Below are 59,501 nucleotides of genomic sequence, written 5' to 3' on the forward strand. Positions count from 1 at the left end.
TTATGCAAAAATCAAATGAGCAAAGGAGGCACAAGTTTTAACCGATACAATTCTACATGGATTAGATGAAGATGATGCAACTCTAGACATATTGTGGACTACGTTGTAAATATGTGGGGCGTAATCCAATAACCCAAATTCAAAACTACACCTAGTGCAAATGTTTCTAACCTACATACAAGAAGTATCAATGAGGACCACTAAAATGATAAATAGTTGATGACTTTCTAATCAACGGTTTAGGAGACTCACTTTTCGATTACATTACAGCAGATTAACCGTTAGATGTTTATGTATGCATGAGTAGATCACTTTTGAAAATTTTCTTTCAAATTGCTAATCGTCAAGGTACTGAACTAGATCAAATCAATGGACGAACCAAATCTGTCAAACATGAACCGTTCATGTTTATAACTGATAAATCACAATTATGAATGTCTTAACGATTTTCAATTTGGTTGAAAAAATTGCATAAATGATCCACACATAAATATCTAAATATCTAACGGTTGATTTGCGGAAATGTGATCGAAAATTGAGTCTAATAAAAAAGTTTTCAACTAGTCTCCATTTTAGTGGTCCTCATAAAAAGAGCTCCCTCAATAATAATACATAGAAATAGAAGTAGAAAAATTATGCATCTGTATACTATTTTAGAGGATATGATATTTGTAGTTGTATCAATTATCATATTTATTTTCTCAAACTAGTTCGCATTTTTTTGCATATCTCTAATTGAGATCGACAGCCGCATCGTCACGGCGATAACTCATCACTTACATGAAGAACAACAGCTACTAAATAACCAAGTAACCAAGATTAACAATATAATGCAATTTGAGCTTGATTTGGTAAATCGACTTATGTACAATTCATAACGTCATATAGTAGGGTGGTAGCAAAAGCTTGCTCTTCTTGTTTTGATATTCTCTTCTCTTTTTGTTAAAGCCTACAAGTCATAACCATAGTCGCATTCCAGCACATGGCCACCATTTCCGACGTTCCTATCACCTTTTATTCGTAACAGAAACTTTTGCATATTCTAATGGGAAAACATCACAAATGGTGTATGAACTTTAGACATTTCTATACTTTAGTGTACCAACTTTCATAACTATCAGAATTGTGTATCAAGTTTGCTCCAATCTTTCATTTTGGTGTACGCCGTTAAATTTTCCGTTATCTTTACAAAAAAAAAAAAAAAAACTGACAAAGCTAAAGGAAAGATAACGGAAATTTTTTTTTTTTTGGCTAGTCAACTCAAACCAACCATTGCTACGTACAGACATGATCATGATTCATGTTTACAAGGCTGAATTCGTCAATGTCGTCTTCGTCCTTTTCTTTATTTTCCAGAACCGAATTCATTTTTGATTGCATTATCGTGCATGCAACTCATAGACTACAGAATATAACTCACTGTCAGGCAATCAAACGTGGGTGTCGTCACCACCTGTCCATCGTTAAATTGCCTATCGCTTTCTTCTTAGTTGGTCGTTTTTTTTTTTTTGTTTTGTTCCCTTAGTAAGAAAATTTGAAGGCAATCCAATCATTCCAATGATTCCAATCCAAGGAGATCGAATTGAAAGCATCGAGGGCATTAGGGGGAAGTCGATTTTCCCACAATCTCACACTAGCTTCTCCGAATTGTATGACCAAGGTATCCCAGAGCATTCATAGTGAAATTCTCCTCTCCTGGAAGTTCAATTATGCATTAATCTGATTGAACTAAATAAAATGGAGATTTTTGTTGATGTGTTGGATATGTTTTGAGTCTCCAATGAATACCACAGCTACCATTGGCACAAGTGATAACTAGTTGAGAGCTCATTTGACAACAATGTACGTGGGTGAGATTGATTTATATTCCTAGCTTGCCAATTTGTGGGCTAATAATCAAAATACATTCCTAACTTGTAATGTCACCAGTGACGACGATTAATATTCCGTTTTATAGCTCTAGTTCTTCATACAGAGAGAAGAAATATAAAAAAAAAACTAAGCTAGTCTCTTGCCATGAGAGTGACATGAGACCCCCCCCCCCCTTTTTTTTTTTTTTTAAATTTACGATATTCACCAGAGCCTCAAACGGTGAAGCTCTACCGATATTCACACTAGAATCCTAGGTGGTCGATCGATCCATGTGGAGGGAAGACAATGATGCTAGCTACCTAACTTCATCAAGGATTGTAGGCTTGTATATATCGAAATGAGCGAAATATAACTTCATAGCCTCGAGCCTTCCTATGATCCATGTGGCCTTTGTTGGGTTGTGGTTGTTCCTGAAGAGAATTATAATTTATTCACATTAGAAGATTATCCCGACTAACCCTGTATAAAAACAGATAATTGTGATCGTCTTTGTATTTCTCTATAGTTGGACTTCTTTAACGGAACAGACTAGTTGTAAAAGTATTCAGATTGAACACTCGAGACTTGTACTCCTCTTGAGAACACTGTTATTTACTTATTTGTATACTTAAAGCAGGATGGCTCCCCTAAGTTATTGAAGGTTAAGCGTTGCATGAAGCAACTCTAAGTTCTAATTTCTTTCAGTCTCAACTCTCAAGGCTTTTTTTTTTTTTTTTTTTTTTAAATCTGTGCTTTAGTAGAGAAAAGGCGATAACTCTTTTCTTCTATGTGTTTAAGAGATTAGTCATAATATATATATATATATATATATATATATATATATATATATATATATATATATATATATATATATATGTTCCGTCCAATCTAATAAATCGATAATTTTCAGAATATATAGTTTTTATTCTTTTTAAGATAAACTTATCGATCTAGGTTCTAAAAGATAAAAGTTACTGGGAGATCCGAATCCATATATTGAAGGACATAGGTGATAGGTACCCTCATCTTCTATTAGGTTTCAAAGTACGTAGTTGGAGCTCAACCACTCTTCTTAACCTCGTTATTATGGCGGGAGTTTTCATGACACTGATGGCAATCTATAGTATGCTAGCTATTGAGTACACTATCCTTGTCTATCAATTTCTGGCATAGATAACCTACCATTGTAAATGCTAAGGGACTCGTAAGAATGATAGAAAAGTTTACCATGGATGTTGACCGTGAACCAGAAATCGGTCACAAATTCCAGACGGAAGTAAAAGTAAACCTGCTTATGGGGCCATTTGTTGGGTCTCTAAGAGCCGTCACCCTCCACCATAAGATTCTTAATGTTTTGATAGATCGAGACCAGTGGGCTTAGCAGCAAGCACTGGTCAAGAAACTTCAAATTTCTTGACATGATCGGACATAAGTATCTCATGATGAAGTTTGTTATTACAGATTCAAATGGATCTATTCTAGTAGCAGGTTTTGCCCTATTGGCGTTGTCTCTGCGTGACAGATGAGATACTTGAGGCTTGCACTTCCACTAAGAATTCTTCAAAATTGAATGTAGTTCTAAGCTACTCATCAATATGGTCCAACTAAGGAGGTTTTCGAATCATATAAAGGCTCAATTTAAGACATGTTTCATATCACTGCCAGGCCCGACCTTGGGACTCGGCGGACTAGGTCCAAGCCTATAGCCTATAATTTAATGGGTGTCAAGAGAAAATTATGTTACTCAACCAAAAAAAAAATGTGAGGAGACTTATTTTCTAATTGATCTCGTTCCATTAACAGATCTTGCCTGAGCTTGTCTCTTTATTGGGCCTTTTGGACTCTTTTCTACTTAAATTCCACTTAGTTTATTTTTTATGCAAGTCTGTATTTGTTGAGGTTATTTAGTTTTTCATGTGAGAGTTTTTATTTTTTTGAATAAAGGACTGGTGCGGCTGCTCTCAAACCTTAATTAATGAAACTGTCGAATATAAGGGGGGGGACATTGAGCCTAAACCCCTTATTACAATAAGCATCTAGAGTATTTCCCGAAATAATATCAGGAACCTCTACAGAAGACATGTATTCTAATAAGCACCAACTAGCAAAGAGTGCACTACTAGCTACTCCATTTGCTTTGACATAGCAGTGACATAACGGAAAGATAACTCGATATGTAACCCGATTACAACGTAGCATAATTACTATAAGCATAGCTTTCCTACTATGTTGCCGTCAGATGATAAATCTGACGACACTTAGCTTCATCCTACCACTAGGCGGTAGCAACCATTTGACGACTCGCTGCCTACCTAGAGCAAACAAGGCACTTTTAGTGCACATACAAGCACAAAGCTCGACTAGCCCTACACAACTATTATAGAGACTTATTACTCGCAATAAGCGCAACAAAATTAAACAACAAAAGTAATTAAAAGCTTTAAAGAAAAAAACCAGCCTAGGCAGGGCCCAAAAAAGCCCAAGCCCAAGCACTACCCAACGAGATAAGGGAGACCCGACCCACTAGCCAAGTCCAGCACCGGCCCATCCAAGCCACCACCAACGTGCCACCACCCCTGCTGCACAACCTCAGCCACCACGCCATCGTCCCCATCGTACCAGCAGAATGCAGCACACACCAAGACCACCAACCCACCTAACCTAAAAACTGGATAACAACCAGATCCAAGCCAAAGCAGGTAACCCAACCTTGCCACTATCTGCACTCCAAGACCAGGTGACCGGAGGAAAAGCATCGGAGAATCCAGATCTCTAACCCGAGATCTTAACCCTATCCAGCCGCAATTCCCAATCAACCCAATCGCCGTACGCCGAACCTCCAACCTCAAGCCACAACCGTCGACCCGGTCCCACCCCATCCACCAACTTGGCCAAGATGACCCGGACCACCACCTGTCAGAAGTCGTAAACTCCCCGACCCCCTCCCTCAACCTAAACGATCTAGAAAGCAACCACCAAGATCGACGACACCACGACCTTGTACCAGTCCGAACCTGATCAACATGACCCGTCCGACGAACGCACCCTGAAGGCACGCCGCCGGACGGAGGAGGATTTCTCTGTCGCAACACTCAAGCGCGTGCAGCACGTGAGAGTTTTTATTAGGACCTCATAATCTGCTCGCTAGACCTACCTCATTTTTTTATTATTATTGAATTACATATGCGTCCTCATCTAAAATGACTATTACAGGCAACAAATTATTGAGAAAAAAGCTATCTCTCTCTCTCTCTCTCTCTCAATAAACACAATATTTTTTAGGGTGTGGCTATTTTCACTCTCAATAAACACAATATTTTTAGGGTGTGGCTATTTTCACCATACTAACTACTTTGTTCACTCTACAAGTTTCTGATGTATTAAAATACTAAAATATCATAATATGAAATTATAATCTAGGACAATATCTTATTAAAAACTACAATTAGTTTTCTTATTACTCCTATAGAATACGTACTTAAACTTCATCCTTAATCTTTTCATTCATCGTAAATTCGGTGAAACTGATTGACTAAGGCTTCATGAGATTAACTGAGAGAGATGAGGAGGAAGCCAAAAACAACTGAGAGAGACGCGGAGAAAGCCAAATAGAAAAAGAATTCGAGTTCAACCCTATATTGGAAAATGGTATTTCGGGTACTGCAAATGAGTGAACAAAGTAAACATGAAATTTACAAAAATATGTGTATGGTGAGAAGAGAATGTATTGTGAATAAAGTAGTTAGTAGGATGGCAATAGCCGAACCCTATTTTATTATTCATTTCCATTTTCAAATCTCACTTCACACTGCTCAATTTTATTTTTTAATGAAAGCTTTGATAACTTTGGATGACGTGGAGCCCGTGTAGCTGTAAGGCATGCACACGTGGGATAATCCGCTCTGATATCATGATAAAGTAATCTGGGGTTCACATCCAAAACCAATTGGCAATAGATGGAGTGACCCAAATCTTTATAAACCCACTAGCAAGGTTCCATTTTTCCCATGTGGGATATATATACTCTCAACAAGCTTTTGAAGAAAAAAATTGAGAGAAAATACATTCAAATTTACTTGCTAAATTATACATTAACAAAACTAAGATGCAAGAGACAAAAAGATTACAAAGATTAGACAAAAGTTTTTCTTATCAATGTAACAAGATCAAGAAACGAAGGATAGAAAGCCCTCATGTAAACTAAATGAAATAAGTTTGCGAAGCAACATATAAGACAAATTTAAATAAAAACAAGAGAATGATTGAATGAGCAAATTTAATTCTAATACCTTAGCTAAAACGCTAGTAACCATAGGCGTGAAAAGTCAAGGAAACCCTGTTAAGCATGAAACGATAGGCTTGAAAATGTCTTTATTATTATTATTTTTTAATTAGCCATAAGCTCTGATCATTTTGCAATAATTATCTCAATTTTTTTTTTAAATAAAAAGTTATAGAAGTATTAAAGTTCATCTTTGATGCTCGGGAAGATTCCTTCATTTAGCAAATTTAGTTAGAAAATTTTACTTTTTAAAGAACATATAGGAGGTGTAAAGAGCATAGAGGCCGCAATAGAAAATCTCTTCTCATCTTAATCAAGTTGTTTCCTTATCAAGTTGTTATAATAATAAAGAGTTTGTTTTTAATTTATTTGTTGATTATCTAATTAAGTTTAATAAGCACTTTCGCATATAAAAGTATAATAAGCCCTCAAGATAAGGGCATAGGAAAGCCTTAGGGCTTTTCTGGTCTTCTTGCCTATTACTAGACTTTGGGTCTTTTATTACTTTCTTCTTAGTTTTCTATAGTTGTACACCAATTGAGGTTTCTAGGTGACTAGGTCTACTTTTCAAAGAGAGGTTAGTAGTGAGGATTTGAATTCTTGTAGTTAGGCTCAATAAGTGAGCGCATGTGTAAACAGTGAGGGTCACCTGTCTTTTGCTTGGCAGCTTGTGCCATCTAGACTATTGGTATGAGACAGCATCTGATGTACGTGCCTTCTGGCCATGGATAAGTAATGAAATTATCTATTTTCTCCAAAAAAAAAAAAAAAGTATAATAAGCATCTTTGGCATTTTTTTTTTTTTTGAATGAATATCATATCGATATATTAATGACTCAAGCCAGAAAGGACCATTACATATCCTCCCTCTACCGTCATGGGGTAGATAAAGAGTTTGTGGTAGTAGCACAGTGATACATAGATTAGGTCCAATCATTTGACGGTTTCATGCTCATAAAGGGAGCCTATAGACTATTAACTACTACACAGTAAATAGGCAGAGTAAACTAGACTCAATGACGCTCACTTAAAACCTAGAAGCATAGCTCCCCAATAAAGTAGGGAATTATTGTAATGAAAATGACTAAACTTAAAAAAAAAATAGGGCTAGGTCAAAACAACCAAGCCTAGAATAACAGCCCAACAGCCCCAAGAAAAGACCCAACTCAGGCCCAACAAAGAATGGCTTGACCCAAGCCCAAAGTCCATCTTCAGCCTCACTGGTCGTCAACCGCCGCAACCCAGCGCCAGACCTCATCGCCGCAACCTAACGCTGGACCCCACCGCCGCAACCCACGTCCAAGCCCGATTGAGCCACGTTGCGTCAAACCCAACCTCCCAAGATGCAGTCCGATCCAGCAACCTGCACCACCGTCTAGCCCCTTCATCATGTCGCCGATCTTAGCGGTGCCTTGACAAAGCGCGATCCGCATTGCACCGCTGCCCACCGCTCCTAAGACTTCGTCTGGTGCTTATCGTCAAAACCATCTAGCCAAACCTTAAGCCAAACCACCTTCCAAGAGACTTCCAGGCATATGGTGTTCAAACACCCGTCCGACAGCAACCCATTAACGATGAGGCGAACCGACGCCGACCATGAGTGCCGCCGGACGAGGAGGAATTCGGAACCCTAGACTCAAGACCGTCTGATTTTTCTGGAGCTCTTTGTGAAACCCTTTATGAGGTGTAATTAAATTCATAGTAATGAAGTCTTACCGACGAGGAGGATCGACGCCGACCTTGGCATATAAAAGTGTAAGATGAGTCGTATTTCAGTGTTTATTTGGAATATGTTAGCTCAAATATATTATCCATGTTTGGAATTGATTTTTTTTTCTTTTGTAAAGTATTGATTGAACCCAATTGGTCTTATGATGTGAAATATTCATTTTAAGTTTATTTAAGTAATTTTTTAGGAAGAAAATCTGGCAATATTCCAATAAATAACGCAAGAGAGTGTGAATATGGCTCTACGCTCCAACCCTAGCCTTCTTGGCTCTGCGGTCCAACAATGGCGGCCGACTGCGGTCTCCGTCCTAAGCCATATGTTGTAGGGGTGGGTTCGGTTTCATTCGGTTCGGTTTTGAGCCAAAACCGAGAACCGAACCGACCTTGAACTTCGGTTGGGTTCGGTTCGGTTTTTTATTTTTGAGAGTTCAAAACCGACAACCGAACCGACCGGCTCGGTTCACATTCGGTTTATTTTATTTTTTTAATTATTTATATACATTTAAATATATTTAGTCTAGTTGATCCGCACATATAACCATTTACGTATATTTTAATATATTTAGTCTATTTTGAGTCCTGAATCATGTCCAATTGTCCATCTTAAAACAAATCACTCTGGAAACTGGGAATCAAGGCCGTTGGAGCCTTATCAATAAAAAAAAAAATTAAAAGAGCAAATCATTAACATTAAAAAATCAAGGCCATTGGAGCCTTATCAAGGCCATTGAAATCTGCCCACATTTGCTCCCATTTGGAAAGTCCCCATATCAGGATGTCGCCCTAAGGATCAGCTTGCTTCACATCCACAACACCTACAGTTTTCAACACCTGCAAATCAAGTATGGTTCAGCACAGTGGAATGTGACATGAGCCTGAATTAGTAGCCATCAAATGATTAAGATTTTAACAACCACATAATACAAAAGCAGTAATCAACATCCCATGGAATGGCTAAAATCAAGTTGTGAAAGGAAGACAAGTTCCTGACTTGTAATTAAGGAAAGAGATTTCTTGTGGCCCCCAGTAGGCATCCCTTGTGTTTCATCATATCATGTGCAAGAACATGACTGACAAAATTAGAAGGTGATCTGGTCTGGTAACTAAAGAAATCCATGTGCAGAAACCATGCACTTTATTAGGAGAAGTTCTCAATTAGAAGAACATGAAAAGTTTAGCTCATTCTACTAACATATACAGATCAGAGATGATAGTTATACCCATTCATCAATTACAAGGCCTTCTCCAACATGAACCTGAAACAACACTATCATCATTAGAATATTCTCAATAAAAAGAAAACACAAGCACTATTAAACAAGTCAGATTTCAACTTACAGGAGTAGGGTGCTCTGCATCTAAAAATACAACCCACAAAATTCGCTCAACTGCTACTTTGATCCTTTTGCTCATCAAACTGTATCAACAAAGGGTCAGTTAAATGAACATAGAGTAGGCACCAAACAACCAATTGGAAATTGGAGTGCCAATTTCCCAAAAGTGTATCCACAGAACACTTAACAAGCCACAGAGAGCATGAAGAGGGAAGAGCAGTATATTTACCAGCTCAGGAGCATAGTCCGTTTCAGCTTTGACCTTCAGACTCATAATTTGGAACTTGACTTTGGTCTTTTGATCCAGACTTTTCTCATTGCTGTCAGGTTGTTCCACAAACCTAAACACTGTCATCAACATACCCATAATCAAAACAATAAAACGGAAGCCATACAAATTTCATATTAACCATCACTAGAACAGTAGAACATCAATACAATAGATAACATTTGTAACATTGAAGTAGTTTAGACCTTCTTTTCTAGGGATTTCCAGTTCAGTTCCATATGAATTCTGTGTCCTTAATTCATCTTAAAACAACACCAATGTCTATCAATGACTCTAACAAGAAGGCAAAAGTGGGTACCTTGAAGACCCTGACCATTCTTAATGTTTCCATAGACGAGTCCAAGAGAGAATGCAAAAGCACTAGTCACCTGCCTATTTCCAAAACCCAATATTACAATTACATTGAAAATTCAGAAATCGGTTCGAAATTCACATATACTTCCTCTAGCTTCTTCATTTTTAACCAGATTTGAACTCAAAAGTAGTGGATCTAGAAAAAAAAAATTACCAAGGCGAGGCCGCGAGGGTACTGGTGCTGGGAAACATCATGATCGATCATCTGATCCTTGCTCCGTTAAGCTTTCTCTACCAGATCAGGAACAAGCTCATCCATTCTATGTCATTAAATTCATACCAGCACAAAATCAAGACAAACTCAGAACAATATTGAACCCGAATCATCAAAAGCAGAGATATTTGAAATTGAAATACCTTGGGTTCATACCAGCACCTCAACATCGCCGTCCGTAATCTCGTGCATCCAACCGAAAGATTCTCCTTCACCGCTTCACGGTCCCGCTCAGGTCTTGGCCATCGATCTGGTCTTCATGTTTATAACCTTCTTGCGGTCGCGATCTGGCTCCTGCAGAGCCTTAATGGCAGGAGCGGCGGAGAAGAGAGACTAAAGAAGAGACGCTAAAATGAAAAGGCTGAAATGAATGTCGCGACTTGCGAGGCTGAGTGAGGACAATTTATATCGCGGGGCTCTAGGGTTTCTGATCAAAAACTCAAAAAACGACGTCGTTTTTAGTAAGTTCGGTTCGATTCGGTCCGAACCGGTTTTTGACACAGTGAAACCGAAAACCGAACCGAACCGGTTCGGTTCAGTTCGGTTTTTTTGTTTCGGTTCGGTTTTTTCGGCTTCGGTTCGGCTTTCGGCTCGGTTTTTTTCGGTTTTCGGTTTCGCGAACCCACCCCTAATATGTTGATGGCCCTCTAACGCCAACCTCGTGCGGCAACCACCCAATCTAACCCTAGAACCTTCATCACCTCTTTTGACTCTCGCCGGAATGAATTGGATGAGGTGAATGAGATGCATTGCCTCCCTGATCCGTGGAGACCTAGGGCTCGGTGGGTGCAAAATTGTTTGTTCCGGATTCGTCTAAGTAGAGGTCGGCTCAAGGTTGACCTAGGTATGTTTGGAAGAGCTGGTTTGCTGAGACCATGGGGAAGTTGTCTTCTATACGACCTGGATCTGGAGATGGCGGTGATTGGCATCGCAAATCTTGGACGGCAGAGTGCTTCTGGTGCTTGGCATACAGGACGGGAGCAGGAGATGGTTGGGTTGAATCGACGGCGGCAGGCTGCAAATCTGCCATTGCAGCAGGTCTTTGAAATAGGGCGAGCTATGTCAGAGTTCGATTGTGATCAGAAGCTGGGGACGGCGATGCAGCCTGATATCTCATGGCGATGCAAACTGAGGGTGAAGAGAGACATGCAACGATCGGCATGTGCGGCAGCGACGAATGATTGCATGGTAATGATGCAGCGGGACAACAGGTTGAGGGGCCGCTGTGAAGCTGGAAATCGGAGTCCGGGTTCTGATGAGGTGCCCCAACAAGTTTGGGTGCCTGCCCCATAATGGGTGTCCAAAGTAAATTCTGATCGGGGGCCCAATGGAGTTTTGAGACCTGAATGGGTGAAGGCTTGGAAATGGGCTCAACTACGGGATCTGAGCTTGAACTGGGCTCTCTTGTGGGCCAAACTGATGAGCTCTAATATGCTAGGGTTTCGTATTTGGGATCTCGGAGGCTTTGATCCAGCAAAATATGTTTACCTTGACATAAGTGATACTTTTGAATCTTCTGGAATAGTACAGAAGGAGGATTCAAGCTATTCTGTAATGGCGGAGCATGAAATGTCAAATGAGTGGACCTATATCTATGTACCACCGTGGGTACTACGTCATCTTCTTGTTCTGTCTGTAGATGGCAGCAGAATGGTATGTGTTTGGCTCCAATTTTGTTGCAGCTGGTCAACAGTCTCTTTTCTTGCGCGGGCATGCCAGCACCGTTCGGGTGCGGTCGTCGGGGGTGTCCCTTGACCTGACTTCTATCAAGCGATTGTAGACGAGGAGAGCACCAACCTCGTCGTGGGATTCTTTGTGCCTCGTGGTGAGGACTTTGCTGAAGTTTCTTCTTGTTCACAAGTCGATACTCAATATTGCAGATTGAGCAGAGCGAAATCACCGGGAAGTATTGAGATCTTGCTAAAGCGTGACTTTAGCTTGGCTGGGTTGCTAGGGCGTTACCCTTGCTTGGCTGGTTCTGTAACCGTTGTGGTCGCGGCACTACCGTCGGCTCCCGAGGAGACTAGGACCGAAGCACGTTGACAGAGGGTTTGGTGGCACTGAAAGTCGGCTTCTGAGAAGACTAGGACTAGGAGTGTGATCACCGGTAAGAGAAAGAGAAGGAGAGGAGTTGCTCTTAGAGAGGTTGCTCTAGAGAGAACTTAGATCATCTTAGAGATGTTTTGATGTTGTGTTGTGAATGTGTCTTAGAATGAGAAGAGAATGTGTTTATATAGGGAAGAAAAAGAAGAGTGAAATGATGAGTGGAAGAAAAATAATGAAAGTGGAGTATGAAAGTGATTTGTAAAATATGGAAAAGATAGAGAAATGATGAAATGAAAGCAAAGCATGAAGGTGTAGAAACATGGAAGTGATGATGATCTATTAAAGAGATTGTAGTAGAAAAATATATCCAAGGAAAAGAAGAAAAGTATCTAGCTTTCTTCATGTGGGTAGGAAACATGAACATGTGAATATTAAGCTGGTTTTAGGTCAGTTTCTGCCCCTTTATTCCTTCAATTATTTCTCCAACAAGACTTCAGAATGAGCCTTTGACTTCTTCATAAAAAATGTTCCACTATGAGTGTAGATCATCCTGACAAATTTTCAGAGCTTTATTCCATGCGGTTGGGCTGGAAATGCTGCTGGACCTCTTACAGGTCCAGTTTTCCAGTTTTGCTTCTGTAGAAAATTGGACTGATTGTTTGAAGGCCTTCCACTCAAAACTAGCTCTGGAACTCTTCATAAGAAATGATTCTTGGGATTTCTAGATTTAATCTGGAAAGTTTTAGCTCATTTAGATTTCATTTGGTTAGTCTGCCGTCCCTACTTCCTTGTTTAGCTCGGTTTCTCCTAGCCGAAGTAGGAAAATGTGCTAAAGTTAACTTTTCATGCTTCCATGCTTCCATAGTAGGCTTGCTTTAGCCTCTAAATATATATTTCGAACTTGTCGACAATATATAGCTTGAGCCACTGACATTGGCTCAATTTCTCCAAGACGTGCCTTGTCAGGCCAAAATGCTCATTTTGGGTCCAAACAGTATGTAATGGTCACTCTGGCCTTAGGCTAAAACAAATTTCTAGTAATTCAGACACACTCCACGAATGATTTCTGGATGTGTTACGATATGATTGTAACCAATCTCTATTGAGTTTCTATCTATAAAATTATTTCCTTGATTCAAAAAAGGAAGAAAATCTGGCAAGCTAAGTTTCCAGGTACTGCTAAAGTGAATATGTGGAAGATCTGTCACAATATATATACTTCCTTCTCTAGAGAGGTTGGTAAGAAAACATATTACTCTTGACTCACAACTTTGTGTATTTTGCATTGGGAGGATTGAATCTACACTACATTTGTGCCGGGATTGTCACTTTACTCATGAAGTCTTACGATAAAATGTTATGTTGGCTCAGGTATGTTTCACTACTGAAACAGATGGAATGGGAATTTTGGAAATAGGTTGTCTTCAACTCAGTTTGATCTTTTCATCTTTCTTTTGTGGGGAGTGTGGAAAGAAAGGAATACTAGAGTTTGGGAAGGTAAAGCTAAGAGTGTGGAGGATGTTGTTTTATTTTCCACTTCCAGGCTACAAGATTATATCTATCATAATTCTTATAATCTTGGTCGTGGTAGAGGAGCTCATAGAGAGGTTCGTTAGCAATGTCCTCCAATTGGCTGTGTCAAAATAAACATAGATGGAGCATTTGTGATTGCTTCTGGAGCAGGTGTCATTTGCTTGGTCTTGCGAGATAGCTCAGGAAACTTTCTTGTGAGTAAAGGAAGGCCAGTGTTGGGTTTGGTCTCAGCTGAGCACTCTGAACTTCTAGTGTGCAAGGAGGCACTTGAGCTCATAATTGAGCAGTCGTTGCAACCTGCAATTTTGGAGATAGATTCTTTGGTTATCAAACAGCAGCTATCTAGCTCTGGTGTTAATTTGCTAGACTGGAGCGTATATATGAAGACCCATGAATGCTTTTGGAAGCACTGCCTAATGTTCATATAGTGCACGCAAGAAGATATGCAAATAAGGCAGCTCATCTGATGGTTGCATAAGCTTCTGCTACAGGCCAGGTTCTTTTTTATTCTTCTGTTCCTTCTTTTCTTCATGACGTTATTACTCATGAACTTTGTAATCACTATAGCCAATAAGTTAGAGTCTAAAAAACACTTACATAAGAATCCCAGCAAAGCCGTGACAGCCTATCTAAGCTAATGCAAACCATTATAATCGCTCACTGTTAAGCAAGCCTATGGCAAAAACACAAAAACCTCGCCATTCTAAGAAAATGAAATCATTCATCTAACCCTCACATTCTAGTAAGACTTGCCACACTGTGACCCAAACAAAATAAACTCCTACAGGCGCAATATTACACTGTGAAGCTCAAGGGTACAACACAACAATATATTGGTATAAGAAAATTAAGCAACACTCATCTAAATTTGCAAGCGCGTGTAATTCTTTCCTAAACCACTTGACTAAATGAAGAAAAATTATGCAACTAACATTTGACCAGGACCCATGACTCCAAGCCCAAAGCCCACATGCCCAAGGCACAAACTTATTAGGTCCCATGACTTTCAAAATCAGGCCCAAGCGTGTGTGTTGATTGTAGTTCTCTTTATTATTAATACAACCCGCTGACAAAAGTAAAATTAAAAATATGGCCACGAAATTAATTGGTGGGGTAAGAGAAATGTCATGTATAAGCTTAAACAATCACATAACAAAAGAACAAAATGTTTTAATAATAGTTTGAAAATTGACATCTTGTGTTAAATTGTCAGTATATGTAACATGATGTAGAATGCATTTCTGGAGAAACATCATATTCTTTGTGTTGAGTGGACACCTATATGGTAATTTGCTTCTAATCCTTCTCTCTTCTTCTTTTTGTGTTTTTTGGTAAAGTTTTTTCAATCATGAACACATGTTACTGTTTATGCCAGAAAAGAAATACCATACCTTGGTGAGAGGACAAAATAAAAATTATCAAAAAAATAAATAAATGAAAAGCACCTTTAATTTACTTTGTACTACTCCTCTTCTTTGTGTGATACTATCATGTATCTAAGGCTTAAAAGATCTTGGGGCTTCGGCCTTCCCTTTTACAGAATTTGTTTTCACAAAACATATCCAAATTCAGTTCTAAAACAAGAGAGTTTGGGGTGGTGCGTCTGCAAAAGAAAAGATTTCTTCCAATATTAATAGGTAGATGCATACACTCCACGATTAGTCATTCTCAGATATCAATTTACAGGACTATAGTGCCTTCCCTCACACCAAAATTTGGGAAAACAAAATCTAAAAGGAAAATAAACTGCAAGTATAGTAATCCCTGTTTGATCATCTCAAGTTCTCAATCTCAGAAGTCAGAAGCAGTCCATGACCTCAGAAATTATACAGAAAGGTAATAAGAAAGACAGAGACAGAGCCAGCTATATATGAACAGAAAAATTTATCTGTAAGATCTAAGAATAGCTCCACAGAAGGTACACATAACAGCTTTCCAAGATTTCCAGTAGAAGGGAACGTAACAAAACCTCGTCGAAGTTCTAATATCGGCCACACTTGCTCCACGCCCGCACCGCGAACATGACCCAGCCACCGGCTTGCTCCGCCACACCTTCCTCCTCTGGTCTACTAGAAAGCAAAAGCAAACCATTTCACAAGCAGAGAGAAAAACCCTTCTGCTTGTTTTTAGCTGCGATATTTATTTGTGCTGGTAACTGGACCAATACGAAACAGCATGCTGTGGGTTACAGATATATATATACAGTTCTAATTGTTAGCTGGAGTCATGTAATTGTGATCGAAGACCTAATAGCAATCATGATCGTTTTGTGTGGGATGGCTGCCACGTAGGTGGCAGTTGGGGTGTAATTGTGAGACACAGTGAGAGAGTTATAGCTTTTGCAGGAGGGAGTAAAAAGCATTACCTGTAAAATTGTACCGGTGCTCCTCAATTTACTTACATAATTAATGGTCATATTCATGGCGGTTTAAGTCGTCATTTCATCTCCTGCCAAAATGGAAAAGACAGTACTCTGTTTTAACATAAACTAGTAGTGTAGCTCACAGATCTTATGAACGTCAAAAGACTTTTATTTTAAAGTTTTTTCCTTTTTCTGTGATTCGTGGATCTAAGAGAGTAGGAAACATGTCATGTGACTGATTAAGAAGTATATATCATTTGAATTTGAGAGCGATGGTTAAGAAATTTTCGTAAAAGTAGGACTTGCATAATTCTGATACGTTCAAATTTGATTTGCATTTGGCTTTTTATTATTTATTTATTTATTTATTTTTTAAAACGGCAAATTCATTCAACTATAGTTTTTGGTATAAATTAGTTTAACTTGAACTCTATATTAAACTTGTTAGGCTTAGTTTGAGATTGCTGTGACTTAAAAAAAAAAAAAACTGCTGCTGCTGTGTTGTGTTGTGAGAATAATCTATGAATTAAAACAGTTTCGTGTTTGGTAAATAATATTTATAAAAGTGCTATCAGTACATAAAACAACTGCAGAGCGTGTTTTGATCTACATCAGCTTCTAAAAGCAACCTCTGGGCTTCTTCTAAAATCTGCTGCCAGTGACCTATAACTTTCAATTAAAGCTGTTTTTTATTTATATACCAAACACAATAAAATCTAAAATTTTGAACAAAAGCTGATTTTTTTTAAAAGCGAAGCAATCTCAAACGGGGGCCTTAGACTATTAAATTGAGCTTGAGCGTTCATTTATATAGGTAAAACTAGTAATGAGCTACGTTATAAAACTACTCAAATTTAATTTAGGCAATCAAGTAGCTCATAAAAATTTAACTTTATAAACCTTTCATAACATAATAAACGTCTATGCAATCACGTTTTAAACTAAAAGGTCGTTTGTAGTTGTACACAAGAAGTCTCGCCGCAAAATTAAACAAGTACTAGCCTAAAACAGAACTCCTTCGTTATTAAATCTATCAAACAAATGTGAAATTTTTTTTTAGAAGGGGGGGGGGGGGGCTCGGTGGTGGAAGAGGAAGAAGAAGTAAGCAAAAATAAATAAAAACATAGAGAAATTTTTTTTTTTTTTATAAATGATGAAGTGGGGTATAATAGATATTTTGGACCTATCGAGTGCGAAATCTGAATAACAAGGAGTAATCTGTTGAATTTAGAATGTGAGAAATTGAATTGTTTTAGGGAGTAGTTAGTATTTAGTCCAACTTTAAACTTTAAGCGATAATGAAATACAACAAAAACAAAACATGCCATGCATGACTCAAAGAATACTTAAACTTTTATTTAGATGCATTCATGCTTAAGCAACTTTGTCTTCTGTTTCATCCCCACATCATAATGTCATGCAGACTTATGAGTTAAGAAATTGCTAAAGTCCATAGACTTTTTATCACGTACTTATCAGTTTTTTGATTAGGGAATAGTGGAATACTAACTGCAGTGGTGTGGACGTACGTATTAATCTAGCTAGTTAGACTTCTCTCAAAGTCTCAAGGTCAAGCTAGAGCAGCCAGCCAGCCACCTCTACTCGGATCCTCAGCCGCGCAATGAAAGCCAAGGCGTGGCAAGTGATCGAGAGCTAATTCAAGTTTCAAACATCAACGAACCTCAAAATAACTCCTATCAAACTAATCCGCGGGAGAATTTTTTGGCACCTATGCACGAGACCTTCTTATGCATTAATCACAGAGCATGAAATAGATTAATCTAGCTTTTAGGATTATTCAACACTGGAACTTCTGAGTATGGCATATAGCATTTAGGTAGAATTTCTGCCTATACACATGAACATTAGTGTGTAAGGTTCTTTATAGCATATATGTACTCCAGTTGATGAAACCTTGAAGATATCGCCAGAGGAGCCATCCCTAGCCTCAAATAATTAATGCTGCATCCTGTAAGATACCAAAAACAGCAAAAGACAACGAGCTTCTCAAAACTCCAACAAGATCCAAATTCTACCTCCAACTCAACCATGATTGCTGGATCGGAAACTCCCAATGGATCCTTGTCATTCACCCCGAACTCTATTGGAGAATAAATATCACACATTCGAAATGTAACAAATACAAATATAACTTATAAGTAGGTGACTCGTACCGAATTATACCGAGACTTTTTGTATTAAAACCGAACACCTAAATGGTGGTCAAGTTTGGACAATATCGATACAAATTACAATAGTAGGCCACAGACCACACTTGTCGCTGTTTAACAAACCCTAAATTTAAACACTATAACTGGGTTAGTGTGAAACCCAAAAGATTAAAGACATACCCTCAGTCGGTGGACTACTATGTGCCATATGATAAACGAGATGCTGCTGCCATATAGTGACTACTTTTCTTTACCTTCATAGTCATCGATCCAATCACATGTGAATGTGTAAACCCTCCCAATTAATTTTCCAGAGACTAAAAAAGTCCAAATTTCAACACTCTTCCTCGGACAAGAAATTGACATATTTCTGTCACCTAATTCAACTACTCGACAGAGACTAATCTGTTTTCCTTAATCCTCTAAACATAAACACTTTTGCCGAAAGAATATGAACATTTCGCCATCTATACTAAATCGAGATAAGTGGATGGATTAAGTGGGAGCATAAGAGCTTATGGAGTTTGATACTTCTCTAAGTGTCGGGCTTAGATGGAATACGATAATGAGTGAAATTTGGCATATTAGTGGGCAGCACATGAAAGGCAGAACAAATTAAATTTGTTCCAGGTAGAATAAATTTGTGAATGATAATCTATTGTCATTTTGCCTTTTAAGTTCGTGGTCCTTATTATTATTCCGGTACACCAAATTGAATGTTGATGGGGAGTATTGGTTAAGCATATGGATGGGCGCTGTGAATGATAGCAGAAGGAATTTGGTACGGAAGTGGATGAGAAACTGCACCTTGTAAGGTGCTACACTAGGACCAAGAGAAGGGGAAACTGCAGGAAACTAAATGTTGTACGTATAGATGGCCTAAATGCGATTGGTTTTAGAGTTTAAAATTTAAATCACGTTGTTATGAAGGTTGAATGTATAATGAGAGACACTATTAGTTCACCCGATTTGTGTGGTCATCAATCAATGTGGTATATAACATTTTTGATAAGCCAAGGAGGCGTCAATCCATCAAATGTAAATGTAAGTAATAGTATACAATGATCACTGGAATCTCTCGGCTACGACAAAAGAGAGTCATGAATAGAAACTCTAAAGTAAAAACCTTAAAGAATCTAACATATTGTTACAGTAAATTTACTATATACTAAAACAGTGTAGGAGTTACTGTAGCTTATGAACAGTACCTCCCTTAGTAACAGTGTACTGCCCATTTTACCCCTGCTTTTTTCTGGTATTTTTGCATGCATGGTTGCCCCCGAATCCCCGAGACAGGTGTTTTGCAACCTGTTGCGCCGGGTCTGCGTGTTTGCTCTCCAAGAGGACAGTTGTTTCTTTGCATCTTCAAAAGAGCGAAAAAGAGAGCGAGGGCATGCTTCTTTGCTTCGCACGGAGAGAGAGAAAGGGAACGATCAAGTTTTGGTTGGAATTCAAATAGGGAACTGAGCTTCCAAAATCGACGATTCTCGAGCCAATCAATAGTTCGGGTCCGGCGCCGACAATACTTCCAATACTGAGGTAAGCTATTTCAATTTCTTGGTAATTGATTGTTGATTGTTGGGTTCTTCAAAATTGAATCTTTAATTTTCCAATTGGTCTATAAATATTTGATGGTTTCTGAAGTAGTTTGGTGGTGGTCCTCGAGCAGCTCAACCGACAATGACACTAATGACACAAAGAAAGTTGGTGCTGAAGAAGATTTTTACGATTTTCTTAGGTGGCTTGAAAGATATGAAATGGAAGCCCAAGGTGTGGATCCCAAGAGGGGTTGGGGATTTCGTGGTATGCACAAGGTATTTTTACTCAGTTGAATGTTATAGTTTCCATGTGTATGTGGATGCATATGTCTGCAAATACATCCGCATTGTGTCATAACGTGTAAAGATTACTAGCGTTATTTGACCAGAGCTTCCAAACCATGTTTACTCCAACTGAATGTTATAGTTTCCATGTGTATGTGGACATGTCATATATCTCAGTGAGGTTTCTTGACACAAATTGAAAAAAAGAAGCATCTAATTATAGTTTATTTTAATATGGTTCTGCTTAAGCAAACTCAAATTGATCTAAAACTCTTGCTGTGATGTGATGGGTTTTAGGTTTTGATACATACTGGTAGTTCAATCCTTTCTCTAAACCTTCCTTTGGGGACTGCTTCATTCTGTGTTTCATCACTTAAGTTCATAGACTTCTTTATGTTATGAATTGCATGAACTCTGATTCATTGCATTGTAGATCACGATTAATTTGATTCATAATCTGTTTTGAAAATTGTCAGAGTGAGATAAATTGCATCTTTTGGTTCTGTTTTTATTTTTATTTATTTTTATTCAAATTTATTTACAGCATTTTATTTCCACCAGCATGAGAACTGTTGCTCTGAGGTGACGAATTCTGGTAGTTCAATCTTTCTGCAAACCTTCATATGAAGTCTGCTTCATTCTGTGTTTCGTTATTTATATCAGAGTCAGATATATTGCCTCCTTTGGTTACAATTTACGCCTTTAAAATACCAAACTTCATTTCCTGTTTAAATTTCAATGTGAAGATACAGACCCTAATTGTTTATTACTGCTTTACCAGAAGCCATGGCTTTTATTGTCAAGCATTTTGTTTGAAGTTGCAAACTTTGATTTCATGTTCTTACTAGGTTCTTTGAATTTCTGATACTTTCTGTATTTGGATAAGTTTGCTGTAATGGGTTTTCGATTATGGTGCTTCTTCTTTCTAAAACAAAATTCTCTGTCTTATGTGGTATTGTCGATTGCATTCAAAAAGTGATGTATTTGATTGCAGATATACTTAGGATGACGGTACAAATTTTGAGCTGCCAAAGTTTGATAATGAAAATATAATCTTTGAGCTTTTATGGGAGTGTAGGCTACGTGTCTTAAGTGTTTGTGATATATGTACAGAGTTTGCTATTCTGTATCCTTTTGATCATCGAGGAATTGTGATATTTGTATTTGTCCGCACTCTGCAGTACATCAATCCTATTATCAAGAATTCACAACATCGTTTGAATGGGAACTTTTATATGTAATAGAGAGGGTTTTGACTCTTCCATGTTTATATGTGTGACTATGAATGTTCTGTTGCTTTTTCCACCTGTGGTGTGTATACAGTGCAGTCATTCCCTCTCCCATGTTGGTTCATATTTCAAAAAACCTTCTACTTACATACGGTATCGCTAATATAAGTTAAATATTCTTGCTGAGCTGCTGTGTTTTGGAGATCGAGAGTTCTATAAAGATTGCTAGAATGCAAAATCAGTTGACGAGGTAGGTTCTCTGTCCTGTGAAATGCATTAGTAGTTCGTCCTCTTACAGATCTTTGCTGACATGAAATTTCTGACCATTGACTTTTGTTGTACGGCTCTTCTGGCTTCTTGGCTGCATCAGTATTGCTTAGGCCCCATTGATTAGATTACTCAATATCTCTGTTTTTCTTATTCAAATCTTCAAATTTAGATACCACAATATTTTTTTCTTGGTCCCAATTTTCTGTTTCTAATAATATCAGAAGAAAACAAAGACCTTAGATACAGATAAAATATCAAGAAGAAAACAAAAACCTTAGATACAGATAAATCAGATGCAAACTATATATAAACAGTGGTCAATTTCTAATGCCTTCTCCAATAACATTGATTAAGGAGATTAATGCTCTAAAGTCTAAAACATATTTTCTTTTAAGAATTACCTCCTCTTATTTGTATTTCTAAATTAAAGTTCTCATTAGAGAAATGACCAAAATATTACTTCTGCTATTGTGTCTGTTTGATATTAAATAGGGTTGGAAGGAAAGTGCTTCTTATATGTTACTGTTTGATCATATTCAAGATTACATTTCAACGGCAACTTCAGTCACTCTTTTCTTCTCTTACCATCCAATCTTTCAGTGGCAGCCCCCAGATCAACAGCAGATGATGATGATACATCTGAAGAACTTATATATAGTAATACCAGCGTCTGCTAAAAATTTTTACTTTTGAAATATGTAAATATGCAAGTTTGGTTAAAACACCAGCTTTTGTACTATGGAAGGGATAACATTTCTTAGCTTATGATTGTGAATCTATTACGTACAATGGTACAATTTAGAGAGAGAAAAAAAAAAAGAGCTAACCCGCAGCATCGCATGGGGAAAATATTAAGTAAGAACATGTTTTTCGTTTCATATAGACACATCATGGTTATCTTTGTCAACCAAAAACTTAAAACCAAACATAAAGAGGTTAAAGTAGAAAATCCGCCCCGCAGCATCGCGCGGGCTCTCATGCTAGTCTAACATAATGTTACAGTAGAGTTAAGCTGTACAATGATATTTCAATTATTAATAATAATTTCGGGCGTGGGGCTGAGCCTTCCAGTTAGGTTGGGTTCCAAACCTTTAAAAAAAAAAAAAATTAACCAGTAACCTGACGCTAGTAGAGAAGAATTCAAACACGACTTTCCCTAATATATTGAGAACCCAAAAATCTTAGGCCCCCATCCACCTGGGTCCTAAATATGGGACCAAAAGTGAGCGGGCCTAACTAACACAGCCCATCCAAAACCAACGAGCCCTAATGCAGCCTAATGCAGCCTATGACACTAGAAAACATGCCCAAGCCCAGGCCCCTGAAAAAAGTGCTCAGGGCACCCAAACCACCATTCCGGCGCTGCCATGCTGAGCCACGCCACCGTCGGAGTCCACCATCTCAATCAGCATCTGCGACTTTCGTCCTCTCCAGGTAATTGTCGCCACCTAGGACTCGGAGCCACCACCAGCCCACGAAGATCTCTAATCTTGGAACAAAACGAGGAACACGTACCATGAGGCCATACAACCCAAAGCACAATCGCCGCCATCAAACCAGACTGGATCAGACCCAGCCACCACACGCCACTAAACACCATCAAACTCCCAGATCAGAAACCATTCCGACCTCCACCGTCCACAGCTACCAATAGAGGGCATACCCGGTTACCATTGCGACAACTCTACCTTCCCCGTGAAAGAGAATAAGCAGAACTAGGATCCCAAATTCGATCTTCTTCTTTTTTTTTTTTTTTTTCCATAGACCTGCATCGTAGAGAGACCTTGTTTGGAGAAATACCCTCAAACACACGATCTCCCCTCTAGCACGACCATGAAGTTTCAAACGGCAAGCCAATAAGAACAGGATTCCAAACCCACATGTTGAACAAAAGGGAAGCACGACCTCGAGGAGGGCGACAGAAAGGCTTCACGAGGGGAAGAAATCTCATCGGATGCCAAGGATCTCGACGAGCAAAACCCTAGAGATAGGGTTTTCCACCTCTAGCAGAAGAGAAGGAGGAGAGCTCTCATCTCATAGCTAACCTCCAGTTTAAAAGGTCTAGTTAATGTGGTATATAACATGACATTTTCTCACTCGTAATACAAATAGAATATTAAAAGATAATTTAGGCGTGTTATTCTCATGGTCACTAGGGTTTTACCTAGTCTTGTCTTTTTAGAGCAGTGCTCATTGATTTTTGTATGCTCGTTGAAGGTGACTCTCACCTAGGCCATCGCTCCTTCATCGATTTCATTTGCTGGCGAACCTCAACGATCGCGGTCATCACTCCTCATCGTTTGGTGGATTTTGCTCAAGATTGAGTGTGGTTATGGTCCTAGGTTACATTAATTTGGTGGTGGTTGTGTTTTTTGTGCTCCTGTGTTGGGTGGTCCTAGCGATGGATTTGTTGATGGAATCAAAACTAATGCCAAGCTTGACTTTGATTTATTACGGCAAAACTTTAGTGATTTTGGTTAAAAGAGAAATCTAAAAGGTCAACGATTCCAATTGTTACCAACATAATTGAATTTTTACATAGTTGCTTACTTGCTTATCAAATAAAAATGTGAAAAGGTGCGGACTTCCTTATTGGAGAAAGCGCACGGAAAATAATTCACATACGATGAGTACAGAGTTAACTGAAATTGATATGAGAGTAGTAGAAGTTAAGCAATTGTAGGGTGCGGCTATTGCCACTCTATCATTTTCTTGTTCACCCTACTTGCTTATTACATTAAATTTACTTATCTAACTCATTTCTTTTTCCAGAAATATCCTTATATGACATATCCGATTAAAAAAAAATTTAATGAAAATATCTCATTTAATTTGTACCAATAAAAAAACTAAAATTTATTAAATTTTCCTTATAAAATCATAATTTCATTTACTTCCATTTTTAAAATTTTTTTCTTTTAGTTTCAATGTTCGTCTATTTCAATCAAAATATTAGTAAGTTAACAACTATGAGCAATGAAGAAGAGATTGATTTTTTTTTCTTCATGTTTTAAATTTTACTTTCGGTGTTCACAAAGGGGATTGCAAAGATTTTGATGAAGTTAACACTAATAATTTTGTGAATTGAATAGCAAATTAACGATAATGAGGCAACAAAAGACAAAAAAAAAAGAGTAATAAATTCAAATTTGGGTAGAGAATATGAAGATTAATGTTATCCAATAAGAAATTGATTGAGCGGATTACGTCAAGAGGTTGCGATGAGCCAAAAACAAATGTGTCTATAGCAAAGTAAAAATAGAATATTAATTGGTTTGAGATGTGAAGTGAAGAGTATAGCAAACACGTTAAAGAAAAGTAGGTATAATATTTACCCTATACTGTTTGTTTTAGGGTTAGTTCAACTCACCCCTTGATAACCAATCTTACCGTTAATTGATAAATTGACATCACCGCCAGATCAAGCTTATTACACGATCAAAATACAAATTACAGTGCGATTTCTACCACTATAAAAAATATCTTCTCATTGAATGGTAAGATATGACTATTTGTTTTTGGCTAAGATTAATCTGAGACGACCGGATATGACTATTTGTTTTCTACCACTACAAAACACAACCGGCCGGAATCCGAGACGAAGGACCTACTCCGACGACGCCTCTCCCATATCCAATCAATCCCTCATCTAACTGGTTTGCTATACCACTATATAAATTACTTTGCTCTAGACACATTTGTTTTTGGCTAAGATTAATGTTATCCAATGAGAAATTAATTGAGCGGTTCGAGGTGTGGCTGCAGCGTTTCAGATCACGTCAAGAGGTTGCGGTGAGGTTGAGAGGAGGTGATATGAGGGATTGATTGGATCTGGGAAAGGCGTCATCAGAGTCGATCCTTCACGGGGTCTTCGTCTCGGATTCCGGCCGGTTTTGTTTTGTTGCATAATCGGACATAGGTGTTAGCTATTCGGTGCTTGACAGCAGAGGATTCTCGACGGTTGATGATGTGGAAAGGAAGGCCGCCGAAAATCATGTCGGCGGTGGAGACGAAGTGGCAAAAGAGACTATGGGCTTCTGCTAGTTTTGGTTTGACTTGGGCTTGGGCCTGTGGGCTTGACCCTAAGTTTGGGTTGTTTGGGCTTGCTCTTTGGGCTGTCAAGGAGGGTGTCTTGCCACCCTCATTTATCACTTAGTGGTAAAGGTGGGCCTGGCCTAAGAGATGGACTTTCTTGGGCAGTTGGATCGATATGTGGTCCATAACCAATCACTCTCGGATCAAGACTGCTACGGGAGTTGGTAATTATCTGGAATAAGATTGGTGATTTTCAAGCAGCATATAGATAAGGAGTTGCTCCTATTTGTTTGCTAAGAAGTTGCTTTCTATTGGTATAGCAATTGCGCACCTGGCCAATAGGGATGTTAGTCAATGATTTTTCCTTAGAAGACACGAAGTTGGTCTTTGTACAATAAGCTCGCTACTATATCAAGCTCAAAATAGACTTATAATGAGTTTGCATTTACTTGATAGAGTTCGGGATTTGTCCGCTTCCTATTCAAGTACATGGTAGACTCTAGCCCATACCAATGGCTATTGAATCTAATGCAATCAATACCCTTTTCAAAAAAAAAAAAAAAAAAAAAAGACAAAAAAAATAGTAATAAATTCAAATTTGGTAGAGAATATGAAGATTAATGTAAATTCAAATTTCCGAAACCCTAAGGCCTCTCTCTGTAGGTTTTTCTCTCTCACCTCGAGAAACCCTAAGGCCCCCGCTGTTCGAATTCTTGTTCTCGTCCGGCGGCGACAGGATGTTGGGCTGGCCTCTGGCCTCCCGTCGTCATGGGGTTGCTGCCGAACGGGAGAACTACTGCCCATGGTAACTTCGTCGGAGGAATGCACTCTAGCTTTTCAGTTGGTTCGGCTGGGATGGTTCCGATGGTGGTGGTCGGGCTGTACGGGTCGATATTATGATCCCCACTGATGGGTTTCCTGGATCGCAGGCGTCAGGGATCTCGATCGATGGCGGTGGGGTTTTGGGCAACCTGGATCGGGGATGGTTTTGGTCCGTAGTGATGCAGGTCGTGGCGGCGTGGCTTGGGCGACGTGGAGATGCAGGTCGTTGCGGTTTGGAAAGCCAAGAGGATGGCGTGGCGGTGCAAAGCGTAGAGACGTGGATCGGGCGACGTGGGTCAGACGGATCTTGCCGGACGGTGCTGTACGACGGGGGGATGGGAGGAGCAGGTTGACTGGCCCGAACCAGTTTGATGGGCCTGGGGCGAATTTCCTTGAGGACTACCATGTTGGGCTGCAAATTGTTGGGATGGGTTTTCTCCCCTAGTTCAAGGTTTATTTGGGCTAGGGTTTAGGGCCTAGGCCCAACCCTATGTTTTTTTAGTTTTATCTAAATTACAATAATTCATTGTATTAGGAAACAAAGCATCGATGTGCACTCTATGTCTCTTTAGCGTCTCTGGAGTAGTACCGAAGGAGGATATCTGCTATCTCTACGATCTGAAATGTATAATGAGTGGGTCTATTTCTACGTACCATTGTCGGTACTACTACTACCTTCTTGTCTGTCGATGTCTTTAAATGACAGCGGAAGGGTATGTAACGGCCTATTCTGGCTTGTGATGAATATACTATTACGCCCCGTGGGCTTGATTCAAAATATATATATATATATATATATATATATATATATATATATATATATATATATATATATGAAGATTAATGTTATTCAATGAGAAATTAATTAGTCTTTGTATTTAATTAATTGGTTATGTATTTTTTTATTTATCGAAATTGGTTATGTAATTAGTTTTCCTTACATATTTGGATTTTAGAAAATGGTGCGGCTATTGCTACCCTACCATTTTCTTTGTTCACCTTACTTGCTCTTTACACCTTACATTTTAATTTCAATTATTATATTTACTTATCTAACCCATTTCTCTTTCCAAAAATATCCTTATATGACATATCCAATTAAAGGATATTTTTAACAAAAATCTCTCATTTAATTCATACCAATAAAAAACTAAAATATATTAAAATTTCCTAATAAAATCATAATATGATTTACTTCCATTTTTTTAATTTTTTTTTTCCAGTTTCAATGTTCATCTATTTTAATTCATGTTAAAAGATTAGTAAGTTAACAACTATGAGAAATGAAGAAGAGATTTTTTTTTTTTTTTGTGTTTTACAAAGGATATTGCAAATATGATGAAGTTAACACTAATAGTTTTGTAATATGAATCACGAATTAAGATGAGGATGCAACAAAAAGATTTAAAAATAATAAATTCAAATTTGGGTGGAGAAGATGAAGATTAATGTTGTCCAATGAAAAATTAAGTAGTTTTTTGTATTTAATTGGTTATGTATTTAGTTTTTACAGATTTGGATTTTAGAAAATTAGTGTACTTATTAGTCATTTTGCACTTGAGTAATACAGTCTTTCAATAATTCAAATGCTTGTAGGGTGAACTAAGAAATGGTATGGTAGCAATAACCGCACCCTTTAGAAAATTAGTGTACTTGTTAGTCATTTTGCAATTGGGTAATATAGTCTTTCAATAATTCAAATACTTGTAGGGTGAACTAAGAAAATAGTAGGGTTGCAATAGCTGAACCCTTTCTCTTTTTATACTTTTTTTTACTTTTTTTTTCTTTTTTTCTTTTAGTTATGAGAAGACAATAGAGTATTAAGAGAGTAACTAAATATATTAGGATCCACTCTTTTAGGGTAAGATACAAAGAGTCACAACCTAAGTAATTTCACATAATATCTAATAGTCAAATACATACAATGCGGATAACCTGAAATTATACAATAAAAAATATGAACTCAAGGCCCGATCTAACTATTCCCGGTTCACTCAATAAGAGTCTCCGAGTTTTTAGGCCCTTATATATATATATATATATATATATATATATATATATATATATATATATATATATATATATATATATATATCAGTCCGGCTACACTAAGGATGTCCTTAGTTTTTCTTAGGTACGAATTTCCGGTTTTCACCCACTTTCCGATCAAATTTTTACATCTTAACCGTTCAGTTTTTAGGTCCTAATGTATAGATCACCTCTGCAAAATTTCAGCCAAATTGGTGATCATTAAGGCATCCAAAACTGCAAATTACAACAATGTAAACGAACGGTTCCGGTTCGACAGATTCGGTTCGTTCGTGTAAATTGCAGTTTTGGACGCCTTAACGATCACCAAATTGGCTGAAATTTTGCAGAGGTGATCCATACATTAGGACCTAAAAACTGAACGGTTAAGATGTGAAAATGTGATCGGAAAGTGGGTGAAAACAGTAAATCCGTTCCATAAGAAAAACTAAGGACATCCTTACCTGAGAAAAATCCTATATATATATATATATATATATATATATATATATCAGTGTTCTAAAACTCGGCCGCCCAGGCAGCCTAGGCGCTGGGCGGCGGCTCTCCGACTCGAGTAATGGAAAATCGGAGCTATTGGGCGGGCTGGAGTTAGGCGGCCGCCTAGGCAGTTTTAGGCGGGTCTAGGCGGATCTGGGCGGACTTAAGAGGGCTAGGCGGATCTGGGCGGATTGGGTTTAGAAATTGCAATTTTTTTCCACAATCACGAATTCGATCTTCTCTATTCTCAATGAGATTAGATTGTACTCAAGTGGATGAGATTCGCTTTCAAATTTCTAACCCAGAGAGTGAAATCGTGAGAGAGAGAGAGAGAGATTCATGATTTCGATCCAGCTATTGGAGAATGGAGATAGAGAGGGAGAAGCCTTCGAGGTCAACCTGGCAGCTTTTATGAGGAAGGCAGCGCAAAGGAGGCTCGAGGGCTTGTTAAGGAAGGTGGCAAGGGCCGACGAAGGGGGAAGTCAAAACTGTGGTCCGGCGGAAAAACGGAGTGGAGGAGAGCAGGAGGAAGAGAGAGAACCTTGTTTCGTTTTTTGGTGTTTCACGTTTTCTCTTTTCGACTTGGTCTTCCACTCTGCCCTAGGTTCCCCTCTTTAATTCATTGATTATGTTTGAATCATCACTGGAAACTTGGAATAAAATATAGTTTTTATAGGATATCTTATTATTCTTTTATTATAACTTATAATAAGTCTTCATATATTCATTTAAAGTTTATATATACTCTTATATATATTTTTATATGATATAAAAATAAATTAAAAATTAAAAACTGCCTAGGCGCCGCCTAGACGCCTGGGCGCTAGTCCCTTGGCCACCGCCCGACTAGCGCCTAGCGATTTTTAGAACCTTGATATATTTATATATATATATATATATATAATTTGAGTTGTTCCCCGGCCTTGAATTCCATTTAAAGTTAAGCCCGAATAAGACCGAAGATGACACATGTTCTCTCACTATAAGTTTTCTGGTATAAATATAAATTCATGTAGAACCCCCACGTGCTGCATTCGAATACTAAGCTGGTTTAGTATTATTTACTAAATTATAAACGTGGCTAGGGAAGGGGTTGCAATGCCCTGTTGGTCGTCCGGGCCCCCAGCGGATTAATTTCTAGGCCTAGAAAGCCTTTGGAATACCGCGAACAATCCAAAATGAGGGTATTAAAAAAAACTATTAGGATCACGACTCCATTTTAGATTGCCAAAAGGGTTCCCAGGTATAACCTTTGGAATTTGAGCTCAACCCATTTGATTCAAAAAGCCTTGGCATAGTTGACGGAAACACAAATTAAGGGCATAACCGTAGAAATCACTATTATCAACCCCGATGTTTAAGCACCATGTGTAGGTTTCTTCGAGGATGAAGATCCCAATCTCAAATCCATCAAACAATGGCTAGCTTGACCATACCATATTTGCACAATCATCATATGGATACTCCAACCTCAAACACCATGTAAAGTTACCGACCACTTTCTTGTATAGAAAACAGACGTCTACTTCTGTTGTAAGGGTAAGCCTAAATCGGCACAGCTTCTAGATAACACTAGATACTAGTTACTACTATGTCATTCCTGATGATGTAGAGCGTTTGGCTGAAAGGATTAAAGAGCAGATTGATTTAGCAAAGGGTAAAACAGGAACACTATAGATTTAGCGTTCGATGTCAGAATGCTAATTATTATACATTTTCCAGAAGGAAACTATGCCAGGAGTCAAACACATGGCTTTGCCACGATGTATGGGCTTTTTCGGGTTTCTGAGATCGTTTCGGGCCTCAAAACTGCATTTTTACTAGTTTTACAATATTTTAGGTTTTCTAGTTAGTTTTGGATTTGTTTTGATTTAATTTGTGGGCTTTTAGGCTTGATTGTTAACTACTCTATGATTTGTTTTGGACTAAATTCTGCTTACTACCCTGTACTTTCAAGGGTTAATCAGTTCAGTCCCTGCATTTCTAATTTAATCAGAAAAGTCCTTGCACTCTCCAATTTCATCAAATTGATCCAATTAGTCACCACTCCGTCAATTTTCGGGGAAAATTTCTAAACTTCCCATCTGCATTCACAACACTAACGCGTCGGCGGACTGCCTAGCGATGGGTAGTTTGGGAATTTTCCCTGTGAGAAGGTGCCATGTCAGCATTTTAACAGCGAAAATTGACGGAATAGTGACAGATTGGATCGATTTGATGAAATTGGAGAGTGCAAAGACTTTTCTGATTAAATTAGAAGTGCAGAGACTGAACTGATGAACCCTTGAAAGTACAAGGTAGTAAGCATAATTTAATCCATTTGTTTTCTAGTATTAGATAACCTTTTTTTTTTAAATAAGGGCTGGTGCAGTTGCCCTCAAGCCTTCATTAATGAAACTGCTGAATACAAAGGGGGGGGGGGACGTAAAGCCTAAACCCCAAACAATTAGTAACGAGAGAGTATCCCGAATAATAACAGAAACTCCCACTAATCCTATGTATTCAAACACACACCAACTAGCAAGGGTTGACATACCAGATAACTGGACAACTCCATTTGCTTCACAATTGTGACATATCGGAAAGATAAAGCTCATATAAAGCCATAAAACAATAAAATCTGCTTTCCCACTATGCTGTCGACCAGAACTTCTGACGACACTTTGTTTCATCTTGCCACTAGGAGATTGCACCCATTTGATAAAGACTTGCCTCCTCTCTAGGGCTGACAAGGCACTGAGAGTGCACACCCAGGCAAAAAGCCCAACCCGCCCTACTGGTATAGAGTAGGGATTTATTACAAACACAAAGCAGTAAAAACAAGCACAACATAAGTAAATAAAACATATAACATAAATAGAACAGATAGCCCAGGCCGGGCCCAAAAAGAGGGCCCAAGCCCAAGCAACCATCCAGGGAAGAGGAAGATAGCAAGTCTGGCCCAAAACCACCCCAGCCACAGCCGACGGTCCGTCCACAGCACCGCGCCTCCCCCATCGCCGGACCGCCATCATCGATCCGCCAAGGAGAAGTGCAGTCGTCGTTGCCGTCGCATCATTGAGAAGCGACATCGTGAGCAGCCATATCCAATATGTTCCATAAGAACCGATCCAGATCTGATCGATCCGATCAGCCCCCAGTCGCGTTCCCACGAACTCGTCTTTGCCCGACCTCCACCAAAGCCGCGATCCAAACCGCCGACCTGGCCAACGAGGATCGGACCAAAACCAACCAACTGCCGCGATCTCCTCCTCCCTCACCTCACAGACTTCCACTGCGATCTCCCCTGATCGAGGAATCCGGCCTCACACAGACTCACACGGAGTCAACAATAGCCCGTCCGACGACGGCGACGAGGCTCGCCGTCGGACAGGGATGAACCACTACTTGTTTCTCACAGGCGTCTAGAAGACAATAATAATATACCTTAAACGACTGTAGACTGTTATCTTTCATATTATTATCAATAAAAATTGAGAGATTTTTCAAATTCTCTGGTAAACTCCAGATTTATCTTTTTTAGAATTTATAGTTTGTAAACTCCGACTACTTCGGCTGCGTCACCTAACCCATATTATCATTGACATGGGAACCACACTGAACCGTCGACATAAAGTACTGTCCCTAATTGCTAAAATTGTTGTAATAAAGTTTCTTACTATTTAAATGTTATTCTGATATATTATCTTTTGTTATTATTTTAGTTGATCAAATGGGAGTGCTCTTAAATAATAGTATCTTCACATTCTGCTAAGGTTTCCTAGCGGCTTCTTGAATAATTGTCTTCCTCCTCCTTTGGGGCACTCTTGCGTTGCCAATCATGATATCTATCTCTAGGTGTTTCATGTTTGGTTTAACCAGTCGCTCTACCTCATCCAATCATCTATTATGCTTAGCATTTTAGAAACCTAACATGTTCAGGAACGTCTTTTAAATGATTTTTTTTTAAATGTAAACAAAAACGGGAAAACGAGATTATATTTTTCAAATTTAAAAATGTGTTAGGTAGATAATTACAAAAAAAAAAAAAAAATTCTCTATATGTTGTAGAGAAACTGAAATTGAGAGGAATTTGTTGTGCATTCTCATTGATAATAGGGGCCTCTTTATATAGAGGATTACAATGCATAGAATCTCAATCGTACAAGGAAAGTAATCGTACATTGAATAGGAATCTAGATCCTTCTAATTTAACCCTATTACCACTAGGTCAAGTAACCTAGAGTTTGGGCCAAACACAAATAGAGATATCCTTAAACACTCCCCCTTGTGTTGTCCAAACGCGGTGCTTCTCTCGTTGCCTCGTTAAAAACCTTGCCGAGTAACAAAAACCCAATGGGACAAAAATAACCTCGGTCGAAGGGGAAAAAGAGCACAACACACCCTTCACGTTTCGAGACAATACATGTAGACATCTCCCCCTGATGTCTGCATCTCCCCCTGATGACTACGGTCATGGGAGTTTGGATAACTTCCGCAAATGATGCTACCAACATGTTTCTCGAAAGTGGAATTTAGGCAATGACTTAGTGAGCAAGTCTGCCACACTGTCCTCAGATTGAACCTAGTTCACTTTGATCTTGAGGAGAGTCTGTTGTTGCTGATTAAGCTTGGTGTTGTCGCTTTGATGTAGCCTTGCTTCATTTGTTCAAAACAAGCTGCATTATCCTAAATGCTCGTAGGCTCATCTATGGTAGACTTCAAATCACAATTGTTCGAACATGCGTAATTATGGATCCAATCCATATACATTCACGAATCTCTTCGTGAAGAGCAATGATCTCTGCATTGTTCGAAGATATAGCGACTAGGGTCTATTTCTGTAGACCTCCAAGTTATCACGGTCTTTACCCATGGTGAACACTTAACCAGTTTGGGAAGACTTTTGTGTGGGTCAGAGAGATACCCAACATCAGCAAAACCTTCCAAAACACATGTTGTTTTGGGATGGGGATAGAGGACGCAGGCCAGTGTTGGCGGCGTTCCTGGTGTGTGATGGGACTGAATCCATCATCTCTCTGTAGGGATAGAACAAGCTCATATCAATCGTACATCTTAAGTACTGAAAGATATCTTTTACACCAATCCAATGGCGTCGCGTTGGCGCAGAGCTATACCTTAGCTAACAAGTTCATGACAAATGAGATGTCCGGTCTTGTGCATTGAGCTAAGTACAATAATGCGTCTATTGTACTTAACTAGGGCATTTCTGCCCCTAGCGCATCTTCGTCATCATTCTTCGAACGAAGAGGATCCTTTTCATGATCAAGATTACGGACGATCATGGGGGTGCTTGAAGGTTTGACCTTGTCAAAATGCCTAAGCATCTATCAACACGATGCCCAAGTTCCAAACTGAGACATAATCGTGTTCTCCCATAATCATTCATCTCAAAATCGGATTTCAAGTGTTCAGCGGTTTTCCTTAACTCTTTAAGGGCTTCCAATGAAGATCATGTCCAACATGAACCGCGATAGAATCCGAAACTTGTTATGGAAACGCGTGGGCATATCCCTTCCCAATCAAGTAGTCACTTTAGTGCGCGTTTCAACCTCTTTGTAAACGCGCTTCGTGGTCTAGAGCCACTTGACTTGGGTAAATGAAGTTCACCATGAACCTTCATGTATATTCCGTATCTAGATCCCCATAGAGATACGTAGTGACCACATTTGTAAGCTGCATGTTCAGTTATTCGGAAACTACCAAACTGACAAGGTAGTGGAGTGCAATGACATCCATTACGAGAGAATATGTCTCATCGTAGTCGATTCCAGGGCGTTTTGTGAGAAGCCTTGCTCCATAAGGCGAGATTGCCATCTCTTTTTCTCATCACGCTTTCTAACGAAGACCCATTAGTCAATAGGTTTTATGTTAGGAGGTGTTGGCATCACTAGCTCAGAAAACCTTCCTCTTCGTTAGAGAATCCATCTTAACCTGGATCGCATCTTTCCATTTAGGCCAAATCTCTCTACGTTGGCATTCATTCATCAACGGAGCGTGGTTCGATATCATCGGACTCAACAAACTCATGCGCAACGAAATGCGTGACTTCATCATCAATTATGATGGAGTTTTTATCCCACGTCTCATGTACACTAGTGTAATTTTCATAGAGCTCTATATTCTCAGGAATAGGTTCTGACGTTGAGGCGTCCCCCACCAATAACCATAACCTGGAAGATTCTCATGAGACGGATTTTGAGTGTCGATGATCAAAGGGTTGGAATATGCCAAAGTATCATTCGAACTCACGGGCCTCCCACGCATCCTAGCTGGGGCCATGACCTATAACGCCAGAGTACCACTCTCTTTGGCATTGGCGCCATGCCTACCTCTGTGTAGGGTGGCGCTACGTCCTCTCGTAGGGACTTCCATTCTTGCGGGCATGTTTGCAGCATATTTGTGTGATCTCGTCACTTTAGTAGGGATCGAGATGAGACATAGTGGGGACAGGCCACGACAATTCCTGTCGTTCCTGCTGAACATTCGTGTTCTTATCTCCCCCTAACGACCGGAAGACTGTCTCATCAAAGTGACATCTGCACATCTAGCGATAAGGAGATCGCCATGCAAGGGCATTAAGTGGCGAACGATTGTTGGAGTCTCAAATCCAACTGAGTTGCTCATTCGTCTATAAGGACCCATTATAGAGCGCTGTGGCGGCGTAATTGGCACATAAATGGCACACTCAAATATGCGTAAGTACGATATTTGTACCCAGTCACTAGCTGTAACGCAGAGGTAGATTGAGTGGCAGTGGGTCGTAGACGAATTAGCATAGCTGCATGCGATATTGCATCACCCCAAGCGGATATAAGGAGGTTGGTGCGCATTACTAACGTCCGGACTACCATCGTAGTCATTTCCGTGAGACCATTTGGGTGTGCTCATGGGAATATGATGTCCAACATCAGTCCCAAATGCAATAACTATCGAAAGTCTTCGATGTAAACTCACTAGCATAGTCAAATCCAATTGACTGAATAGGATGATTCGGGGAGTGAGCCCGTTGTCATATGATGTGTGCTAGGAGTGTTGCATAAGCAGCATTACATGTGGACAATGGCACAACACGTGACCAGCGTGTTTGCATATCAACCAACATCATGAGATATTTAAACGTCCGCAAGTTGGTGGAATCAGTCCACAGAATCCCTACGGATTCTATGTAAGAACATAATGAGTATTTTCATATCCTTTGCATAGGACGGTCTCAGTCCTAATTTTCCTAAGGAAGTGGCTTTGTAAAATGAGCAAGAGGCCTTAGAAGCAACCAATGAGAGTTTTGGTTGGGCCTGAGCGTTTGAGACGCATATTGAAGCAAAGTTTGTGACTACACCACCCATCATGGTGTCATGACCATGGAAATTGGCATCCCTGGCGTTATAACCATGGGGATTGACATCCATGGCGTCATGGCCATGGGTAGCGCCATATATGGCGTTGTCACAAGGGACTTGGGCGGCCATATGGCGCCCCAAGACAGCTGCAGCGCCAGATGCTGCAATTGTTGCGGTCTTGCTAAGTCCAGGAACCAATTTTTGATTCTTGCTTCATTTCGCTCGAGGGTGTCCATGTGAAGTCTTTAGTAGACGGATCATCATATCATGACCAGGGTGACTTATCCTGTCGAGACAAAGCCAATATGTGTCTGAATCCAAGAGATCTTCTCTCATAACTTTATTGGATTTAATAGCTCGAATAGTGACATAGAGTCCACTAGAGAGACACATAAACTTCTCTAAGATGCGCCTTTATTTGCAATCATTAGAGGTATTGCAAAGGAACTCATTTTTGTTCTCCTCATGCATTTCTGCATGGAATCCGTTGGCTATTCATAGGGTGTGATTTGCCCTAGGAGCGTAGAGAGTTTTGTGAGAATAATCAAGGTGCCATTTGGCAAGGGGAACTTGGGCTATTCCATGTCCTTGAATTAATACTGATGGCCCAGCCATCGTAGTCACAAAGTAACATACTCATGAATCAAAATGGAGTCATAATGAAGAGAACTCGAAATTTTATTCATAAGCCAACGGAGTACATCATTATCTCTTAACCATTAGGAAAATCTAATCCAAATGCTAGCTAATGCAAAACAATGGTAGTCGTCTAACTTCTTTCGGTAATTCCAACGCAAATATGACCAGGTGAGTAGAGAGATGTCGGTGGAGCACAGCTCGCTTAATTACCACTTATCTCAAAACCTTCCTAGACATCACATTTACATTGAGTACGCCTACTTTGAAGAAAGACTAAACCATAGGCATCTACTACAAGAATAATATGGCAATTGCCTACATCTCTTGGAAAATAAAGACTTAAACAGAATTGGCGATCTATTGATCCCAGCCAGATTTGTAGTCTTTAACCCTTCACTCTAGATCATCTTCTTGATCTTCTTGTTCCACATAGTGAGCTTCTCTTGCTTCACAATATGTTTTGTAGGCGGTGACAAGTTCTGCACGAGCTCTACAAATGTGTGCCCAATGATCAGACACTCCACATCGAGAACATACATCTCTTTGAGGCGCTTTGAAAGCGTCATTTAGATGGCTCTTAGTGTTGGTGCCGCCACCAACATGGCCAGAGGCGTTGCCTCCCTCTCTCTTTCCACGTTGACCTCTTCGGTTCCGTGTTCGCTTATTTTGGCGATTACCTTCCCAAGTAGAGCGATTATATGGACCAGAAAGTCCATAAGTATCCCTAAGGTTAGGGTTTCGCTCTTGGCGCCTTCTCTTAGGGGCACGACTATAATTGGATTCCGGAATATGCTCTATTTCCACGGATCTCGAATTATAGTTCTCCACAAGGATGTTGTCATGCTTTTCAGCGACATTCATAGCTCCAATGAGCTCATGAAACCTTGTGATTCGTCTTGCAGTAACATCGATTCGATAGTTCTTAGCAACCATCAATGCAGAGACGGGGAAAGTAGAGAGAGTCTTCTCAATCAACATCGCATTTGTGATCTCTTTACCACAGAATTCCATTAAGGATTTAATGCGAAGTACTTCCGAGTTGTAGTTAAGAACTGACTTGAAATCACAGAAGCGGAGGCTATGCCATCTCACTTCTAGGTCAGGAAGCAGGGAGTCACGGACATTGCCAAATCTTTCTTCGAGTGAGGCCCACAGCTTTCTGGGGTCTTCTTCATTCATACACTCGTACTGGAGCAAATCATCCATATGACGAGTCATTAGGATGATGACTTTCGCCTGATTTGCCTCTAAGGCTGCTCTATTTGCTTCCAAAGCTTGAGCTTGCTCAACAGTTAGCACGTCCTGGCTAGGCTCGAGAATCGTATCCAGGATTCCATTGGCCTTGAGATGCTGGCGGACATCACGAACCCACCTGTGATATTCAGAGCCAGTTGTTCCCAATGGAGCAAAGTCCAATTTGTTCAGGTTACTCATCCTGAAAGAGAACAAGAAATTAGGGTTAGTTTCGGAGCGTGAAAGGCTACCACGAAAACATATAAAATTTCTGAGCGCAGTCGCTTCCAAGAAATTAGGAATTTCCGAGCGTAGTCAAGAAATTAGGAATTTCCGAGCGTAGTCGCTTCCAAGAAATTAGGAATTTCCGAGCGTAGTCGCTTCCAAAAAATTCGATTCTAAGAGGGGTTGGATTAGATCGAAACAATGATGTATGTGGTCGATCGTTTTTCTTCTCAACAAACTCTAAGTTTGGAGGACTCTACAAGCTCCAAGCTTGGAGTGAGCACGAACCCCCACAGTTCGGCTATTGGTCTCCCCTATGAAGAAGACAGGGGGGTAGAAGAAGGGAGGTTGAAAGTCCCCGAGAAAAGAAGAGAAATTGAATTTAAAAACTCTAAAAAACGGGAACGTTTAGTAAAAAATACCTCGAAATAAGTCGCCGGAAAAAGATTGACCAGCGTTGACCGGTCGTTGACCGGAGGGTTGACCGAGGTGCTGACGTGGCGGCCGGTTGCTGACGTGGCACTCTGACGCTGACGTGGGCTGCTGACTGGACGCTTGCGTGAGCGCTGACGTCAGTGGGCTGAGAGGTTGGGCTTCAGGTCTTCTGGACCGAGCTGTCTTCTCCTGCTGTTGGGCCGAGCTGAGTTCTGGGCCTAGGGTTGATCAGATATGGGCTCGGTTGACTGAAGCAGAGGCAGATGATGCAGGCAGCGGTTCGGTGGTTCAGTTGCTTCAGGCGGCTGGTTCGGGCGGTTGCAGGCCGGTTCCGGTGGTGAATTTTCGGCTCCGGTGATCTGGGGTCAGGCTACAGCTTCTGGTGGAGTATGGAGGCAGTCGGCTGTGAGGAAGACTTCGAACCGGGCAGAGAGGTTTTCGGTATTTCCGGGGGCCGGTTCGGGTATTTTCCGACCGATTCTGGGGGCAGCGCTGCAGGTTCTGGGCTTCTGGAGGTAAGATCTTCAAGGTGGGCGGCAGAGGTTTCTGGGATTTGAAGGCTACGAATATTAGGTTTCAGGGTTAGGGCTTCGTGCTGATAACGTGTTGTAGAGAAACTAAAATTGAGAGGAATTTGCTGTGCATTCTCATTGATAATAGGGGCCTCTTTATATAGAGGATTACAATGCATAGAATCTCAATCGTACAAGGAAAGTAATCGTACATTGAATAGGAATCTAGATCCTTCTAATTTAACCCTATTACCACTAGGTCAAGTAACCTAGAGTTTGGGCCAAACACAAATAGAGATATCCTTAAACACTATATTATTTTAAGTTGTGAAAAGGAATAAGTGAAATTGTCGAGTTGTTGTTTTCAGTTACTTCGTGTAAAAATTAAAAATATTTTCTAGTTTCTTTTCCCACATTTTGAAATATATGGTCATTTTCACTCTACGTATTTTTATGTTTATAATGAAAGTAGAAATGTGGTCATTTACAAAAATAAAAAATAAAAAATAAAAATAAAAATACTGGAAACCGAACGCCAAATTTTCCGTCGGTCACTGATATAAGAGCATTTGTTTCGAGTTCTGGTTTCGGTGTCTCGCTCCATCCCACATCGATGTCCCTCTATAACCAAAAGAACACCTCAAGATCACAGTACTAGCCCATGGATTGGTTTCACACTAAAATGACATCTGAAGTGGCTAGGAAATGAGCCCATATAGCCCAAGAAGCTATCACGCACAATTCTCCACAAAGACTGAAACTTTAGAAAAGAGAGTATGTGACAGAGACACCTGTGGTCCTCTGAACCCTCCAAATTGGAACTGAACCGAAACTTTGACACACACTATCAATTCCATGCGCTTTTCTTCACTTTGTCTGGAGCCAGACACCAACCCCAAAACAAGCCCAATTCGAATACTTTTATGCCCCTATGATTCACTGAATGCCATTGTACGGCATTACAATAATCACCAACAATCAACGACCCAAGAATGTAGGAACCTTAATTTGCACAAATCCCCAGTTGGGCGTCTCAAAACGATTGTCGTGGTCTTTTTGTCTTGCAACTGGTAGTTTTCCATCTGGGTTTTTTTTTTTTTTTTCTCAAGTTGCTGAAATTGGAGTATGGAGGACGATAAGTACGCTAAGGAGTTGGACGTGGCCGTTAGAGTGGTGCACATGGCTTGTGCTCTGTGTCAGAGAGTTCAAGAGGGTTTGGTTTCAGCTAGCACTGACCAGGTGAAGTCCAAAGACGATGATTCCCCTGTAACAATTGCAGGTTGGTACTTTGAAAGTTTTGAATTTAATCTTTGTTCTTGATTATGTTTATGGAATTTTGCTTTTACATATTGGGGTGTGTGTGTTCTAAATGTAGTTTTTTGGGTTTTTGAAATTGAAAGAAATTGATTTGGAAGTGCTCTGTGTTTTGGTGGTGACTAAGTGAAGGATACAAAGAATACTATTTAGTGAATGTATTGTGAACTTGAGTGAAGGAAAGCTGAACTTGTTTATGAGTTATGATTCTTATGACTAAAGTAGTGATGCAGCTTTCTAGCTTTGTTGGTTTTCGATTGAATATTTCTGCTTGGATTTTCATTATTTTTGGCACACTTATGCAATGTAGTGCCTTTTTAAGGTTAGATGTAATATGATTTATGGATCAGTCAATGCTCTTTGTGGCGACTCAGGGTTGTGATGCTCATATCTGTCGTTTGGTGCCATATTGTTAGGTCAATGAAACCATGGGATGTGAACAATACAAACCTCTAAGTGCATTTTAATTGTAGGTTTTCCTCTAACAGTATGGAGTAGTTTTCTCTTAGGCTGCAAGTAGAATCTTTTTATTCATGTTCTGTGTATAAGAGGAACTGAGTAGTAGGTGAACACTGTTGAGAAAGAGTTTGATGGTATGTGATCCTTATGAAATGATTTTGCGGGCTAATACTTAATACATTGAGCTTGAATCTGCTCATTACGCATGAAAAAGTTCGTTGAGATTCATATTTAAGAAATATGCAGGCACTATTTGTAAGAGCATTATGTAAAGACCCAAATTTTGTCACTTCGTAGAAATGCAGAGACATACTATCTTGTGGCTTTGTGTTTTGTGTTAAATTTGAATAGTGTTGTTTCATTGTTAGAAGAAGGGGTGAATTCCTTTTCTTTTCTGATTACTTTGAATTCTTCAAGTATGAAATCGTGCAGCAATAGCTAAATATCCCATCAGTTCTAGAAGGCCTGGATGATAGTCCTAACAGTCGCCCAAACTAAGAGAAGAAATAAGTTTGCAGATGCTTAAAGGATAGACTTTATTTCTAGATGAGTATAATGCACCTTTGATTTTATATTTTAGAAACAAGGACTTTCTAAACCTGAATCCCTGGTCGTATTTACTATGGATTTGACTAATTTCATCGGGATTGTGCATTAACAGATTGGAGTGTCCAAGCCACTGTTAGCTGGATACTATCTGAATTCTTTGGGAGTCAAAATGTATCCATTATTGCTGAAGAAGATGTACAAACTCTCTCTGAGGCTGACTCAGTAGGTTTGCTGCAAGCTGTTGTGAATACTGTGAATGAATGCTTAGCTGGAGCACCTAAGTATGGTCTTGAAGGTCCATCAAAAGCCCTCACGACATCTCAAATTCTTGAGGCTATCAGCCGATGCAACTCAGTAGGAGGCCCCAAAGGAAGGCACTGGGTACTTGATCCTGTTGATGGAACATTAGGGTTTGTGCGTGGGGATCAATATGCTGTAGCTCTAGCCTTGATTGAGGATGGAAAAGCTGTTATTGGGGTACTAGGGTGCCCTAATTACCCAATGAAAAAGGAATTGCTCAATTATCATTATCAGTACCATGAAGCCATGTCAAAGTCGTCTCCACCTTCTCCTGATATATGGGAAAGAGGTTGTGTGATGTATGCGAGAAAAGACAGTGGGGAGGCATGGATGCAGCCACCCATCCATGGAGATAAGAAGTTTGAGTGGCCAAATTCTGCTAAACTTATTCGGGTTTCTTCCATCGATGACCCAGCACTGGCTACTAGTTGTGAACCTGTGGAGAAAGCAAATTCAAACCACTCCTTCACAGAAGAGCTTGCTCACAGCGTAGGGCTAAGGTAAATTTTTTCACATATAAGTTTCTATACATGTGAACAATTTTCAGACTATAATGAATGAGGACTTTGGAAGGAGCATTAATTAGAAGTGAACTGAAAAAAGAAGAAGAATAACATGAGGTACTAATTAGAAGGAGCACTTTTATTGTAAGTTTCCTACTTACTATGATCATACAAGAGGTATAAAAGTATGTTTTTCTAGTTTGAGGCATTTCTTTCTAAATACACAAAATACTGTTTAATGGTATGAACTCGGTTTATCACATGTATGGCAGAGATTGTTGATCTTTTTGTTGACTTATTTTCCTTAATCAGATATAAGGGAATAGGATCTTGACAGCATGTGTCATTTCCTGTAGTTTAGAATCGTTCATAATCACCTTGTTTTTCTTTGAGGCAATTTCCTTGTAATGTGATTTCTTTTAGTAGATCACTATGCTATCTAAAACAAATTGAGACTACTCAAAACAACCTAGCTTTACTTCCCTCTTGTGATTTTTATTTGTTCTTTAATGATTGAGTTTCTTGTTTTTTGTTTGGTTGCATTATAATATGAATCTCAAACTCAACCTTGTTTGCCATTTTTACTCGTGTGGGAAGATTTTGGCATCTAGTTTTACTGGTTTTCTAAATTGGTACTTTTGTTTCATATGAGATGGTAGAAAGAAGCCCATGCGTGTCTATAGCATGGTGAAATATGCAGCCATAGCTCGGGGAGATGCTGAGCTCTTCATGAAGTTTGCAAGGACAGGGTACAAGGAGAAGATATGGGATCATGCTGCAGGTGTTGTCATTGTAGAAGAGGCTGGGGGTGTGGTCACTGATGCGGGAGGGCGGCCCCTGGACTTTTCAAAGGGACCATACTTAGAAGGCCTTGATAGAGGAATAATTGTTTGTTCTGGGGCCACACTGCATGAGAAAATCATTGATGCTGTTTATGCCAGCTGGGACTCTTCTAATTTATGAGGCTTTCTGTACCGTGCCGATAGATTGTTGTGGTGGTAAATTTGCATATTTGGTGAGGTAAATATCTGGCATTGCTTTTTGCAACAGAACTTTAAATTAGTTATATATCACTGAATCAATTTCTTTGAGATGAGCTAGTTGTCCTAGACTCCGATATGACTTGATGTGTATGAGTTCTCACTTTCAGTTGGTCTAGAGCTTTATTTCAGTTATAGCACCATTGTTATTTACCGCCTTTGGTTCATGGATGGAACAAACTAAATTTTGTTAAAATCTCTCTTTGCATTCCTTACAAGTTGTAGCTGGGAGTTTGTTAAACTCATGAGAAGTGAGAACTCCTGCTTGTTTATATCAAAGTTATTTTGGTGGAATCTTGTCAAATAGGTTCATTTTTCATATTGTTATCATCTCTGATATATTCCAACACCCTCTTTCTTAATAGCATATAGTGTCAGAAACAGTTGAAATGCTGTTTGACAAGGCTGACTTCAATAAGTATGTGTAAACACTGAAACTCAGAAATGCAATTGCTGGATATTCACAAATTTTTTTGATGTAAATTCAAGTATTAAGGATATCTGGATTTGTATCAAAATCTGCTTAAGGTTGAACGTGGTAAACTTGGTTGCATGCGCGCGCACACACACACGCTCTCTAATCTGCTTGCTTGTATGCATCCTTTACTGAAAGGCCAAGGGAAATTTATGTCTCTTTATGATATTTCAGGGCAAACGAATTGCTGAGAAGGATTCTTGACGGTGCACACCTGCATTTTTGAATTTGATAGTATTTGATAAATATCATGAGGTGTCTGGTAGGATTAACTCTGGTCTGAGAAAACATGCTAATGCGAGGGTCAAGTTTACAGGGGAGTGTATGGTTTCCAATGTGCTCTAATTCAAGAAAATGGCACCATTGTAATTCTTCTCGATATTTATCAGTGAAATCTGCAACTGAAAATTTTGCAATGAACTTGCATTCTGGATTGCTGCACCCAGTTGATGGCTTCTAAAGGTGGTATGAGTAATGACTTTCTTGTTCTGATAGTTATGAGTTATGACAGAAAAGCATTTGAGTTCATCTTTCTTGGGCTAATCGCCTTTACTAATTCGGCCTAAATATGGGCTTTGTCTCACCCAATGGAATAGAGGATAGTTATGACAAACAGAGAAGTTTTTAGGTCTCTAGCCCTTGTGTAGTTTACTTCTTGGGCCTTTTTCTTTTATCTATGTATTTTTCTTCGTACGAAAAGACTCAGAGGTTTGCTTTTCATAAAACATGTTTGAACGAGATATTATTAAAGGATGAGGCAAGTAAATAATATCTTCAAGGATTTCTTAATTTTCAATGGGGAAGCAAATACACCTTAATGGGGACTTTTGGGGCTATTTTCAATCCTGCCCTCTTCCACATACTAAAACAAAAAATTGAGGAGTGATTTTCGTGGGCCAAAACAATTTTTTTTTTTTTAACTGTAACTAATTGAGCAACATATGAAGAACTACTTGGTGGTTACCTAGGTTTGTCATCACAGCCTATCATTTTTTTTGCAAGACCCATCTATTTATTGCAATTATCCAGTAGTCCTACCATGTCTGCTTAATCCGGGATAATCTGATTGATTCATGTCTTGATAGTGATTCGTTCATTTTTTTTTTGTCTCCAGTATGCATGTATCAGCGTCTTAGAGGTCGGGACTACGGATACGTAATAGTCCTGTACCACACAAAAATCACTCGTAGAAGAGTTAAGGAAAGATCAAGATCTTTGGCTCAATTTATTTTATTTCTGTTCCAAGATTTCAATTTTTGTTTGTAGCATTGTGCTATGAAAAGTTTGTGTAGGTAAAATTGCTTAATTTTTTTTTTTTTTTTTTTTTTACCATTTTCTTTGAGGTGGGTCATTATGCATTATTTCCTTTTTCTGAGATGAAATCATTGAACGTATTTACGTGTCTCACTGAAATTTCAGTTGTATAGCTTAAACTTACCGAAAAATAATAATATTCTAATTAGCTGCAGGCTGCAAAACTACTGGTGCAGTTTTTCTGGTATAGTTTACTGCTGGTGCAGTCGGTACTGAAATTCCATGGATGCATCTGTTGCCGGAATTGACTTTTCGGTTCCGAATCCATGAACAGATATATTCATTCAAAGTTGAAACTTGGCTGGATAGCATATCATATATTCATTAATAATTCAACTCCATTTTCCTCCTATAATAATATTACGATCCAAATAAGTATTATTTGTTGAGAATTCATTCTAGATTGAAATAATTGTAGGCCTAGAGATGTGACACCTTCCTTTGGATTAAATAGAGAAACCAATTAACATTAGTCAATGTTAGGTCTGATCCAATGGGTCTATATATATATAAATGGTTAGGTAGCATGCAGTAGCAGCTCTTAGTTTATAGGAAAAATGCCAAACACAAGTCGTACTAATATTTTTTTTTAGATTTTGAAATTTCGAGTGTTTGACATTGTGGACAACAATCAAACTAGGAGCCTCATCATCGTCTTCATCTTGTTGAAGGTGGAATTGTACCCAAGTACAATTGGGTATGCATCCCTTTCGAAACCATCCAATTTTTTTGGTCAGTTCAGATCACGATTGGCATAATACTATAAACTATGTTTTCCCATGTAAGAGAAAAACACTACCGATGTAGTTATAGAGGTGAATCTATAGCTGTCAAATTAGAAAAATCCACTAAAATAAAGTCTTACGTACGGACAAAAGGAGTACATTTTTTCATTCCAACCAGTTGTTTGACAAATGTACGTAATCATCACTAAAAGGCTTAATAGCCAATTTGCTACCCTAGGTTTTCACAATTAGCCATTTTGCTACCCTAAGTATTATTTTTACCAATTTGCTACCCTAAGTATTAATTTGTCTATCTCTTCTTCCAAACATGAATTAATTTTGAAAATCTAAGGTAGAAAATGGCTAATTTTGAAAATTTATGAAAGTAAATTGGTTAATCTTGAAAGCTTAGATGAGCAAATTTGATGGAAGGCTAGCGAATAAGCTAAAATAAAACTTAGGATAGCAAATTAGCACTAAGGTGAAACCTAGGGTAGAAATTTGGCAATTATGCCTCACTAAAATATTGTCCATGAAAACAAAAACATTTCTCACTGAAGGAGGGTGTAGAACTTCTGAATCGATTGTTAAGCAAGAATGTCAAATTTCCAACACAACTCAAAATTTGTACGAAATGAACGAAACTAAAGAGGAATTAAAAAATAGGTCATTTGCGGGTGATCTCGTGAAAACAAGATTAACAAATAGGTGGTCTTGGGTTAACGTTTCAGCCCGTAGATGACCACTTAATATGTTTATTGAACTTTGTCGAGACATATACAATTCAATACATGTTTGATCGTTATATTATTATACGTATGCTTATTATACGTATGCTTTTGTGAAGATATGTAACCATTTTATTATAAGATTGTTTTGATTAAGGTATCCCAAAATGGGTTAAATTGATCGAATTTTTTTAAATTGATCGAATTGAATGGCAGACATTGTTTATCAAGTAGGTTATGCGGATCGAGTCATGTCAACCATTTAAGTTTGCATTCAGATTTTTCAATATGTCGGCTATGAATGCTCTTTTCGTCTTCTCTTAAACAAGGCTATGAATACTCCTAATTCCTAAATCACCAAAGTTTTTTTTTTTTTTTTTGTGCTTTTTAAATCACCCAAGTTACTAATCTTAAATTAATGATTTTGACTTTTGATAGTACGTAATTCAGTAAATACCACTCCCTTTGTATGAAGTATGAACCAACTAGCAGAGTAGCAGCACCCCAGTGACTAAGGAACATACAAAACAGAATCTCTCCATCTTGAAATTCAACAGAGCCTACATCTTTCATCTTTCTTTAATCACAAAATGTCGACTTATCTAATGCACAACAACAATTAAACAAATGAAAGTCTATCGAAAAAAAAAAATTAAACAAATGAAAGATTGTCTAGAAACAATAAAGACGGCAGAGAGAGAGAAATGTATTCGTATGTTTATAACACCCAAGGCATGTTGAATCTTGATTAACATGTCAAATTAAAATATTGTCTGTGTTATTATTAATCATAAACTGGGGATGGTTTCTGATGCCATCATGTGTGGTTTGAACTATTATATCTATCATGCATTTGTATGTCCTTGTTCTTAATCCTTAATGAGATCTGTAGACTTGAATCGATCTTAATCCTGGTTGATTAGTTTATACTGCTAGGTTTCTAAAGACGCGTCATGAGAATTTTCTGCTATCTAGTGCTTCACGCTTTGGAATAAAATACCTCTCTACTATTATACTATGAATGGTTTTTGCCGATTTTGATCTAATCTTTACGGATTTGAGGGAGGACTCAACTCAGATGGGTCGGTCTGTTTATGAATACCTTCATGGAAGGATCGATAACTTACATTGTTCAAGTGGTGATAGGCGAATTCCAGCTAGCTATTATACGATTCGATGGCTTCATAACAGTACGTGTTCATTTGAGAAAGCCTGAACCAGGCTTTGCGTGATTACTCGGTTTGCATACATTTAACATGACATTGAGCAATCATGACACTAATTCGGTTTTTGCCATTTAAAGTGATCAATGAAGTAGGATTGCAGATTTGCAGCATTGATGGAAAACAAATACTCTGGTTTTGTAATGAGTTCATTAGATAATATGAAATATATTGGAAGAAACTAACAATAGTTTTTTTTTTTTTTTTTTTTTTCATGATGTCGGTCTGTTAGTGAGTCTAAAGATAGAATTAGTGACGGTTACTGATTGGGAAGAAAATGTTGATTTTGACACGTCCGAAATTGTATTGTTAATTTCGAGTCTATAATTATATTATGAGATTAATTGTTGAGAATAAGCGGGAGTAATAATAGTAATATTGATGCAAGGTGAGGGGCTGTATGCTAAATCTGCAATTGTTGATGCAAGGTGATTAAGTGTACGTGGACAATAGTAATATTGTTTGTGAAATAAATATTTTATGTTGTGATATTGTGCCCTCATAAATAATTAATTATATCGTTAATTATAATATGAGTTACAAGTTACAACACTAATCATGTCGCACGATTCAACACGGATCCGACTCCTCTAAAGTGAGTTTTTATAAAGTTATATAAATTTCGTGTAATCTTATTTGTTCGTATCATCTAATGGCTAGTAAAGCAGCACCTTCACTTAACATTACTCAAACAATTTTTTCTTCCCAAACTGTCCCCGACGTGTCCTTAACTCCATCAGAATAAGAAAATGAAAAGAAAAGAAATAGTGCCATGAATCCTTTTAAGAACTGGGGACGCAAACAAGGAATAAAGAAAAAACATGCTAAACTCTCTGATCTCCTCTTCTCTCTTTCTCTGTTTATCTCCCTATCATGATAAATAGGCTTTTCAGATTTCAATTGGTGATTACGATTTTGATTTCAACCTCCTCGTTTGGTTTTAAATTTTAAATTTTAGGGTTTGACATTAATTCTGTTTGTTTTCCATGAAAGATTTCGATCTGGTCATTGCCCCTTTTCAATGGCATATATGTATGGGTTTAGCAGTTGCCAGTTATTGTTTTCTACCCATTTAATTTCCTCTGCTCTTTGATTTGCATCAGTAGTTTCACCTTTGAGATGATTGGTTTCTATTGGTCTCAGTATAATTCTCAATCTCTGGCTTTTGATTTAATCGCTGGGGGACTCTATACAGTTATAGGCGCACGTTTGATTTTATTGCAATTATGCGTGAAATGAAAGTATTATTTCATGATTGATTTACTGATATAACAATGGAATATTTACCATTGAAGCCCAGAATATATTCTTAAGAGAATATGCGAGCAAAACTCACATAAGTGACTAGGACAGTTAGGGCTAGTCTTTTTCTTAATGTCGGTGAAAAAGAATATTGTTCAAGTGGTATTAAGCCCCCGTAAATGATAGTTTGGGAATGAAAAATTGTTTGAGTTGTATTAAGTGATGTGGTTATTTTACTAGCCATTAGATGATACGAAGAATTATGATTACACAAAATTTATCTAACTTTACAAAAACTCACTTTAGATGATCCAGATTTAACTTATTTATATTGTAAAATGTGTAAAAAGAAAAAAAAAAAGGCCAATTTTCTAACATGTAAAATGACTAATGAGTTATCTTGATTTGAAATGGACCAAACTCTAATAACATCAACCACTCGATAAGTCGATATAAGAATCAAAATCGTATCGTTTTTTTTTTTAATGAAAATGAACCAAAACCAAATTAAATTTAAAGAGCCAAAAACACTGCTTGGTTATAACTTGAAAGAATAGCTACATCAAATCAATCATATGAAGCTACTATACACTGGACATAAGACACAATCAATCAGATGAAGCTACTATACACTGGACATAAGACACAATTAATCAAAGAGCTCACGCTTAAAGACCAAGTTTTGATTGAATCAGAAAGGTGATGTAACACTTTAGCTGGTTATGGAATTAGTTATAATTAAGAGTTTTAATTCATGGGATTACCAATCCAGTCCAGTCGGTGCTGTTTAGCATTAGCTGAAATTGGGTAGCGACTTTTGGCTACGGTGTCAGTCTATGTCATATCCCGCGTTATCAGCGTCGTTGGGGACAAGTACTTTTTCTCCAAAGACAAAAATGGGACCTAGCTCTATTTAATTTTACATGACTTTCTCTTTTATATTTTCAACTACCACAGTGACCTTTCTTTTTTTTCTTTTCTTTTAATTTGTTTATGATTAATTTCGTACGTTGGATATGCTTTTGGTCAAGAAAAAAAAGAGAGAAATGTCATCTTGGGTCGTCTTAGGGTTTCAAGCATTCTATGCCGTGTTGCTTGAGACGTTCGGAGACTAGCTATAATGTCGACCTTCAACTTGCTTGGATGGAGTAGGACGGTGAGGCGGACGCTAGGTATGTACGGACTTGTCATTTCACAACATTAGGGAAATTTTCGACTATGTAAGATTATGACGTCCCTTGTTAATGTGGTTGCCTCGTGCTGGGGTTAAGATCAAGACTTGTTTACCTTCATTGACAAAGGGGTTGGTCGAAAAGTTTGAAAAGAGACCTAGAGTTTCTAGGGTCCTTTTTAAGTATATACTATTAAAGAACTTCATCTCAAATGTAATTTACAAGATTGGGAAACCATCTCATTAGAGAAGATAATCTTATGAAGTAACTGCTGACGTGAATGTGCACAATGCATTATTATTTTGCACCTTCTTTTGAAACAATATAGAATAAGGCGAGTCAATAACAAAGTACGCTGTTATGAAGTCTCGTTTAAAATATTCTCAATAGTTGTCAAACATAGTTGACCTAAATTATCATTATAGTCAGCCTAAGTAGTGTGAGAGGTTGAGGAGATTAAGGAGGGTAATGGTTAGATTTATTTTAGAAGCTCGATTCCTTCCAATGTAACAAAAAAAGAAAAGTGTGTTTATCTAAATTTAATCAGCAATCACAAATTGTTGTATGAACAATGATAAAAAATTAGAACCAAAAACCTCTCCTGTCATTAAAAAAAAAAAAAAAACCACCAAGTTAGGTCTCAAGTCTTTTTCTTTTAAGAAATATTTCATTTTCTATGATAACAGAATAAGAATAGAGATGTATTTGGGTGGAGGCATATGGCCTATTCTGAAGGGAACAACTGAAGCTGAAAGGTAGTAGTCCTGAACTGGACTGGAGCCGTGAGTGACTGGTGAAGTGAGTTTTGTGTCAAAATGCCATTAAATAAAGGAACTAGTCAATTTAAACATCAATCTCAAGAGGAAGGAGACCCTCTGCTGCCCTCTATCTACGGTCAAGATCACCCACGTCCATGATTTGCGGATCCTAATTTCATACGTAATATTCAAACTTGCCGGAAAAAAACTTTAACAACGGCAGCAAAATTCTTTTTTATTTCTAATAGGACACACACACTTTAAGTTTGTCCCCAGTTCATTTTCAATTCGATTTTTTTTCTTATTATTACGCTTTGGCTTTGGCTTCAACGTACGTTCTAACGGTGCAAGAAGATGCCCAGTAAGATTCACTGGCAGATTGAACAGTTCTTTGCAAAAAGAAAGACGCGTTCGGTTGCCGGACTCAATGTCTAAACTACGTACTAAAAAAAGAATGTATTTCAATGCGTAGAGTTGTGAAATGGTGAAGCTTCCATGAAAATATGGTAGGAGATTAAAATGTCAATGCAGAAGGACATGGATGATTTGAAACTATGGGAAGGTATCTTGAAAAACTCAGCTTTGCGAAGTTGTGAAAGATAGTGGAATCAAAGCACCGACTTGGATTAGTCATGTAATGCTTGCTAATTTGATATTAATTCATTGACCTAAATTTAGAGTTAGGGCGCCCGGACGTGGTAAAATTGTTAACATACCAGATAATTGTTATAGGTTTGTGAAACAATAACGATACTTATGATATGAACAATTCATACTCCACCCTTACCACCCAAATTCAATGAGTAACGATGGCCAAGCACGATAGGCATATACAAGAATTTAGTACATTGACTGTAGAAAGTAACTCATGACATATCCTAAAATATCACATTATAATTTTCGAAACTGATATAGATTTGATTCTCTCATTCAAATTTCTCTATCCTTGCTTACGGAGGCAATGTGCGTGAGTCGATGAGAATGCCTAATAGAGAACAACCGTTTTATCTAGTCCATAAAGTATTTCTCTATAACAAGATATTAATAAAGGTACAAAACTGGAAGGCTCATTTTCCGTTATTACTTTTAATAAAAAAAAAAAGTTACCATCACAACCAAACCGTTCATAATTTTTTTTGGTAAAACATAAGAAGAGAACTTTACCGTTAGATAGAAAGAAATCATCATTATATGGCGAAATTATGATTACAAAGATATACCCACTTATTATTTTTTAATCTCAAAATCTCCAACTTTAAACCAGAAAATAAATATCCACCTTCCTAAAAGGTCAGTAACCTGCCGAGCCGGTTCCCCGGTTAACCACTCAACATCTATATCTACTTCTCCTTCCAACTTTTAAGCAAAATTCCTCTCCTCCTGTCTCTCTCTCCCTTTCCTCTTAAATTCAAAACCCCGTGCAAAAAAACAAGTTCACACCACCCACTGGAACTCTCTCTGTCTCTGAGAGTAAGAATTTCCAGTAAAACCGTTTTTTGGGTTCCAGCCCCAATCCCAATTCCTCCTTATAAACCCTTCTTTTCTTTGATTCGTTCTTTACAGTAGGGGAAAAAAGCCACAACCCGACGAACCCGAAAACGTGTTGAAATCATCATTCATTATGGTCTTCCAACTACACTACTGACAACTTGTGCATATATATTTCCCGCACTGAATGACACCTTCTTCTTCCTTCTTTTAATCCCCCCATCTCTCTCTCTCTCTCTCCCTCCACCCAGTTGATCTGATCCAAGCTCTTCATCAACTGTAAGTTTCGCAACCCATATCTGTATATAGTCTCCGGCTCGGTTCGGTTGCCGAGAAAAGGTCCGGAAAGTAAAGCATTTGCTTTCTCAACAACCAAGAACTAAGTTGAAAAAGCTGCTACTATTATAAAATCCAGATCTTTCATTTTCAGTTAGTTGCTGACTGATGATTTGGTGTTTTTGTTTTTTCATTGTGACAGATTTGCAAGTTTTCTTTCGGAGATTGGAAAATGGGGAAATCGGGCAACAGAGACTGGACCCAGATCTACGCCATATACGGGCTCGACCAGTGGCAGACCATACTGTTCCTACTCTTCCACGCCGTGCTATTTACCATTCTGTCCCTCCTCTACCTCACATATTTCGACCCCATCACCCTCTTCTTCCACCGCCTCCTCCCCATCGGCTCCGCCCGCTTCGCCGCCGGATTCACCGGCTCCGTCACCGCCCTCTCCGCCCTCTGCCTCTTCTTCGCCTCCTTCCACTTCCTCCACTCCTCCCTCCCCCTCCACTACGACGTCGTCCAGCGCATGGTCGCCTCCGTCAACGACTGGTCAACCGTCAAGCACGCCCTCGACCTCGGCTGCGGCCGCGGCATCCTCCTCAACGCCGTCGCCACCCAGCTCAAGAAGGAGGGCAGTTCGGGCCGGGTCGTCGGGTTGGACCGGTCCAAGATGACCAGCCTTTCCACCTTGCGGACCGCCAAGCTGGAAGGTGTCGGGGAGTACGTGACCTGCCGTGAGGGCGACCCCAGGAGATTGCCGTTCGGGGACAACTACTTCGACGTGGTGGTATCCGCCGTGTTCGTCCACACCGTAGGGAAGGAGTACGGGCATCGGACGGTGGAGGCTTCGGCGGAGAGGATGAGGGTGGTCGGTGAGATGGTCCGGGTCTTAAAGCCCGGTGGGTCCGGGGTGGTGTGGGACCTACTGCACGTTCCGGAATACGTGCGGAGGCTGCAGGAGCTGAAGATGGAGGACATTCGGGTCTCGGAGCGGGTCACGGCCTTCATGGTCAGCAGTCAAATCGTGTCGTTTCGGAAGCCCAGTCACCACTATTTTGGGCTCGGAGAGGTCAGGCTGGACTGGAGATGCTGATTTTTTGAAGCCCAAACCCGGCCCATATATATCCAAACAGTATAATTTTACCTATATGAAATACATAACAACCACAACTTTTAAGAGCTTGATTAATGATGGGATTAATCAAACGATTAATGGGTTTTTAATTCCGGGTTTTATTTTGTAATGTCTGGAGAGGCGAAGCTGACCCAGATGGCCAGATGCTAAATATACATGTATAATTTTAGTTCATCATGAGTAGTTTGTTGGATCTATACTCTATCTATATATAACGTTATGGGGTTTTTTATGTGTTAATGGAATTGTAATGAAGAAGCTGGTTGCGTTGCTATGATTCTGTATAAACCTTTATGTAGTAGAATCAATCATTTTGTGTGAATAAGTTTTAATGATTCTGTATAAACCTTTATGTAGTAGAATCAATCATTTTGTGTGAATAAGTTTTAATGTGTGCTAACATGAATCATTTCATGTGGATTGTGTAGTTATCATTTTTGGTGATTCTGCAAAGAAAAAAAAGTTGGGTTCGATTTGTAGGAGATTCTAAAGTTGTGATCTTTTTTCTTTTCTGGACTAGCCAACAAGCAGATTCTTCATAGTGATGGTGTTGGTGCTAATGGGTTGTGACATAGCTAACGTGTGAGTGTGACGATTGGAGGTTGTGAGTTGTTAGATTTTATGTTAGTGGGATTTTAGGGATTTCATGTGTGTTTGAACTTTGAAGTTTATCAATCAAGTTACTGGTTAGGGTTGTAATTTGTAAATTGTTTGGATAGCACTGGAGGTTGTTTTTGGCTTGTTCCACTTTTGACCATTTGAAATGGTGAGTACTTTATGCTTGATTCGTAAACTTCGTGAGCCGCTTGTATTCTATAAGAAGTTTGGCTTGTTAATTGAAGCTCGTTTAATAAATTATACTCATTTGACTTGTTTTTGTAATTATACTCGAAATTGAAAGAAAAGTAATATGTCTAAGTTTCGCCTCATTTAGACAATTTTAAGAAGTAAAAGTTTCATTCAATTGAAAGACACAATCGATTTTTATGAAAACTCAAAACCAAAACAAATGCACCATTTTCATTCAAGACAATTCAAGACTAAGTACCAACTTTTACTACTGCTAATGATGCTTGATTTTGCTTGCTCCCTAATTTTGATCTGGGGTCTAAATTTCCTGAGTTTAATGAGCACAAAGATAATGTGGAAGGTGATGGAATTGAAACTTTGAAAGAGATGGTGGGTGCAATTGTTTGTGGAGATTGTGAATTGTGAATTTATGATGGATAGTACTACGTAGGGTTGGGCTGATGTGAAGTCGTAATCATCGATCTTTGATAACGAAATATTATTGTTGGGTGGGAGAATGAGATTGGTTGGATATTAAATCCAAATTTCCATCCAACTCTTCTCACTATTTTGTTCGTATGGGTTTCGTAATATATCATTCATTGATCTCGTGAAGTTTATGAAAGAGCAAGTACCTCTTTCAACTCCAAGTGTTGTTGCTATTGATCCACTGTGATGCATTACAAATTTGAAGTACATTGTTGTATCAACAAGGTGAGGACCCATGTAAGTCTTGTTTCTCATTTGTTGAAGCTATACCAAGAGATTGAGATAATGTATCAAATGCATATATATAACTAATTTTTATATCTAATTTAACGATTAATAAATAAGGATCGAAAACCAAACAAATTTTATATCATTTTATTGTTATCATTTATCAAAGAGATGTTAATTACTTAATTGTATTCATAATGAGTGAAACAACACATAATGACTCACTAAATAAGGACATAACAATAAAAGGTTACTACCTATGTAATTTCATATTCAATAAAACAATAGTCATAAGTACAAGTCCCAGGACCACAGTTAGAAAATTTAAACTTAAAATTCAAAAATTTTGGCAACATAATTCAGGTTCATCAATGGAACCATGAAACCAAACCAATCAAACAGGCTCATCGAACTTGGTAGCTCAGACCATTGCATCTGTCCACCGTTTGGAGAAATTTCATATACATTTGATCCAGACATTAGAAAACCAGTAAAAGAAAAAAAAAAAAAAAACATGCTAATTTTTTTTTTGTTGAAAAAAGTAAGCGCGGCGTACGAAAAATTATAAGTGAATTCAAATTTTGAGTGTAAAGTTAACTGCTCTTTGAAATTAGAAGCGACCAGACCATACGTACCTAGTAATGACAACATGATTACCACTCTACATGAAAAAAGAACAAAAAAAGAAAAAAAAAGAAAAAAGAAGAAGAAGGCTTTTTGTGTATTTTAAGGAAACAAAATAGAATGCAGTCATTGCAAACCCCTATGTATCATAGTTGGAGTGCTTTTGTTTAAGTGAAGCCAACTCCAACAAAGCTAAGATTTTGTATGCAACATATTTGCGTTGATTCTTTCATTGATATACTCAATGATCCGATCACAGCGCTGAATGCAAATTGGTATTTTAATTTGAATGCTAATTCGCTTTTAAAATTCAGAGACTAGAGATTAGATATTTTTTTAAGGCAACGGAATCAGGTTCCATTAATAATATCAATGACCTCACTCGATCAAGCTAGAGGAATTCGAAAATCCCTCATAATACATCTCAATGCACAAGACAGAGATTAGATATTTAGTCATACATGAGGTCCATATATACTTGATATATAGTGTGATTTGAGTGACTCATATAAATGTACGTAGAGCTTCTTGTGATAGTATTGGCAATTTCTTGAGACAATTTAATGGCAGCATGTGCCTTATCGTGGCCTAGTGTCCACTCTCTATATCTCTATCTATGATTCTCTATAAATAATGCAGCATGTGAATTGTCCAATTATTTTGGGCGTTTGGCTAACCCTCTTTCATTCATCAAACTTCAATCCACCATCTTTTATTCATTTTTCTTATTTTGGGACCATGCATATTGCATAAGCAAAATTATTATTTTTTTTTCAAAGAAAGAAGAAGATCGAATAACAAAATTTGAGTGATAAATATTGGAGTTATTTTTTTTCTCAATTACACAAAATAAATAAACTACAAGCTAAAACCCCTAGCCTGCAGAATGGCCGATATATTTGGAGGCCAAAAACAGAATTACCGTCATGAGCTCAAAAAACAAAATTGGAGGTTTTACTAATTTCTCTTATCTCGATAAGTTCAAGATTTTTCTATAATAATTATGTCATTGTCATTTTTTAAATACTTTCTTGATTCTTTTTGGTTGAAAGAACTAATTCCATAGAGTGGGATTTGGTTGAGAATATATTGGTTGTATGGAGATAATAAAGTAGATTGATTACTCGTGTTGTTGTCTAGTCGCCATCCTAGAGCAATGACAGGGAAACAAATTAAATTGGGAAGGGAAGACCGGAATCGAAATGAGTTCATTCGGGATAACTTTCTCGGGTTTTTGAAATTCAGTTCCATAATTAATCTGATTGTTATAAATCCATTTTGATCAAAATTCATGACCTATATCTTAAGTCACATCTTCAATAATTGTAGTTATGTGAGTAGAAAAGCATGGTGTAGTTTAAAACATTAAATGCGTTGAGTGACACAAAGCTTCTACTAATAATATGTTTCTCAAGCATCGTGTTATATAATTTTATCTAAATCAATGTGAAGTTAGTTCAATATCATATAGTCTACTCGCATTAGTCATTTCTCTATAAAGCAGAGTTTATGAGTTCAAGAAACTTAATCTAGACTAGGGGACCCGAAAAATCAGTCCTAACCAACCAGCTAAGTCTGGGTTTTATAAAAAAAAAGTTTGGCAAACCGAATTACTCCGAGTTTGAACCGCATCAAATCCGGTCCGATCCTGATCTTAAATTTAAAATAAAAATAAAAATTGAAAGCCCATTGGGCCCGATTGGAGTTGTTGGGTATGAGACCTAAGAATCAATGAGGATTGAAAGCTTAATGTAGACATTTTCTTCTTGGATTGAAAAATAACAATAAATACGCTCTCATTTATGTCCCCCACTCCGACTACCCTAGCCTCCGCCATCATAAGGAATAACACTATCGCCACCACCTAAATCGCCCAAATCCTCCGAGACTTATCGTTGGAAATCTGCGACAAAATAGAGCTCAATTTCATGTGCAGATCCAACTCTCGATTCTCTCATAAAAAAAAAAACAAAAAGAGAGCTCTTCTTCATCCAAACCCCAAATTCACACACCCAATAAGAGTTGGTTTCTTCTACTTTCAGGGGCGACGAAATGATGTGCTCATATTTTCCTATATTTCTATGTCTCTTAATCTTGATATTTTTGTTTAGTTCTCTTTATTTATGATTCATTTACATCTTTTAGTGTTTTTGTAGGTTTGTTTCATAGAAACAAGAAAAGAAGCTAAAATGAGCTAACTAGGATTGAAAGGCAATGTGCAATCCCAAGTCCCTGAATCTGCCTGTGCAGAACATACAATTTCACCGAATTACTGGGAGTTACCCAGATCGAATCAGATAATGAGCCTTATATCATTGGAAAGCTACGGGTGTCTACTTTCTGTAGAATTTTACGGATCTTGATTTTGATACTTCTGGAGCAAATTATGAATGTTTGAATGAAGATAAGTCAGAACAGAAAATCTGCTCGGGAATTTACAAATATCCGTGGAGAACTCAAGTTCCGTGGCACAAGATCATCAATCCTAATGTTCCAAGGAAGTTAATTCAGATGAGGATTAAATGATGAACTTATTCGTACTTCTACAAGAGATATTTCAAGGTTTTCCCATTCCAAGTGAAGAAAGGAATCTAAACCCAAGTTTTACAAGGAAACATGAAGCCAAAGATGAGCAGAAATCTTCCCTATATAAGGGAGCACGAATTACACATAAGAAGGGAGTCTCGAGAGCACAATGTAGACGCCTAAAGAGCAGAGACGACTCATCCATCTTTCCCTTCTTTTCCCCTTCCATTCTTTTTATGTTTTTCCTATGTTTTATTTAGTTATATTTTGCTAAACCTTTTTCTAGGGTTAGGATGATGCTTTAACATGATTGTTTATGTACTTTGATGTTTTATTGCTGAATTTATAATTTCTTTATGATGAATTCTTAGCCACTATTTGAATTGATGCTTTATGTTTAAGTTCTTTGATTGATCACCTTAGGGCTTTGCATCTGGTAATTAGAAGATGAATTTGAGGCGTACCTGCAATATAATTCAAATTAGCTTCTTGTCATTAAGAGTTGTGAATTACATTATTGTCGTACCTGAAGTAATGGTTTGCATGATTATCTTGTTTTCTAGTACGTAATGAGTCATAAATGTTAAATTTATGCCGTACCTGGATAAACTGCATGTTAGGATATACGACCTCTGCCGTACCTGGAGAGAATCATACACTTAAGGAAAACTATGGTCTAAGTGCCGTACCTGGACTTAGATACGGGAATTGTCATCAAAAGAAATAAAAGAATCTGTTAATTGCATCGAAACATAAATAGGATTGTTAGTGGTTGATTTCGAAACCCTAGGTTTTATCATTATTTGTTTGTTTCTTTAATTCTCAAATTATTTGTTTATTGGAAAACCCAAAAATCAATATCTTCTTTTGCTTGATTGTTTATGT

The 59,501-nt window shown here is 38.4% G+C and overlaps 3 protein-coding genes and 3 long non-coding RNA genes across 7 annotated transcripts; 3 read left to right on the plus strand and 3 right to left on the minus strand.

The window, feature by feature from the left end:
* Positions 1 to 9,179: 9,179 nt before the first annotated feature.
* Positions 9,180 to 10,425, minus strand: LOC133734696 (uncharacterized). 2 transcript variants are annotated; one of them, XR_009858521.1, is made up of 4 exons: positions 10,196 to 10,425; positions 9,993 to 10,069; positions 9,425 to 9,543; positions 9,180 to 9,278 (listed from the first exon to the last, which is right to left on the minus strand). It is a non-coding gene; the product is annotated as an uncharacterized LOC133734696 (long non-coding RNA). The 2 variants fall into 2 exon arrangements; XR_009858520.1 differs by lacking the exons at positions 9,993 to 10,069; positions 10,196 to 10,425 and adding an exon at positions 9,783 to 9,917.
* A 4,801-nt stretch (positions 10,426 to 15,226) lies between these two features.
* Positions 15,227 to 15,878, minus strand: LOC133732298 (uncharacterized). The gene has a single exon (XM_062159822.1). The coding sequence runs from the start codon at positions 15,720 to 15,722 to the stop codon at positions 15,516 to 15,518; it is 207 nt and encodes a 68-aa protein (XP_062015806.1). The 5' UTR covers positions 15,723 to 15,878; the 3' UTR covers positions 15,227 to 15,515.
* A 3,478-nt stretch (positions 15,879 to 19,356) lies between these two features.
* Positions 19,357 to 23,542, plus strand: LOC133728093 (uncharacterized). The gene is made up of 3 exons (XR_009855611.1): positions 19,357 to 19,703; positions 19,809 to 19,978; positions 20,982 to 23,542. It is a non-coding gene; the product is annotated as an uncharacterized LOC133728093 (long non-coding RNA).
* A 16,502-nt stretch (positions 23,543 to 40,044) lies between these two features.
* On the plus strand, positions 40,045 to 44,309 carry LOC133727771 (PAP-specific phosphatase HAL2-like). The gene is made up of 4 exons (XM_062155173.1): positions 40,045 to 40,532; positions 41,688 to 42,375; positions 43,038 to 43,398; positions 44,068 to 44,309. The coding sequence occupies exons 1-3, from the start codon at positions 40,379 to 40,381 to the stop codon at positions 43,339 to 43,341; spliced, it is 1,146 nt and encodes a 381-aa protein (XP_062011157.1). The 5' UTR covers positions 40,045 to 40,378; the 3' UTR covers positions 43,342 to 43,398; positions 44,068 to 44,309.
* Positions 44,310 to 52,426: 8,117 nt separating this feature from the next.
* LOC133727772 (uncharacterized) lies at positions 52,427 to 54,134 on the plus strand. Its single transcript, XM_062155174.1, has 2 exons — positions 52,427 to 52,822; positions 53,022 to 54,134. The coding sequence occupies exon 2, from the start codon at positions 53,052 to 53,054 to the stop codon at positions 53,916 to 53,918; it is 867 nt and encodes a 288-aa protein (XP_062011158.1). The 5' UTR covers positions 52,427 to 52,822; positions 53,022 to 53,051; the 3' UTR covers positions 53,919 to 54,134.
* LOC133727773 (uncharacterized) lies at positions 53,935 to 54,705 on the minus strand. Its single transcript, XR_009855352.1, has 2 exons — positions 54,308 to 54,705; positions 53,935 to 54,249 (listed from the first exon to the last, which is right to left on the minus strand). It is a non-coding gene; the product is annotated as an uncharacterized LOC133727773 (long non-coding RNA).
* Between the last annotated feature and the right edge of the window lie 4,796 nt (positions 54,706 to 59,501).

The sequence above is a fragment of the Rosa rugosa genome, chromosome 2 (assembly GCF_958449725.1).
Source record: "Rosa rugosa chromosome 2, drRosRugo1.1, whole genome shotgun sequence".
NCBI lineage: Eukaryota > Viridiplantae > Streptophyta > Magnoliopsida > Rosales > Rosaceae > Rosa > Rosa rugosa.

Excerpts from the sequence above, each read along its gene's own strand:
- LOC133727772 (XM_062155174.1), top strand. The coding sequence starts at position 53,052 with ATGGGGAAATCGGGCAACAGAGACTGGACCCAGATCTACGCCATATAC.
- LOC133732298 (XM_062159822.1), bottom strand. The coding sequence starts at position 15,722 with ATGGTTTGCTTTTGCTTTCTAGTAGACCAGAGGAGGAAGGTGTGGCGG.
- LOC133727771 (XM_062155173.1), top strand. The coding sequence starts at position 40,379 with ATGGAGGACGATAAGTACGCTAAGGAGTTGGACGTGGCCGTTAGAGTG. Across the intron at positions 40,533-41,687 it reads TTCCCCTGTAACAATTGCAG|ATTGGAGTGTCCAAGCCACT; the intron begins GTTGGTACTTTG and ends GTGCATTAACAG. Across the intron at positions 42,376-43,037 it reads GCTCACAGCGTAGGGCTAAG|AAAGAAGCCCATGCGTGTCT; the intron begins GTAAATTTTTTC and ends ATGAGATGGTAG.